We start from the raw sequence: 72,089 nt of genomic DNA, 5'->3' as shown, positions 1-72,089 counted from the left end.
AAGCTTGCATGTATTTCTAAATGTGGCCCTACACTGTTCTGTGGGGATTTGAGGGGCAGGAAAGATGGTTAAATTGCAATCCAAAATATGGTGGTCCGACCATGGGCACTGATAATATGACACATCCTCAAAGCAGATGTTTTGCGATAGGACCCAGTCCAGGGCTCTACCTTTTTCATGCATAGAGGAAGTGACATGCTGTTCAAACCCTAAGTCACATAACAGTTTTCTATAACATAGCTGCGGCATCGAATGGGGGAAGAAAACAAAATCAAAGTCCCCCAGAATCATATTTTTAGTGTTGGATTTTAATATTGGTGCTATAAAGTCACCGAAATTGGTGACAAAATCCTCAGAGCTGTGGGGTGGCCTATAGACAATTACGATATTAATAGTTGAATTATGGTTAACCTGGTACTTAACCCAGAATTCTGCCGTCGGGGATCTGTGACATGTCCATTTTACGAATATCAAAAGATTGATTATAGATGAGAGCCACACCCCCTCCTCTGGCATTCACACGATCTTGCCTAAGAATACTGTAGCCAGCGGGGAACGCCAGAGAAAGCGAGGGACCAGCTGCTTCATGGATCCACTACTCTGTGATCGCACAAAGATCTATTTGTTGTTCCAAATCATAATCTGCAACCTCGGTTGCATGCCTAACCAAGGACCTGGTGTTTAACATCATGCATTTCACTTTACCTCTGACAATACACTTCTTGGTTACATTGCATGCCATATCAGAATTATCAGAGCTGGATGACCTAAAACAGTTGGTATGAAGAGACAGCTCACCACCAGGGAGCAGAATAAATAGCCCTAGGTCCAGCATCTCATGCGTAGTTTGAACAGTATGACTACACTTGTCTTATTGTTTCCTAATCATACTTGGAGATTCAATAGGACAGTTCTCCAAGGCAATAGCACAAATATGCACCTGACTGTCTGGAATTTTATCAGCCTCTATGACACAACATGCCACCATTCTCTCCACATGGGCCTGAGGAGCCACCTCTAAGCGCTGCTCTAAGCCTCCCGAAGAAAGCCCACATCTCAGAGACTAGAAGATCTGTTAATTAGCTTTCAACGAAAGACAACATTTTCCTTAAATCGTCTCACTGACTCATAAATTCCTACACCAAACTGCACCTCAATACTTGATAACGAGATTCACTAGAACAGTCTCATGCCGCCCGTTCAGAAGGGTTAACTCTAACCTCCTTATAGTTCCAAGGTTCAAACGTACCATGTCTGGAGGGAACAGCTTTCCTGTTAAAGCGGCGCAATTTTGGAACTCCCTTCCACCAGCCATTAGGGAAGACGGTCCCTACTTACAATTTAGATCCAATACTATCCACTGGCTTAAGGCACATGATACCTAATGCTTCTACTGCTGCACTATACCATACTTACTGCAAATTGTATATAACTGTGTATATTTACTGAACCTCCATGTTTCGATATATTTTATAATTTGTAAATTTTGTATATCTTTGTATCTATTTTGATGTATCGGCTTTCATTGTCCTGATGTTTCCAGCAATGTAACCCCAGTTGGATTCCATCTATTGCGCCTCTGTAACTAAGCTTTACAATCCTCTTGCTGCTTCTGCACCCTGCTACCCATGGGTTAGGCGTGCATTACAAATAATAAACAAACAAATAATAAACAAACCTCATGGGACAAGATGACAGGGGCAATAGTAGGAGGTGGCATAACAGCCTCATACTGTGGGAGAGACAAACTAGAAGGCCCAGTGTGCCTTTCAATACCACCAGAGCATATACCAATACTAGGGGGCTCGGAAGAAAAACTCGAAAAGCAGCACTGCGCGTGCTACTACAGTTGTTATCTGGGATTGTATCAGCCTCCATAACACAACATGCTACCCTTTCCTCTGCATGGGCCTGAAAAGCAACCTCATGGGACAAGATGACGGTGGCAATAGTAGGAGGTGGCATAACAGCCTCATACTGTGGGAGAGACAAACTAGAAGCCCCAGTGTGCCTATCAACACAACCGGCGCATGACCCAATTCTAGGCAACTCGAGAGAAGGACTCAAGGGGCAGGCACTGCACATGCCACTGCTTGCAACAATGGACAGATTCTGCCTAAGAGCATGACCAAACAGAGAAGATATATCTAATGGCCTATGACTCCTCAAACGAGAGGATGAAACACTGTTTCTTTCAAGTTTTAGGCGCGCAACACTTATGGCCTCCAGAACTTCCATAATGCCCATATTGGCAGAAAGAAAATGTGGGAGGTAGGTTGGTGAGTAATTAGGCGATAACACGTGAAGAGAAGTAAAGAGCCGTAGTGCCAGGAACTGAAATGAACCTGATAGTAAGACTACTTGTATCGCCGTAAAAGAGAAGGAGCACTCGCAGAAATCTACAAACACCTGATGTAAAGAGTAACAACCACACAATAAGTACTCACAAGCAGGGTCCAACAATCAGAGAGCAGGGAACAGCGATTATGTCTGGCCTGGCCCGTTAGCGCCATGCGCGGTTGCGCCTGTGATCAGGTATAAATCCTGGAACTACAGGGGAAACTAGGGAGTTGCTGGGAAGTGTAGTTCCCAACAACTATGAGCTTTCAGAGGCTAAAAAAAGTTCTGATTTAAATAGCCCGAGATTGCAAAAGGCAAACCGTCAGAAAACGGAGCCGCAAAATAACAATTAAACAGCTGATCATTTATTACTGTACAAATTTCAAAATATCAGCCTTAAGAAGAACAGAAAGTGGCACCCACACGCAGATAAATACTAACTGCAAATAGCAAAATAGCAGCCTCTGTAAATCAGGGTGTTTGTTGGCAATTTTGCACCTGGCTAAAAGTTGCATGAATTAGGCCCATTGTGTTCTGTAAAAGTCAACTATCCTTTAAAATGAAATAGTGTGCTCTTATGTATAACATTGTAGTTCACTGAACCTCTATGATTAGGAAATTAAGTAAATGAGTGACAACCTGACACTCATTAAATGATTGTGGCACAGTGGTCTATGTCTAAATGGGAAGACTCCCCAGCGGTCTGGTCTCAGAAAGACTGGTTATTGTGAGGAAGAGCGATTTTCTCTGATGCTATTCTATTCCTGGGCTTCGGTAACAACCTCCTAGCTCCACCGGCCTCTCAGCCCCTCGGAGGTCTTGTGAGGTCCCCACAGGCCAGTCAGTCCCTGGAAAGAACACGTAAGGCTTGCTCTCACTTTTTCAGCCAAAAGGTTGCTCTAATGCATTGGGCATTAGAACAAGCGAATGCCAGCATCTCCCCTTGCCACACAATAATAGCCCACAAGAGTACCCCTCAAGCTCATAAGAACAAGTGCAACATATTCTGGTAGTTTGTGAATTCATCTTGTACAGTTAGTTTGCTCTCTGGCTTTTACTGAATGACAGTCATTTTTCATGTTACCTTGACGTGTTCTTGAATTCTATGTGGACTCTTGCATTTTTAAAGCATACTTGAAAGCAGTACTTCTAAATTCGCTGACAGCTCATTTGCTTTCTGACATAATAAAGGGATTTGCAGTTTTATATTCCCTTTGCATGCACCATCTTTCCTGTATAACGATCAGAAGCAAGACAGGTCTGGGACTCATTAATACAGCATTCAATGGAAATGTTATTCACCCGACACGCATACATGCATTGCCCAGTATAAGGGTCCGCCACCCTTCATACATACAGAATATCACTGGTGGTACATGACCGCACTAACTGGGCCTAGGAATGGGTTGGGCGGAAAGTGTAATCTTTGAAGTATTGCAGCTAAGTCATGCTGCAGGCAGTGAATACTGTAAGGGTAACTGCCACAGGCGGGAATGCACCTACCGCCCGTGGTAAGCATACCTTCACAGTAATCCAGCACAATGTATTTTACCACCGGCTACATTCAAACTGCCTTTGCCATGAAGAGGACCCTGCACTCAGAATCAAAAAGAGCAGTGAATGTACAAGCGGGCCATAATGATTTTGAATTTTTCCTTTTAGGAATGTAGCATTATAGTGTAGTCTGAAATCCAAACAGTCTGGCATTTCACACATTCATGAATGCCATAATGGCGGTATAATCACTTTTAAAGTAGCAACTATAGAAGTCGCAATGAGCTATTTGATATTTGTGCTGCACAACCATCAAATCCAAAAATTACAGACCTTTGGAAATGTTTTACAAACACCAACGATAATGAATTCCCTTATGATGATGATACGTAAATGAGCGTATAACGGTGTAAGCTTGCCCATCATGCACTGCAGCTCTCCACAGTCTCATAACTCCATGCAGTGGGCTGCAGCGTGGCATGGATGAAGAGGACATCAATAAGTAAAGGTGGAAAAGCTTTAGGGAAGTGGTGACAGTAAGAATAAGGGTTACACTTCTCGAGCAGATTGAGGAAGGATACTTTTAAGCAGGGGTCTGCAACCTGCGGCTCTTCAGATATGTTGGACTCCCAATATGCCTGCCCTGTGACTTTGCTGCCTAGAGCTGATAGGAGTTGGAGTTCTAAACATCTGGAGAGTGAAAAGTTGCAGGGCCCTTTATTGCACATGCTAGCCACACCTGCGCTTTTGTCAGGGGTTGTGGCTGACATTTATGTGGGGGTCTGCCATAGCCTTGTATATGTTATATTGTATCCTAACTGCCTATTTCTGAAAATTCGCAAAATCGGCAATCGGCCGGAATCGCCGATACTGATAGCACACGGTTGGACCCCGGTCGACTACTGTGCAGAGCGAAATGAGTGGGGATGGTCAAATTTCACTGTTGCCAGTCTACGAACTTGTGTCCCAACTTCCTAGTTTTGAAAAAGTCGCAAAATCACCAATCTCCTGAAATCGGCCAGACTGATAGGCCAGGGGTGGACCGTGCCCTGTTCAGGGCAAATGGATGGGGTTGGTCAGATTTCAGTATCGCCAGTACACCCTAAACTGGTATGCCGTCCTCGGGCTACAATTTCAGCCACCAACTGTCCTTGTGCTGAAGACAACAATCGCAAAATCGCCAATATGCCAAAATCGCCTATACTGATAGCACAGAGTGTGGACCCCGGGTGAGTGGGTAGGGTTGGTACACCCCAGACTGCTATGCCAACCTTGTGTCAACATTTCAGGTCACCAACTGTTATGGGGCTGGAGCCAACCCCGAACGTACAAACACACTTTCACAAATATATATATAGATGTCATATTACTAGGGTTCTGTACTAGAACGGCAACTACATAGCAACTCTGTACACAAAGCACCATATGTACTAGAACACCACCCATCCAAATGTGGGTTGCATGCAGAGGCATCACAGCTTTCTAACCATTTCCTCCAAGTCTTGCTGCCAGAAATGTAAACTCCCATCACACCCCTGACACAGCCTGTGAGGAGGACGTCTTTGGTATGGTCAATTTCCAGAGAGTGATTAAGACATGCCACACATTGATCTATTCCCATAGCTAGTCAACACATCCGGACGCATAGCAAAGGACAGCTCTCGATTAGCATCTGTGCACTGACTGATGCCGTGCTTGTCATCACTACACTCATGGCTGCACACACTGCTGAAACACACAGCTCTTATGTATTTGGGCATAGAGGGATCAATGAGAGGAGATTGCATGGTCATTTTCTGTGTGGATGCTTTTTGTGTGAGTGTGAGCTACTTTAGCACACTCCTGAGCTCAGCATTAAGACATTCTTCTCCTAAACACCCTCAGGCTCTGATTAAAAGACTGACACTGCCATGACAGTAGGGTATATCCTCAGTTTAATATCATTCACTCAACTGAAAATGAAGCCTGCATTGTGGTGTTGTTTTGCCCTTCACGTATGCCTGTCTCCAGCTATCTGCTAAGCAGAGCCATCCTAGGCTGTCCCAAGAGTGTACCTCATTCTGGGGACAAGAACGGTATCTTACATACACACACACGCTTTACTTTTCTAATCGGGGCATACTTCTGAGCCAGTGATGAATACAATGTGGGAGTGGTCCTATTCTCTGACAAAATGGTTTTTGTCAAGTGTACTGACGTTTCACTTGCAATGAAATCGAGGCACACACATTTCAAAGCCCAAGTTGAGTTTTGAATTGGCTGCCTGCAAAGTGATATTAGCTTGATAAATCACGCAAACAGGTTCACGGTGTATGTCTTTCACATAATTAAGAGCAATCATTTGCGAGCCGGTGTCACACAAATAAAGCAGGTGGCGGGGTCTTCTGGGCAGAGGCTTTAACCTGTAAAGCAGAACGCGGCATAGAGTAGTTTACACTGGTATCAGGATGTCCCCTATCAGCTGTGAACAAATCTGCCAGGCCCGCTTTAGGCTCTCCTTACATTGCTTTGTTGTACTTGTAGTCATGTGTTTATGATGTGAACAAACGTACACGTACTGTACAAATATGTAAAATGGCGTGTGCTTGAGAAAGCTAGGAGTATGGTTACTACGCGTGATCTTTTCTCTGAGCTGTTTCGTCACCATCTGCTTCTCTCTCCTGAGGTGAAGTAAGAAAATCAGGTACTACTTTGACAGCTTTACCAGCTTTTGTGAGATTAAGGGCCTCATTACGAGGTTGTAGGTAGCCATGGCGCTACCAGCGCCATGGCTGCCTCCAAACTCGTTCCGACTCCGCCCTGGTGAATGGAGCAATTACCGGTCCATTCCAAGGTTGGCGGGACCGGTAATTCCCCATTCACCAGGACCATTCCCCATTCCCATTTGAGCCCCCATAGGGCTCAATGGGAATGGGGAAGGCGCTGATAACGGTACCGCAAATTGTGGTACCGTTATTAGCTCTAGAGTCCCTTTGCGGGTCCCGTCCTTAACGCCTGAAAAAAAACAGGCGTTAAGGAAGGACCCGCAAAGGGAACTCATAGTAGGGCGGTAAGGGATTACCGGAACCGGTGCCTTTACCGGTGCCGGTAATCCCTTACCTCCCACCTCGTAATGAGGCCCTAAATGTCAGACTTTGGGGGTCATTACGAGTTTGGAGGTAACCATGGTGCTATCTGCCTCCAAACCCATATTGACTCCGCCCTGGTGAATGGAGGTATTACCGCCCCATTCCAAAGTTAGCGGGGGCAGTAATTCCCCATTTACCAGGGCCCTTCCCCATTCCCATTTGAGCCCCTATAGGGCACAATGGGAATGGGGAAGGCAGTAATAACGGTACTCATCTTTCCCCAGCGCCAGTGACGCACCTTGGCTTACAGTGGGCAAATAAAATGGTGTTTTTGGATGACTCGTCTCTTTGACCAACAAGCAGGCATTTTACTGGTACCAACCACACAAAAGTGGAGAGGTAGTGTCAACTACTGCGCCAACCTACGCGGTTCTACAAAGTATTGTTATGTTTTCAAGGTTGTACCTTTTTAGAAAACTGTCGCCTTAAAAGTCAATGAAAAATAACGTGTATTTCAATGTTATTGCTTCAACATCCAAATAGAATATGTATACATTCATATTTTCATTCTACTATACTTATTTTTAAAGTGACTTTTTGTTATATGTATATGGTACTAACTCTGGCTATAACAACTAGTGTTTTCTTCTTTCCTTTAAATGGTTCCTCATTTAAAGTGAGACGGCCCTGCACTAGAAAGGGTGAGATTTTCAAGAGTATTTTCAGGGAGCAAGTGGGATTCATGCATGGATAATGTGGACACTTTTTTGTGTACTGCTTATTGCCGGCTTTGGATGACAATAAACCTTACACGTTCAAAACCAATCCTTTAAGCAATTCAGATCATTCCAAATAATAACATAATGAAAATATGTTTATCCATTGGCTGGCAGGGTATATGTTTACCTTTGGTTAAAGTGGTTGCAAATAATGCCAAAATCCACCAAAAGACAACATCAACCATATTCGTGTACTATATAAACTAGACATCTGGGCCCGATTCACATAGCGTTTTCCTATGGGATTGCACCATTATAAAACACGTCTGTGAATCAGGTCCTCTGTATCAAAAGCTAATCTGACGTCATCTCTATATTTCTTACAAATCGACCTATAAAATATGCTCTTTGTACTTTGGTGCTCTTACAGTAAATGAATACATGCTTCAATGTCTTTATGGAATTCTGAGACGTACACAGCCTGCATTGTCTACATTCTCTCAATTCCCTGTTTATATCTCTGCTGCCAGTAACTAATAGTAGTACACTATGGACATTTCGATATTTTTACTCACGAAAACACTTGCGATTCAGAAAAAAACCATGGTTTTATACCATCTGCAGTTTTGTCGCAAAGATGCACATATCTTTGTAACCTTACACAGTTGTAAGGTGGCAGCCAACCAGCAAATGTGGGCCTTCCCATGCGCATGCATTGGGAATTGTGACTGTGTCGAGGGTGTGTGGATGATGCACAGGTGCACACCAGCAACATTGCACCTTAGTTTGCATTCACAAAATGCAATCTTGTCTTAGAAACATGTGTGTACACACTCCTGGGTGTTCTTGATGTGTGTGCTGCGTGAGAGGTGTTATTAACATGACTGCAACCCACACATTTACATGAATACAAATGCATGTCAATGTGTGCAATGTATGGCGCAAGAAGGTATATGTGGTGTGGTAGAAAATATTTTGGAGAGAAAAACGTTTCAAAATATGCTAGCATAGGTTTATGCTTTCTTGGGCCACTTACATGGGCCATGGGTGTCCCTTTCTTGCAAATCTAAAATGAGGTTCTGGCTGTGGCAAGTTTCACGTAATTCCTTTTGGGTCAGAACTTCTGGAGTCGTTGGTGTACTTTAGATCAGGGCCAACTTATTCTGAAAACCTGATTCTTTGTGAATCTTCCCCCACATATGTGCTCAGTTACCTAGCGCCTACCTTAAACTCAACTCTGCATGATTGAAATTGGACATATATCCACAGGTACAGTTCAGCCATAAAGCCACCTCCTCCATGTCCGAGGAAACGTCTCCCTCCAAGGAATTCTTGGCACAATGAGCAATTACTTTTCCTTTTCCACAAACTTTAAATCATTTCACAAGTGCTCACCTTAAAACCTGCCCAGCCTTCGAGATGAATAATAGTGCAAAAAAGAAACACACAAAGGCACTCTGTGGCACAGGTGGCACTGGCTTAATGTTAATGAAGGGCAGTGTCAAATTTAAACCAGAGGCAATGATCAACTGACAGCTGAGAGACCAACAGTCCAAAATATCTTCAGCTATCCCTCCACAAATACCTCCCCTCTCGAGCTCTTCGCTCCTCTACCTCCAACTCCCTCAGGGTCAGTCGTTTTTCAAAGAAACGAGCTGGGGGTAGATCTCTGTCTTTGGCTGGGGCCTCATTCTGGAACAGCCTCTCTGCCACTCTAAAACTTGAGGAGAACCATCTCCGGTTCCGGAAGCACCTCAAGACCTTCCTCTTTTCTTCTACTTTCGCTCACCCTCTCCCCTGCTGATCTGTTCTCTCTTGGCACCGTGCACCTGGCCACCCTGTGTCCTCCGGGGCCCAGGTACCTGCTCACCCTGCCACCCTCCCGCACTGCCTCCGGGCCACCCCTTGCACTCGGGTCTGTATCTGTACCCACAGAGCCCCCCCCCTTTTTCTTCCTGCACTTATCAGACCTACCCTGTCTGCTGCCTTAAACCTAGCACTTGCAAATTGCTGGCTGAACTAAAAGTGTTTGTTGCCTTTATTATTTATTTATTGTTATTTATCTGTTTCTCCTCTGCTTCACACTTTCCACTTCTCCCCCCTTCCATGCACTTTTCCCCTCCCCTTCTCCCATGCACTTGCGCGTTCTCAATGTCACTGGGCGTAGTAGGATCGCTGTTTTGTTCTCCCCTGTTCCCCTCCCTTGCCTTGTCACGCTCTGAAACACTTGTGTACGAGCGTGCTAGAAATAAAATATCAATATCAATATCAATAACGCCTCATGGGTATGCCCTCTGTACACTCCCCATTATTTCCTTCGGAACATTGGACACTTCTAGAACACCACAAAAATGATTGAGGAAAAAGGATGCATTTTGAACGTTTTCTTTTTTTACTATTTGAGTATTCTTTCTTAAATGAGTTTAATAAAAACTTTCTATGACCTCTCAAGCGACCCTCTGGCTCTTTTTTGTCACCTGTACATTGACTCAAAGTATCACTAGCTTTCATATGGATTAATAAAAAGGCCATCTTGCAAGCTGCTGGGAAAGAACTGTTTGTTGATTCTTTACCCGTGGATATATATGGCAGACCCGGCCACTTATTAAGCTTCTCCAATGCTATTCTGGACATTGGGCAAATACTGCCATCATGGAAAATGTTGGACATTGTTGTCATTTTCACGAAAGGGCACTGTTCAGATCCATCTAATTACAGGCTTACATCGCCAAATGATGGCGCCTTTAAGAAGTTCGGAAGATCCTAAAACCAAACAGATGAGACATGAGGTCTTGATCAAGGGTGAACTGTTGGAGCAGGTTGCTTGGTTCGACTACTTTGATATTTGCTCCACAACCTCTGGTCACTGGAACCATGAGGTGGATCAAAGAGTGCTTTTATTGGTTCAGGTAGCCAGAGGAGTACTTCTCTTTCAGCAGTGGTGTGGCTCCTGCTATTTGTCTTCTTATAGGGCCAAGGGCCTTTCTGGGGTGATCAATGGCAGCAAGCTATGGGAGTATGCTAACATTCCTCACCTGCCGGTGAAGGAAATTATACATTCCCTTGTTCAGCTTAGAGGGGAAAAGTTGAGAGTCAGACCAATAGGCTTTGTGGACACACTAAGGCCACTGTTATTCTGGTTCCATATTGGTGATAAGTCATCTCTTCTCCATTTGCAAACCCAATATTGAGGAATTGAGGAGGTTGAGGGGTTTATGAGCATTATCCTGATTCCTGCTCATCAGGAACTGGATGAATAAACTTTATAAGCAGTTTGCATTGGATGACTAATTTAGACTGGGTTCCCTTTGCCTTGACTTGTTTGTCAGAACGTAGATGGGTTGGGAAGCGTATGCTAGGTTGTGTCCTCTTGGGTGCACGATTCAAGAGTCTGACGCTCATTTTTTGGTTCTGTGCCTGTACTATCAAGATCCACACTCTAGGTGGCATAACTACTTGTCAATAGGCCAGGGTGAGACATGTCCAGGAGGTCTTTGATCTGGGCTTTCATCACCATATGCCCATAGGTTACTTTTGCAGTTTCTAATTACATTCGGAGAGCCTTGAGAATAAGAAAAAAGGATTTAGAAATTACACACTAAGGGCTTGTTTGCCAGTATGGTAGTAACTGTATTGTTGCATTTCGTGAGGGTTCATATCTAGTGGGTATTTAGGTAATCTTTTATTTTTTATATTTTTTAATGATAGATCTATGTTCAACTCTTTTTAAGGTTTTTATTTGGATTTTTCTTTGTCTATGATTATGGGTCCTGCATAGATTGGGGCTACAATTGGAAAGAAAAGAAACAAGCAAATGTGGATTGCATCATTTAGCCCAGCGATCAACTGTCAGCAGGAAAAATAAATCATTGAGGAACACTGAAAAAAAGGAAGGCAATTGCACATCTGAGCACTGTCTGATTCCTTTGAGGGAGCCTGAAAGATGTCCCTTTCATATCGAAATTAGGCAAGGAAACATCCTCTTCTGATTGTTCACCATTCCCAGCTCGCTCTACCTCTGAGCCCTCATTCATAATTTGTTCGATTTTGTTCACTTTTTAAATGATTGAATTGTAGTTGGGAAGAACTCGTTCAGTTTTAATTTTCAATTCACTCCCCACCAGAAATGATCCACCAATACACGCATAAAAATATGAATGGTAATATATAGTGAGTATAGTAGCCTATGCTAAAATAGTCAATACACGTCCAGCAACACGGCAGCCAACATAGAGATCTTCCTGAACACAGGATCCTCCTAGCAGTGTTTCTTTCCCACTGAGGTGAGTGGAAAGATGTCCATGGAAACATAAATTAATATACATTTTTTGGAGGGATTAAGACTAGTAATAGGTCCCCTCTATTTCTCATTCGCTACCAGGTGGGCTAGCTAACTGACCAGGATACAATATTACATGCTTTTTAGCTTCTGGAGCTAGGAACTGCTTAGGTAAGGAATAGAAAATTCCACATTATAGTAGAATTATATCCATTCCAATTTGAAAGGTGCACTTTCAATACATAGGGGTTTTTGGTGATGGCGATGAGAGAGCCAGGCCATAGTTGATCTGGAACAGTGGTATTTGGTCGATTAGAGTGGAACATCACAGAAAGAGGTGGCAATTTTGTTTAAAGGTGTGATTACAAGCATGGCACTATTCGAACCAATTGAAAGGTGAAGAGTATATTTGAATCTGATTAGAGTTGTATGCAATATGTGTATGTGTTAGACACAAATCACAGCCAACCCCCTCCTCCTGTATCTTGTGGCTTAAGGCCAAAATTAGCTCATTTATGCTGATGTATGGATTCATGCACAATGAAAGGTCCTGTAGGGTATTTTGTGTAGATTTGGGGCCTGGCGGTATTTTCTTACTGCCAAAAATAATGGTAATTTGGCAATGACTACTCCTTGCATTTAGATTGGGTTTGGTCTTATTTCCTTTCTTGGGCCATTCCTTATTCCAGTATACAGAATGAATTGATGGTATACATTTTGTTGGTGGTATTTTGGTGAGCATAATTTTCTGTTTTATTTGTAGCCCCAATATACAAAACCCTTTCTTTTTGCTTAGACTGTTCGTGTGATCACTAGAGGCCTCGGACCTGCATTCATAGATACCACAATTTTCACATATAGAATTCTCAATCCCCTGTGGTATTATCACTAATTTATTTACATTAGTGAGATTATGTTTCCATAGGCCTCTTTTTGCTGATTCATGTACGCTCAGCAAGAACTATTGTATTATATTCCACTCAGAAAACACACACACATACACTGAGTGGAATCACGCACACAGCTATTTATAATTGCTAATGACATTGCTTCATCTGTATAGGAAACTTGTCACATGTATTATTTGAACACCTTTCCCTTTCTTGCAGGATATTATTTTAGATGCACCAAAGAAAAACAGAAGCAAAAACACCCTCACACAGACTGAGTGTTACAACAATTTCAATTCAAAATAATACATTACCATTCTGGTGAAACAGTCCTTTCTGAAATAAACATAAGAGAAACAAATGCAATAATACAATGAATTTCACTTTACATTTGCAACAAGAAAAAGAAAAGTTACATCAATAGGACAGCATTTGCATTGCAACATTATAACGTGGCAGTTAAACACAGGAATTCCCTATTGCTATCTTTCCTGCCTGAGAAACACTTGATCCACGCGGCACACCCTCAATTTACTTTTGATAATTACCAGCTATTTGTAGCTCTCCCACATGCGAACTCCCTTGGCTGGTTGCCTCCGAGAAGTGACCCAGGGTTGCCCTCGTAAACTTGCAATTTGAAGGGCAAAGTGAAAACACACGGTTTTCAAGCCAGTGCCAAGTGACCATGAATCCCCAGTCTCTGAAGGTCAACAGTGCAGCTGAAACGACTCCTCACAGCAGCCCAGCAAAGGCGACCTCTTCACAGCAGCTCAGCAAAAGTCATCTCCCTTAATTCTGTCAGAGCTCGTCCAGAAAACCTCTGTTACATCCCCCAGGCTTACGTAGCCTGTCTTCAGATATACTTTCCTCCAATCATATTAACAGAAAGTGTATTAGGTTGCCACCCCTGTTTCACAAACAATGGGATCTTCATACTGTAATAACTGTTTCTGTTTGATTTCCTGTTGCCTTTCCGTCCTTCACATTTCAGCGCAGCCAGAGAAAATCAGAGAAAAATGCACGTTTAAACTGAATCTCAGAACATGTCTTTCCTGCCTCCTTTTTCTACATGGAGAGCACATTATAATGTTATTTAGTTAGCATTGGTGTTAGTATTTGTTAATTAAGTTAGTCAATTAGATAGCTAATGTGATCTCCTGTGAATGAGGCATTTCAAATAAGAAAGAGAAAAAAAAAATATTATGCTTTTAAATCTGTAACCTGTCTCCATTTGCATACCCATATGTTACACTGGCGACATATGGCTGGCTATATGTGTGCCACATTATAGCAAAAATGTGACCCCATGCAGTGGCGCTGTACTCCAAAACACAATAAATTATACTACAGTCCCAGACCTTGGTATCTTTTTCATACAAAACTTAAACTATGTTATACACATGGGCACCTCCTTTTTCTAGAGTGTTTTATCTAAAAACATATCACATCAAAAACAGTAGATAGTGAAACGCATACTTTTACTTCTTCAATCAAGGGTTAGTATGGCAGAAATTCTTGACAAACAGTTTTTTTTTTTTACAGATTTTCAAACATTTCACGAGCATCTATTGTCAGAGAAAAAAGAAGACAAAACAGAGGAACAAAAACATATTGTTATTTCCCTTACAATCTGGGGCATTGTATTAATGTATTGTCATTCCGCTATTCTAGGTTCCTCGTATGTGAAGAACCTCCTACTGTCCTTTGTGTCACTCCTGTGGGATTATCAGTGTCCATTATCCCTATTGGTTATTTCTCAAAGGATGGACAGATAGTATTCTGTCGATGCTCTGCGTTTCAGCCCATTACTCCAAGGATGATCCCATCCCGGGTAAGGTTTCCTCGTTTATTTCCAGACGGCCTCCCTCAGGACATCCTTTGAGAAATAACCAATAGGGATAATGGACACTGATAGTTGCACAGAGATTAAGAGAGTCAAAAAGGAATGGCTGGCTATACAGTAAAACCCTTGATTGAAGAAGTAAACATAAGCTAATTTTGGCCTTAAACCAAAAGAAACAGGAGGAGTGGGTAGTCTGTAATTTGTGTCTAATACATTATCATTACCTGGTTATATCATAGACCCCCAATAACAAAGGGTGTGACCTATTGTACACATGCAATATAAGTATGACAGAGTATAGATGTGCAACAGAATTAACTGAAATGTCTATTTTGTTTATGATTCTCCTTGTTTGCTCTCTCTTACATTCCCTACCTCTTGGGACATTCCCGATATGGGTTTCAATGCTGCTTTCTGTAGCAATGATGTAACTTAGCCCTGATGAAAACCTGTGAAAGTTTGAAAAACATGTTGGCTTTGCTGCTCTGTGTTTAGTTAAAAGTAATGTGTTATGAAGCTTTCTTTTTGTGTCAGGTTTAAGGTATTTTGTTATAACTCTGCGGAGCTATAGCGGAGTCTACTGCAGAGTCGAGCAGTCTGCAGTCATGCAGAGCGTGCAGAGGGTCAGTGGCCCCGGGGTCTTCGTGAACACTAATCCCCTGGAGAAGAGGCACACAGCAGTGCCAACGATGGTAGAAAACTTGGAGCTTCGGGATACAGCTGACGTCGACGATCCGACTGTGCTGGAGCCAGCAAGTTGCCTTAGAAGTAGCTCAAAGCTCCCACCGCAGCCGGAGAAAAAATCACCTCATTAAAAGCGAGGTAAGAGCTATGCTACTCCATCCACGCCGACTCGTGCAACAGAGTTGCTCTTTGTCTTTCTCCCTGAATTCCGTATTGAGCACCCACACGAACCAAAGGAAACGCCAAATGCCGCCACTGCAACGGCAGTGGGGAAAAACTTGCCGTCAGTGGCAGAGGAGGGACCTGTAGTGTGTGGCGGGGATGTGGACCGGAGGCCCGCCTCGCGAGAGGTTTGTCAGCCGAGACTGCTGGAGGGCAGACTGGGATGACCCTTTCTCCAGCCTGCCCCGCCAACAAACGTGACACGCATGAAAAGAGTCTGGCTAGAAACAGTAAGAACACTTTGGCGATGGCACCGCTAGACACAGCGGTTAAAATTACAACAACACTGCAAAGTGTGAAGGGAGACTGTAATGATCAGCCCGTAAGTGAGGTGAAAGGAGGGGGGGCCCAGACAAAAGTGCCTTAGCATTGGCGACCTCCGGACATTAGTCCAGGGGAAATGGGGGTCCAGGGGAAAATGACACTGCTGACAGCAGCCCAAATTCACCCTCGAACCCAAACAGAGGCGCAAAACCAACAAGAAGCGGCAAATAAACAAGCAAAGACCAAAGAGGCACTAGCTACCATTGATGCAATACAAGGCTCCGTTAACAGGAAAGAAAACTCCATATGTGTAGAGGAAATCACGGAGGACGATGCTGACCTGAACACGGAGCCTCTTGTGCTAAATGACCAAAACACTCCGTCTAGCTCTGAGGGGACGGTGGCAACAGACCCAAAAAAGGGGTCTGGGGCAAAGTTAACGAAAACAATCTATAACAAAAGACAAAAAGGGAAGGCCCTTAAAGCAAAAAGAACAGAGAAAGTAAATGAGCAGGCTAGCAGCAGCTACACAGGTGCAAGTTTTGGAATGAAAAATCAAAAAAACAGCAAAAAAGCAACAAATAAGAAGACGGAAAATCATACAGAGAAGTTACCAAATCCTCTAATCTCAAATGCACTGCTCAACTTCTTTAAGAAGCACCAGCACAAACGGAAACTCAATGCAGACACTGAATTATCCGACGCAGAAATGTTGGAAGTAGTAGAAGAGATTCTGCCTGCAAATAAAACAAGAAAAACAGACGACCCGAAAGTGCACAGTAACGAAGACACAGAAAAGGGACTTGAGAAGAATACAGATCCAACCTTGGACCCAAAATTATGTGATCCCATTACTCCACTACGAGAAGGAGACGTAATTCACCCCGCAACAGATCCCAAAGGCCTTCAGTTCCCTGATAAGATGGCCCAAGGTACGACATGCCCAGAGCTAAACACTTCCTCTGAGTCCGCGAAAAAAGTAATGTTCAAGACAGAGACCCTGCAAAAACACAACCAAGCACAACAGGAAAAACCTGACTCCACAGAGAATATCTCATCCCTAGAAATTCATGGGCATGACATGCCACAAGAGGAACAAGCGAGGGAACATCCTCACACTCCGGGTGTTGGAGGGAAAATGAGCGAACAGCCATGGACAAAAATTAATCTTCAACACTCAAACGGGAGCGAAAACCGATCAATACAAACTGTGGAAAAAAGCCTGCCAACAAGAAGTGACATGGGGAACTATGTGGAACATCGATCACTGGCGACCCTCCCCGGGTATGTTCTTATTCTGAAATTTCAGCTCGACCTTACACGCTACCGCATAACTTAGAACAAACACCGGGGAAGCAAAGAAGACACAGCGAAATCATGACGGATACGCAGAAAAACTCACCCAACCAAAAAACAGACATGACAACAATTATGGCAGCAATCACTATCTTCCTTGCTCCGTTTGGGAAACTCTATGAAACTATAAATGAAGCCACAAAAGATAATACAACCATTTTAGGGAAACTATTATCAAAATTTGAGTTCATTGAAGGATACTTAACAGCGGTGGAAGCAAAAAATGAAAAACAGACAGCTATATGGGAGGCAAAATAGGAACGTATGGAAGTAGCTCTCAAGGAGGAAACTCAAAAGAATAATCACAAAAAAAAGACAACGGAGAGTCAAACTCAAGCATGGCCAACGAAGGAGAAAGTTGATACGGACCGTACTTTCGGCAAGTCTAAACAGGCCTCACAGCCTGAAGATGCACTGGTACAAAGCCAAAACTTGAGACCTGCTCAAAATACAACACCTAGAAGCAATCAAGAGAAGAAATAGGCTTGCAGTTAGCACCACAAACAGAAACAGCAAAAAATAAAATTCCACCTACAGAGGGCAGCATTAACTTGACCAAGAGTCCTAACCAAGATGACCAGAGAACTACAGAAATCCTAAAAAAGACCATACATACAGAAAAGTTGCCAGGAATGGTGGAGGAATTTATAACGACAAGTACACTAATGGACATATCGGTCTATCCGGAATCAGAGCCAGATAAGGCCATTGTCCAAGACAAAGACATTGAGCCCATAGCCCAAGTTGGTCTCTCAAAGATAGACCAGATTGAGGCAGAAGCCCCCAGAGAAAATAAGACACCCAAAAAGGGGGGAAAATCAGGGTCAAAAGAGCAAGGAGTCAACCAACGACAGCAGAACCACCTGGAAAACTCTCAAGAAAAACGAGAAACAAACCAAAGAAATGTAAATAGACGGGCAAACAGACAAAGAGTACGAAGTAACTCAAAAGAAAGAATAAGAAGATCACTGCGGCGGGAAAGACCCACTTCACGAGAAGCTAAATCGGAAGAAACTAGAGTGTTCAAATTAATCCTAAACAGGAAAACAGTTTTAAAAACACTGAGCAAAACTGAATCCCTGCAACATTTGAAGACAGATGACTTCATCTTAATTGAACAATACCACCATGACCAGAAGGCAAACACGTATCTGCATATTAAAAGCGGGGCAATTGAGAGACTCACAATTGAGACATACAAAGAACTAAGAAAGCAGGTTTCACACTGACAGAAGCCACACAAGAAAACAAACATGACAAAAGGCCAAGGAGAGTCAAGGAGAGTGAGGACTCAAAACGCCACCAGATATCATAAATTCCAAGCCCGAGAAAACTGGAAAAGTGCCAATTTAAGAGTGTCAAACTTAGAGGAAATTCACAGCCACAGGAGGCATAACAATTGAGAAACCAGACGAGAGCCAAGTAGGTGAAGAAAGAACTACACCATGGTCACACGAAAGGATGGGCCACCCAGGAAGAGTGAGCAATATCATAAACACATACTCCGATCAGAACCAGAGGAGGACCATCAGAGATCAGCCACATACCGCCTTAAAAAAGACCAAGTAAACGAACACGAAAACGAGCAGGGAAGAGAAGAGACTGACCAACATAGGGACGACCCAAGAAAACCAAAGGGCCCATGAAAGTGGCTAAAGGCAGCCCTAAATTCTAAATCTGAGAAATAGCAACCATCAGGAGGAGCGCCGGAAAAACGACCTCCACCATTCCATATTCAACAAACAACGACAAAGAACGCCTTGACGATAGCCTCATGGAATACTAGAGGTCATCACCACTTAACAAATCGAGATAACCAAGACCTCTGAGAATTCGATATACTTTGTCTCCAGGAAACATGGTTAATGGCGAACCCAGCACTGGACGGCTTTCAGATAGCCTTCGCTCCGGCAACAAAAGGCATGTTTGGTCCACCATCTGCAGGGCTATTAATAGCCATTCGAATGGGATCTGGAATTGAAATCACCAAAGAAAATAACAGAATCATACAGCATTTTGGCGATCCTAACTACGTGGAACCAAAAACAGAACAGACCAAGGCAAATGAAACCACCAAAGATAGCTATAATAACTGTATACTTGAATCCACAGAGAACATCAAGCACGGAATTCTGTAAAAAAAATAGAAAAAGTGATTGACAACATCTAAGTAGAAGACCTTCAAACACACATAATCATATGTGGAGACCTAAACTCGAACTGCAACGTTAACATAGACAACACTGGGGTGAAGAAAGTACGTCCACAAGCTGAAGAGAGAGGAGCAGTTTGGTTGGCTTTGATGAAATCTAGAAATTTACACAATATCGCAACAGTGAGATCATGGTCATGGACGATACCCACATGGGAGAGAGGGAAATCGAAAGCTACCCTTGATTACTTTACTTCTGAGAGTATGCTACACTACACAGAAGACTATTTGGTAGTCAAAACTACAGATCGACCACAACCTGGTCGCAATTGCATGGTCATCAACATCTCCCTTAACTCAAAGTTACAAACACCAGATAGAGGTAAACAACCAACGTACACGGCTGCACCTAACTGCAGCTAACATTGCAAACATCACAAACACTTACAAAAGTGAAACCCACGTACTGGAAACTAAATCAGTACGACTGGATTACTTACCCTTTTTGCTACAGCATAGAAAGAAAATGAACGATGGAAATCACACCACAACTAAAAACATCCATGCGTATGATAAAGAAGTGGTGGAAAAAAGATGAGTTTTAAGAAAAGCGAAAAGACAAGCCAACATAGTCAACACTCTGTTGTCGTGGAGAAATTTGCAAAGCGAGATAAAGACTTACAAATCCTGGATTTTAGGGCACAGACACATTCAGTACCAGAAGGATGTGGAGCAAATGCTTAGGGCACTTAGCACCAAGAAAAGCAGTGACTTTTGGGCACTCATCAAAAGGGCGAACAAATAAATAGACACCAAAACAAACAACGCAGTGAGTGAAGAAACATGGGACACATTCTTTGAGGACCTCTACAAAGCTCCAACATCAAGGGAGGTGTCTCCGCAAAAGAAACACAGGGCACCAATGGATTGACCTATCTGACAGACAAGAGATAAGCATCGCAATAACATGATTTAAAAAATCAAGGCTACCGGGTCCAGATGGCCTTAGTAACATAGGCATCAAACACAATGGGGAGGAATGGTCAGAGTTCATCAGTACCATCTTTGAACACTGCAGAGAAACAAAAGCCATTCCTACATCTTGGACAGAAGCAGTGTTCATTCCGATTTATAAGCAAGGCGACAGAGAAGAACTGGGCAACTATCGCCCGATAGCATTCCTTGACATAATAGGAAAAATATTTTCAACCTTACTTCTAGGCCATTTTCGCACCTGGGCCAAAATGTCACCTGACGATGACCCCTTCCAAATGGGCTTCCTCAAAAACGGAAGTACCTCAGTGAACATCTGTTTGTTAAACCTGATAAAAGCGAAGGTAAAACAAGTAGCGCCGCCAGTGTTTATGGCTTTCAAGACCTGTCACAGGCGTTCGACAGAGTGGATAGGCGACGACCATGGACTAAACTGGAAAACTGGAAATGTCCGAAAGAGCTACTTGACCCTGTGATGGCCCTACACGAAAACACAAAACTAAGAGTGCGCCTTAACACCCAAGGGATGCTATCACGCGAAATTCTATCAAATCGCGGGGTGAAACAGGGCTTCCCCTTAGCCCCAGTCTTATTTATCACCTATCTAGGTGACTTCAAAGAAGCTGAACTTTCTGTAAAATCTTTTCCTCCAAAGCTGGGAAATGTGAACATCTCCAGGCTACTATATGCAGACAACCTTATTCTGTTAGATCAGACACAGATAGGCCTCCAGCGCCAATTAAATAACTTGACGGCGTATATGGATGAAAATAATCTGTAAATAAACAAGAAAAAAACAAAGGTTCTGATACTTGGAAAAAGCTCTATGAAAAAAAAGACAAACAACAAATGGTTTCTGGGAAACGTAAATATTGAGGTAGTGCCATCCTACAAATATCTGGGAGTTTTTATAGATGCATCTGGCAAGGAAGAGATAATGCAAGCAACGCTGTGGAAAAAAGCAAAAACTTAGCAGCTCAAATGAAGACCCTGGATAGAAATACGGGAAATTTTCAACCATCCCAGTAATACAATTCTACAAAGGGAAGGTAGTTCCGACACTTACCTATGGGATGGGTGCAACTCTGAACATGCCAAACACCATAGGGAGGAAACTGGAAGGGTTTCTTTGGAAATCCCTACTAGGTCTACCAAACTCTGTCTCAGTGGAACTTATCAGGCGAGAACTAGGCCTGCTTTCCCTAGAACAATCGGTAACACTTGGTGCTATGCAGCTCCTCAGAAACACCTCACTACCTGAGTCCCTGCTGACCTACAAGATCATCGGAAGTTAAATAACAAACCGCAAGCTGACCACCTTGAATAGATGGATGGACAAACTAAGGAAGAAACTGGCGGAAGTGGTGTGTACAGAAGAAGATTTGCAAATTAATCTAGTAAGAGTAAAATCTAAACTGGAAGCCCAAGACTGGATTAATACCCTTGAAAAAGCACAAGTTAATAAACTCACAAAACATCTGCCACCGACCTTCAACAGTCTTAATGGGCCATTGCCGTACTGCACAAAGTTCCCGGATAAAGAACTTAGGATCACCTACATGGGAGCACGTTTAAATCTACTCCCCACTCGCGAAATTCAGGCAATTAGACTAAAAACGACCACTAAAGAATGTAGATTATGTGGCGATTTAAACAAACTGGAAACAGTACGTCATCTCCTGGTGCAGTGTTCGGAGCTAAGAGAAATACGTGCTACATATCTAAACAACCTGTACCGATTTTGTGGGGCTTCAAGAAAAAGAAGAAACCACATGGTGGAACAGGTTGATGTCAGGTGTAAAAACGTCCTGGGTACTAGCAACGGCAAACATTTCGGCAAACATTTTGGAAGCAGCTTTCCACAAAATAAACGCACAATCTGTAGCTAGGGCTACAAAACAAGTATAACATCGGTCCGAATGATAGTACGTGGGAACAGACTTCAAATCAACAATAGGAGGGCCTGGTAAATTCAATCAGACGCTAGTGAACTTCCTCCGTTTTTGTTCGGATTGCTGAACCCTGAACCCTTGAATGTCGAACCTCAAACTACAAACAATGTATTCCCCTCCTTCTTGGATAACAGGGCGGGAACCTTTTATGTCAACTTCTGCTGCGCTTTGCTTCTCCACTATCCTGTTTGTGACATTACTGCAGCACATGCATACACACAGTAGCCATGTCCATGTATGTCTTCATCATTCCTATTGCTGCTACACTGTGCAGATGTCTAGATGCAACTGTGTATTTTTTGACATGCTGCGTTCCATGTTGCACAAAGGCTGCTGCTGTGTGAATTTGAGGATTTGGCGTAGCGTTTCATTTTACACCAGCAATTGCATGCAAACAGGTCCCTTCCATAATGTAGTCATTTGCAATGCACGGTGCAGATCTTAGTGCTGTGACACTGCCAGTGTGATTTGCTGCAGCAAGTTCCTACACGCCACCTGTTGTCTGCTAGATCAAGAGAGCATTTCGGATGGGTTTCTGTCAAGTCCCCCTGCCTCTGACAGTTATCCATGGCATGGGGATTCCATGGCAACCTATACGCCCATGGTTTACCAATTGTTGGTGGTTATTAAGATCTTATTCTATGGCTCCAACCTCATGTCGCCTGAATGGTCTAAAAAGGCGTGGAGCCTCATTACGAGGTGGGCAGTAAGGGGTCAATGGCGCTGCTAAAGGCACCAGAGCCGTTAACCCCTTACCGCCCTATTACGAGGTCTGCTCGCGGGGCCCACTCTAGATGCCTGATTTTACCAGACGTCCTTAGCGGGTCCCGCGAGCGGCCCGGCATGCTAACAATGGGCCCGTCAATAACGGGCCCGTTGTTAGCTGCTCCCCATTCCCATTGAGCCCTAAGGGGGCTCAAATGGGAATGGGGATGGTCTGGGCCCGGGTTCCCTGAATGGGGAAATACTGGGCCCTCCAAGGTCGGAATGGCCCAGTATTTCCCCATTCAAGGAACCTGGACCCGGACCCGAGTTTGGAGGCAGCCATGCTAAGGGAATGGCTACCTCCAAACTCATAATGAGGCCCATGGTCTGTTAAGGAATGGCTGATAATGGGCAAGTCTATCACATCACAGTTGTAAATAGAACGTTTTGCTGCCATGTCCCAGATTACACACTAATAGTGTATTGAAGGTCTGTAATTTATCATGCCTTTTCAATTGTTATATTCTCCCATGTTTACGTAGGCATGGATGCCACCACTTGGGCAACCTCTTCCTCCCTGGCTCTGTGTCATCAAGCAGTCAGTTCATTTTTTTGTGGGCATAGTCTTGAGTGGGTGCTGTGGGTATATCACACTGGTCATGAGTGGACAAGTCAGAAGAACTGATGCATGTATCTTGCAACTATGCCCTGCATCATAGGAGAAGGGTAAGCATCGTGTGATGGAATTGATTTATTGCATGTAGATATGTACTGTTGCAACAGCCACACCTGTCACTACCGTCATTGGCTGTGCACAGCATGCTAAGTGTATCTTGGTCCTGAAGTCAGCCGCTTTGTTTGTTCATGTGTATACTCACCATCCATGGACATGTGGATCACTGATTGAGTGCATGTTTAAGTTGGTATGCAAACATGCATATGTACACAGGGCGTTCATTTCAATGGTGACTTCATTTCCCCGCTGAGTTTAGGAAGTGGTGATGCTGAAGGGTTGCTGTGCATTGCTGCTCACTGCCTTTGTGGCATCTACTGTGGAAACAAATATTGTTCAATTTGCCTGCCTGCTGTGCGTGGATTGATAAGTGTGGTCAGATGTGCACAAGCGCATATTGCCTATCATTTGGTCATCATCGTCCCATGTATGTGGACACAGACAAATGCACATTGCATCAGGGACATTTCTTGGGGTTGCATTTGTGTTTGATGTCTGATTTCCATATTAATGGTGACAGAACGGGTGTTTTGGGGTCATGAGCCCACATTCAGGGCTATTTGTTGGTCTTGGACACTCACACACTTTCACCAAGAGGTGCAGTTTGACTATGCCACATGGATGCTGTTGTGTCACCTTTAGCCCCTGTCTTGACTCCTCCAATTCCCTCAAGGAAACTGACATCAATGACACCCAGTGCCTTCTCCTCCCATGGCCACAGGTCTAGTGGTGGTGGTGGTGACCCACATCCTGTGGTCAGGCACTGCCCTTGTAGTTTGGTGACCAGCAATTGGACACTCCTCTTCAAGTCTTGCCAGGTTTTCTGGATCTCTGACACCCTGCAAAGTGATGTAATCACAACATTTACATTTTGCATTATGGATTTCCAGAGTTGGTTGTGCTGGCATTACAGTTAGCCTTCTTTGTTAAACCCTCTAACATGCCCTTCAACTCATCATCTGAAAACTTGGTACAGCGTTGCTGCGTGATGGTCGTGGTGTGTGTACAGTGTGACTAGGTGGGGAAGGAGGTATGCTGGCCATGCAGAAGGTCATCAATGGTGGTGGCCCCAGGAGCAAGGAATTGCCCAATGAACTGGGATTTGTGAAAAGACAGAGTATGTGGATGTGGGGACTCTGTGGCAACAAGGATGGGTGGGAGTAGCTGTGGGTGGATGGTGGTGCAAGGAGGGAAGAGGTGGTATGGTTGCAGGGATTTGGGGGTACAGCAATCAGGTCCTCATTAGAGTGTCGGGGCAATGCATGGAGTGTCAACTTTCTTGAGTGTCAAAGATAATGCAAGGGATGTCACCTGTAAAGGGAGTCAGGGGAAATGCAGTGGGGGTCACCACCTGTCGGGGGTAGAGGTGTGAAGGCAAATGAAGGTGATGTCACCTGTCCAGGGGAGTAAAGATAAATGCAGGGGTTGGCACCTGTACAATGGGCTCAAGGGTGATAAAAGGGATTGTCACTTGTGCAGGGGCGTCAAGGGTAATGCAGCATGTGTCACCTGTCCGTCCGGGGGAGGAGGGGTGAAGGGCAATGCAGAGATTGTCGCATTTGTGGGGGGATCGGGGCCAATGCAGGGGGTTCCACCTGTCCAGGGGGTTTAATGGCAATGCAGGGGGTGTTACCTGTCCAGAAGGTTCAATGATAATGCAATGAATGTCACCTGGCTGTGTGGGGTCAAAGGTAATGCAGTGGGTGTCACTTGTTCAAGGGGAACAGCTCAAGTCAGCTGGAGGCAGTAGGTCCATTGCGCTGCTGCAGTCGTGGGAGGGTTCTGTCTGTTCTTTTGGCCTTGTAGGATATGCCCTTGCTTAGGCTTACTGCTGTGGGCCCTGGGGACTGTTATGCAGTCTAACCTCTTATCAGCTATCCGATGACCTCATCATTGTGATCCGTATATATGCAGGAATTAGCACAAACCTGAAAAGGAAGTGATGCAGTGCAGCATAATTGCACAGTGTGAACGTGAGGTGCAGATGCCTCACTTTTACGCGCCCGGGGCCCGATTCATGGAATTCTTTGCACGGTTCAAACTGACTTTGCACTGCTGAAAAGTGGCTTTGCATTGCCGATGCAAACCCTGATTCATGGAACTACAAAGTGTGTTTTTGCAGTGCAAAGTTCCTGCAAAGTAATTTTGTACTGCAAAAATGAATATGCACTGAATTTGCATGGACTTTGCACTGCAAAAATACAATTTGCACAGCTCCATGAATCAGGGTTTGTGTGGGCAATGCAAAGCCACTTTTCAGCAGTGCAAAGTCAGTTTGAACCGTGCAAAGAATTCCATGAATCAAGCCCTACGTGTCCTTCCAAGGTACTATTACTGTTCCACCATGGGAACCCGCATGTGTAGTACATGGATGAAAATGAGGTGTGTAGACCTCGCTCTTATGCTGGTATAAATGAAAAGCCAATTCCTGCAGAATTTTACACCATGGTGAATAAGAGCCTCATACTGGCCCTTTTCTGAAAACCCCACAAATAATGTCAAAGGTAGTTGTTACATTTGTACTTAGTTGCCAACAGGTCCTCTCTGGGCAATTTTGATAATGTGCATGTCGGAATGAAAAATGGAGCAGCAGATTGGAGGCAAAATCGCCTTTATGCCTATTGTTTGCACTCCATAGTATGAATTAAGTATACACTGCCTGGCATTTACACATGCAGTCAGCATTTACATTGAATTTTTATGGATTCCACCTGCTTGTTGCTGGTGTAAAAAGCAGACAGATTCCATAATAATCCTCAGCATTTACTCTTGCATTAATATGTCATGCTGTCTTGAATGCTGTCACCTTTGTATGAGGTAGAAAAGGGGGGGATCGTACATTTTGATTCATGCAGTGTCTCCACCAAACAAATACGTGATTTAAAGATTGCCTAAAACAGATTGACTAATTCGATGATACTGCAAATGAAAAGATTTCTTAGTCTGTGTACACTACAGTAGAGCACTGCAAATATTATTCTGAGTATCTCCTCCTTTTCGCACAGTAAGCGACTTTAGTGTCCCAAGATAGATTGGGGTGTCTGGGGTCTGTACGTGTGGGTGTGTTTAAAAGAAGCAGTTAAGTGGAAAGATCATCAATAATTCAAGTAGAGGTATTGCTGAAAAAGTTACCACATCAAACTATCTTCTTGTGATCTACTAACTACAGTGAACATGAGATTTAAGGTTACCCAGTGATTTCATTGAGGGGGAAATTATTATTTATTTAGCCACTATCCACCAATTATTTCCAGCTTCACCTCCTCAGTGGCATTCTTCCTTTCCTCACTTTCTCTCAGAAGCTCAATGTATCCAGTGCTCTGGTCCTCTCCAGGCTGGACTACTGCAACAGCCTCTTTCTCAATCTCCCTCTTTCCTCCATTTACCCCCTCCAGGTAATCCAGAATAGGGCAGCAAGTCGTATCCTTGGCCTCAAGCCCAAGGACCATATCTCTCCAGCCCTAAAATCTCTCCACTGTCTCCCAATGGCTGAAATAATCAAATTCAAGACCTTCTGCATCATCCACAAGACTTTCTGGGGCCTGGGACCACACTTTGTCCAACTTGCCCTTCCTAAATACACTCCTACTAGAGCTCTATGCTCCTCTCACTCCTACTCTTTGACTGTCAAATGCTTCTATAAGCAGAGAGTGGGTGCAGGCCTTTCTCCTTGGCTGGCGCCTCCCTCTGCCCCTCTCAGACCTGAGCCGGACCTCCTCATGGTCCGGAAACTGCTCAAAACTCTGCTCTTCCCTACCTCTTTCCCTTCCCTGCTAATCACCCCACTGATGCTATGACTGGTGGACTGATCCTCATGAATCTCACAGGATTTCAGGCCCTTCTTCCCAGTCGATACCAGCACCGCCCTCACCCCCCACCACTGCACTGCCCTGCTGGCCCTGCTTGGCGGCTCTGCAGCCCACCAGTGGGAGCCACCTGCCCTTGCACTTAGCCAGAGTTTCTCTTCCCTGGCTTCCCTTAGCACTTCCCTCCTGGGCCTTCAACCAGCACTTGCCCATTCCTCTGCCCCTCCCAATCTCCTGCACTTCTCTTAACTGCACATGCACAGCTGAATGCCACAAGGCCTAGTGGGACCATGACGGTACTTTACTGTTTTTGCCATTGTTATTGTTCCCCTGTCCCCTTCCCATTTAGCCTTGTGGCTCTTTGAAACACTATTCAGTTGTAAAAAAGTGCCTAACAAATGCTCAATGAAATAAAAGTAAAATAAATGCAGGATTGGTTACAGTATCAGCAGAAGAATACAAGCTAATGAAATAGTGTCTCATTAAAGGTGATAATATATGGATTAAAGCACCCTTTACATTCTAAGTACTATGCAAGTCACTGATGAGTCCTGTGACCAAATAGAAGAACGAGGCCGATGGGCGGCTTCCTTTTTAAGGCAAGAAACACTGAGTTGACCTGCAATATCCTTTGTATTGATGATAGGTGGTATGTTCTTCTTTATAATACATGGCCACGCACTTTCATCCACTTTGAAAAGTAGGCCCCTTGTTTAATGGAATGTAAGATAATTTCCAATTGTTGAAACATATGACCAATATAGAATCAGCTTGGATTAACAATTGCACTAGTTTTCAAATTGCAATGTGTTCCAGAATAATATTTTAAGCAGGTTAACATATAGCATGTGAAGCTGGTTTGCGGTTTAAAATAAATGATAACATGCCAATAGATTCTTGCTCTTCCATGTCAAATCTTAACAGTGCATTAAATAAATATACTACCATGAACAGATCCTTATAATGCAATGACTGCCATGTTTCACCATAGTTATTTTACCAGAAGGAGATCTGAAATGCTTGTCATGGCTTTAATTAAGTGCTGAATTGACAGCTGGAATTCTGCTCTGTGCTTGCTCAAGCAGCAAGGATTATGACAGTTGCAGTCATGCCATTATTGTATTATTACAGGTCTGTACTGGTGTTAGAAATAACCAGTAATAAGAAAATGATTCAGAGGCTAAAATTCTGAATTTGCAGTTTGAAATGTATTATACACACATCTGGAATGTTATCTATGACATTTGTCCAGGCTGATTGGTGCGTTCTGTATTCAACTCATTGGACAGGCAATCCTACATTCAAAGAAAGACAAATATAATGAAACATTATAGCTAAGCATTCCTGTAAGGACTTGATGAATGGTCCCCTGTCCTACTGGCCCTCTATGAATGCTGATGGAATGTTGGTGCATGCCTGTGACTGAAAGCTCAGTAAAATCGTGATGAATGATTGAGTGTGAATGCTCTGAATGTGCCAGTTGGGTGCATGAGGATGGGCAGTGGGTGGTCTTATTATGTCTATACTTAAGATTAACTGCAACGTATGAACATATGTATATATGTACAATAAAATATACCAGAACTTTCTAACCAAGAGGCCCAAGGTTCTTCTGCATCTAGACTCCACCATCTATACTTGTTTGGTTACTACATTTGGCGACTACTGGACATGAACTAACAGGTCTTCAAGTAACAGTAAAACAAGTCAGGAGAATTGTGGTGGAGGAACAGTGCAAGAAGGATCACCCAGTGCGCCCCCCCCCAAAGGAGTAACCCATCTTCTATCAAACTGTGCAAGGTTGGGGATGTTCAGAATATGTCACGGGACATGTTACGAAACAACTATTTATGCTCACTGAAGAGCATGAGTGATTAGACCAAAACAGCATAGCACCCAGAAATAACATGGTCTTCATATTGTGCTCCTCGTCAGCACATCATCCATAGAGTAATCTTAGTGTTTCATCAGGCTCCAAGGAATTGTTTAAGGGACAAAGACTCAGTGGTGCTAAAGTAACGCTGCCCGTGATTTATTGATAGCTGCCCTGACATATGATGACAAATAGCCTGATATCTATGGGTCCAGCCAGCTAGGTTTGGAGATGATTTTATAGCCATCAGGGAGAAGGGAGTCAAAACAAGTGTCTGAGATGGCATTAAACCACGTCTCAGTAAGAGCAAGGATATAAAGGTCACAGTCTTCAAGAAGGGGGCAGATGTCGACAGTGTTTGATGGCAGAATGAGCATTAAGCGTGGCTAGATACAAGAGATCTTCACCTTTAAAGGTTTTCCAGGGAGGGGTACAAGGGTGTGGTACACCAGTCAGAAGGGGGGGCAGAGATAGTGGAAGAGGGAGTAGCAGGAGTGTGAAGGAAGTTAATGAGGGACGGCGGGTGCCGATCAAGGAGGAGGTGGTTGGGTTCAGGACCCAGAACCAGGATAGTGCCAGTATGATAGACATTAATGATACACCTGTATGATGCAAAGCCCACCAAGAGGACTTCCCGTTTAGTGCCACCAATAATGGGTGAGGATATGAGAGGAGAGAGGGTAGAGACAAAATGAGGAGTCCATAGGTCTGCAATGGGGACAGAAAAGAGAATATCAGTAAAGATCTATCTGGAAGTTGCTCTGAAATAGGTGTCTGCAATAGAAAGGCCAGGGTTAGTGGTCAGGATATCTTTTTTAAGTTTTTTTCTTCCAGACCTTGTGAGAGAGGGGGGATAGGTAATAGTCTAGCAGTTGGAGAATATAGGGGAGGTGGTGAGTGCCATCAGGGCGGCAGAGGATAGTAAGGAAAATAGGAGGGGCTGTGCAGCACAGTCTGAGAACAAACTCACCAGGCGACCTAGTAGCCAGGCAAGAGAACAGATGCACTGGGAGAACTTAAGTACCTGAGATGGGTGCAAAACATACACCAGATTTCGAATTGGCAAAAAGCGACAATAAAATAAATAAAATAAAATGCCATGCAAGATGGGTTGCAAGAGATATTAAAAACACACACCAGGTTTCGATTTGCTGTCACCACAGCAGATTAAAGTGGTTTAGTACCTTCTTCTCAATGAGCTGTGGAAAACGTGAAACAACAGCACTATTCTTATTTTGTATACATTTAGTCACAGGGGATGGCCTTTAATGGGTGATCATGATGATGACTGTGAGCTTTCCTTTATGGTTTAATTGTTTTTGAATGTTTTCATGGGAATTCATTGTGGATTGTATAACTTGTTTTATTAATTCTTTTATCAATTGTAATATGTTGAAAGAGATATTGTAAAAGTTAATACAATTAAATAATTAAATAAAAAAGAAACACCAGCATTAATCCATGAAGTCCTCCGCCTAATTTCCCCATGAAGTCGGATCGATAAGGTAGTTCAAACACAATTCGCCAACCGATCTTGACCCACACACTGACCACTTTGGTTACCTCGCACATTGTGTGAAGACTGCGGCTTACTTGAAGCTCGGGTTTGAAGAATCTTCTTGATTAGGATATTTCCATGTATTATTGCCTCCATTTTAATGCAATTAACTTGTTTTTTCAGATAGTGATTGGGACAATCTGCTGATTTGGAGGATGATATAACTCACCCCGTACTCCTGGAGGACCGAGAAGCCACATCCCCCTCTCTGCAGTAGCTTTTGCAGTCTTTTCGAGAAAACATTATCTCTTTTGTCTCAGTTCTTGGCAATATAGTTGTTTTATTATGTTTAATTTTCTCCATATGCCTGCATCCAATATGTATGCACTGCATCTTATAACGTTTCGACCTGTTAACTGTACACCATTATATGTGCTTGCGTTTATATGCATTTATTAATCTCTAGAATAACCATGCTTATGTATTCTGCCTCTTAAAAAAGCAATAAAGATCAGTGATCTTACTTCAACGCGAGGCTAGCGCTTAGACTTGAAAATCATTACACCAATACATATATGAAAAAGTATTTTTATGCATGCATTCAATATTCATATTAACATGGAACGCCAAAGGAGGCAATTTAAAGTCATGGGCAGAGTTAATATTCCCAGTGCTTACTATGATAAATTAGATTAAAGTAGTTTCTCTTCTAGCTCTATCAGAAGGCTCGTACACTTGCTTTGGGCTTCAGAGTGAAATTTAGTCTCCGGGACTGATGGGCTTCCCGGTTTCAATAGTTCTGATTGACTAAGTTCTTATTTGATCCTCTAGTGCTGATTTCAGTAGATTGTTTAAAACTAAAGGCAGGTGTGGCGGTGCAAAGAGTGCAGCTAAGCAAGTGGTCTAAGTGAATGCCACGGTGTCTTGCTGGCATCAAAAATCACTGCGTGCGCCATTCGCTTAAATGGATAATCACATCCTGCCGCCCCACCCCCGAGGAACACCCATACCACTTGCCCCCTGCATGGGTTTAAGAAAATGCCGCACATTGGCTCACATTTATAGCCGAGCTGCACAGGAGCGGAGGTGTAGCCAGGGTTGTCAAATAAGTGGGGCCTGAAGCTAATGTAGTTGGGCCCACCACATTGACATCAACATCTGTAAATGCCCACACAGCACTGCTGAGTGGGCATTTACAAATTTGGGTGGGGCTTGCCCGCTCAGGCCCTACCCTGTCTACACCTCTGCAAAGGAGTAAAATTGGCAAAACCGTATCAGCCTCATTGTAAATTGCTGAGATAATTTAAGATGATTTAAGTTGTGCTGCCTTCACCAGGGCACGATTCTCCCGCCACTGATTCCCATTTGTGCTGTCGTTTGTCATTTTGTGTTTCAGCAACGCAAGTTGTCCACTGCAACCAGCATCATATGAAAAATGCAGCGTTGCCTTCAATGTGTAGCCCTTACTACGTGGAGTTGTGCTGTTTGGCAGTTATCACTGTGGCACACTGCAGTGGGTGACTTTCCGCTCAGGCAGCGCTCTGCTTTCCCCAAAAGTGGCCCGATGTACCGATGATGGGTCAGAACTTGGTAGTTTTTCAGGACAACAGACACTTAAATAGTGTCCCTTTATTAGTTGCAGTCTATTACAGTCTCTCACGCGACCTTTCAATGAGACCTCTGAGCCCTGCAGGGAAACCAGAGAAATACGGGAAAAGCTGAACTTATATACCTGTTTTGTTTTAATAAGTAGGAACGATCACTACCCCATTTTCCTTCTTTTATGCTCCCTCTCCCCTTCTCTAACAAGATGTGTGCCCAGTTCCTCACTGTAGAAACCACAGTAAGGAACAAACACCACTTTTTATGTTTATTTCCAATTGAGGAGACAGGATAGCTCGGTGCAACGCTTTTGTCTTGGAAGCAAGACAAAGCAGCACAACACAGTTTCGGATCCCGTGCTAAGAAACCAATCTTCAAATCCTTAAAAATGACGCAATTCGAATCCTTCAACATGACGATATTCGAATTATTAAAAACATCCCTAAAAGGAACCAAATAATCCCCTTTGGAACGGAAATGCATTGGTTGCCCGTCATGTTCAAGATTACTTTTAAAATTCTGACCTTTACACATAAACGTCTGCATGGGTCCGCACTAGTGTATCTCAAAGGAAGTCTCACCCGCCAACCACAGGGGACATTAACAAGATCCAATGATACTTTCCGGATTATATGGCCGATGGTCAAAAGAACACGTGTAAGGGGGCGTTATTTACCCAGATTCTCATTGTAGAAACCACAGTGAGGAATAACAACCACTTTTTATGTGCATTCCCTGTTGCGGAGACAGGATAGCTCAGTGGCAACACTTTTGTCTTGGAAGCAAGACAAAGCAGCGCAACATAGGTTCAGATCCTATCCAAAGAAATCACTCTTGGTATTAAATAAACGTCATATCCTTCAAAATGACACAGTTCGAATTATTAAAAACATCTCTAAAAGGAACCTCATAACCCCCGCTAGGCAGGAACTTCATTGGTTTCCTGTCATGTTCAGGGTTAGCTTTTAAATTAAATTCTCACCTTGACACATTCATGTCTGCATGGATCTGCACCGGTGTATCTCAAAGGAAGTCTCACCCTACAACCAGAGAGGAGGTTAACAAGATCTAATGATACTTTCTGGCTTATATGCCTGATGGTCAAAAGAACACGCGGAAGCGGGCGTTCCTTCCTGGAATTAGCAACACATGCCTGGAATGGACTACCAGTTGAGCTGCATAGAGTGAAGAGTCTCCCCACATTTTGGAAGCAGTTTCCTAATGCTGATCTACTAACTAATCTGTCTGCCAGCATTGTAAATTGTTTTGTGTTTTATCCTGGTTCATGTGCGCCCTGATGCCTGTGGGCTCTGGCGCATTATAAGCAATAAAATAAAAAAATTAAAAAAATAATCACACGTTATAATTGCTTGAGCTGCTCCAATAACATATCTAGCCCCAAGGAAAAACTATGTGCTGTGGAATACTGCACGCACTGGGCAAATTCATGCAAATATCTGTGCAGGGTACTTGTGCAAAACGTGTGCAAATCCGCCTTTGTTGATTCATGCAACCGAATATGCAATACTTTCCCTGGACTTGTGTGGATTTTGCACTGGCTCGGCATGTCTGTGCGAGCCGTCAAGGGCCTTGGGTGAGTCTCTGAGCAAAGCAAGGGTGTGGCCTGCACAGAGGGCTGGGAAGTGGTGGAACACCTAGAAATGTGGAAGAACTTGCAAAAAAGTGACGTTTCGAGGGACAGCATGCAGACAGTCCCTTGCATGCCCACAATTGTGTGGCATGTGATGTATTCATGGATTTGATCGCACAACGTCTCGGTTTGGAACTGGCCATGCAAATCCTCCATACAGTCCACCACCCGAAGGCAGGCATAAGTACACTTGCGCGAAGGATTGTCAGCACACGGGTGGGGTTGCATGTTGGATTTTGTGGTGTGTGTACTCAATCAGGGTTCCAATGTAACTTATGGGTGCGTGTAAGCAGTGTAGCGGGTGCAGCAATGTTTTATGTGGGTGTGCACACAGATTTACTTAGTTATTGCCGAGTTATGATTTTTTATATGCATGTTGTCGTGCTGCCGGATACAGTTACGGGGGACTGCGCGCAGGGTCCCCGAGTCACAGGCATTTTATGGGTAACCCCACCCACTGTTTGGGGAGCGTGCAAAGGTAGCTGTTCTGCCTGTTCATGCTTTGCATTCAGGCATGTCAGGGGCATTCTGGGCACAACTTGAAAATACAGTTACATTGCGCTGTAAATTCCTTCAATACACAGGGAACACATTTTTCTTTCCACATGCAGGCTTGCGCAGTGTCCTTCTCGGCACGAGGCCCATGCAGGTTTTCTTTACCCATTTCCATGAATCAGGCCCACTGTAACAGTTTGATAGACTGCATGTGGTGCAGAGCACTCCCCTATGTCCTGTTCTAAATCAGGGCACTGGAGCAATATAAGAGAATCTTTGCACTAGTTGAAGTGCAAGGGCAAACATTACACTACTACAAAAAACGTATGATGTTGATACATTTTTGCACCAGTGTAATGTTTGCCCTAGTAAACAAACCCAACGGTGGGAACCTCAACAATCACTGGCACCTTGAGGTAAGGCCATATAGTAAAACAAGAAATGGTGCCAGGGTGGCGAGAGCAACTGGTGAAAGAAGGCAGAAGATAATGAAAATCAAATCATTATTTTTATTTTATTTAGATTTGAATGTAAAAAATCATTAAACATTTTTAATTATTCATTTTTTTTTAAACGCATCCTAAACATCAGGCACTCATGCATTCATTCAACTAATTCAATTCCTAAAACATTTAGGGGGTAATTCATAGAATTTAGCGCACAGTGTGCGCATGCAAATCTCTGCGCCAGCCACGTGCGCTAAAATCCTTTTTCGCGCACAGCGTATTCATAGATTTTAGCTACCAAAACCAGCCGTGGCGCACAGTGGCGCAGCGACCCTGCAGCAGCACCAGTTACGCCCCCAAGAACGCCCCTCGTGCAAGGAAAAGCAAAATCCCCAATCCAGCGCAAAGGGCTGCGCTAACCCTATACCAGTATACATGGCCGCCACACAGCACATGGCAAGCGGGGAACGTGTATTACTGGGGTGCGCGGTTTCACACGAGATTGGCCCTGTGTGAGTGGGGTACCTGTATTACTGGGGTTCGCGGGAAGTTTCACATGCGATAGGCCCTGTGCGAGTGGTGTACGTGTATTACTGGGGTTCGCGGGAAGTTTCACAAGCGAAAGGGCCTGTGCGAGTGCGGTACGTGTATTACTGGGATTCGCAGGAAGATTCACACGCGATTGGCCCTGTGCGAGTGGGGTACGTGTATTACTGGGCTTCGCGGGAAGTTTCACACGCGATTGGCCCTGTGTGAGTGGGGTACGTGTGTTACTGGGATTCACAGGAAGTTTCACACGCGATTGGCCCTGTGCGAGTGAGGTACGTGTATTACTGGGGTTTGCGGGAAGTTTCACACGCGAAAGGGCCTGTGCGAGTGGGGTAAGTGTATTACTGGGATTCACCGGAAGTTTCACACGCGATTGGCCCTGTGCGAGTGGGGTACGTGTATTACTGGGCTTCACGGGAAGTTTCACACGCGATTGGCCCTTTGTGAGTGGGGTACGTGTATTACTGGGGTTTGCGGGAAGTTTCACACGTGAAAGGGCCTGTGCGAGTGGGGTACGTGTATTACTGGGATTCGCAGGAAGTTTCACACGCGATTGGCCCTGTGCGAGTGGGGTACCTGTATCACTGGGCTTCACGGGAAGTTTCACACGCGATTGGCCCTGTGCGAGTGGGGTACGTGTATTACTGGGGTTCGCGGGAAGTTTCACACGCGATTGGCACTGTGTGAGTGGGGTACCTGTATTAGTGGGGTTCGCAGGAAGTTTCACACGCGATTGCCCCTGTGCAAGTGGGGTACGTGTTTTACTGGGGTTCGCGGGAAGTTTCACACGTGATAGGCCCTGTGCGAGTGGTGTACGTGTATTACTGGGGTTCATGGGAAGTTTCACACGCGATTGGCCCTGTGCAAGTGGGGTACGTGTATTACTGGGGTTTGCAGGAAGTTTCACACGCGATTGGCCCTGTGCGAGTGGGGTACGTGTATTACTGGGGTCCGCGGGAAGTTTCACACGCAATTGGCCCTGTGCGAGCGGGGTGCATGTATTACTGGGGTTCGCAGGAAGTTTCACACGCGATTGGCCCTGTGCGAGTGGGGTACGTGTATTACTGGGGTTCGCAGGAAGTTTCACACGAGATTGGCCCTGTGCGAGTGGGGTACGTGTATTACTGGGCTTCGCGTGAAGTTTCACACGCGATTGGCCCTGTGTGAGTGGTATACGTGTATTACTGGGATTCACAGGAAGTTTTACACGCGATTGGCCCTGTGCGAGTGGGGTACGTGTATTACTGGGGTTCATGGGAAGTTTCACACGCAATTGGCCCTGTGCGAGTGGGGTACGTGTATTACTGGGATTCACAGGAAGTTTCACACGCGATTGGCCCTGTGCGAGTGGGGTACGTGTATTACTGGGCTTCACGGGAAGTTTCACACGCGATTGGCCCTGTGTGAGTGGGGTACGTGTATTACTGGGGTTTGCGGGAAGTTTTACATGTGAAAGGGCCTGTGCGAGTGGGTACGTGTATTACTGGGATTTGCAGGAAGTTTCACACGCGATTGGCCCTGTGCGAGTGGGGTACGTGTATTACTGGGGTTCGCGGGAAGTTTCACAAGCGATTGGCACTCTGCGAGTGGGGTACCTGTATTAGTGGGGTTCGCAGGAAGTTTCACACGCGATTGCCCCTGTGCGAGTGGGGTACGTGTTTTACTGGGGTTCGCGGACAGTTTGACACGTGATAGGCCCTGTGCGAGTGGTGTACGTGTATTACTGGGGTTCATGGGAAGTTTCACATGCGATTGGCCTTGTGCGAGTGGGGTACGTGTATTACTGGGGTTCGCAGGAAGTTTCACACGCGATTGGCCCTGTGCGAGTGGGGTACGTGTATTACTGGGGTTCGCGGGAAGTTTCACACGCGATTGGCCCTGTGCGAGCGGGGTACATGTATTACTGGGGTTCGCAGGAAGTTTTACACGCGATTGGCCCTGTGCGAGTGGGGTACGTGTATTACTGGGGTTCATGGGAAGTTTCACACGCAATTGGCCCTGTGCGAGTGGGGTACGTGTATTACTGGGATTCACAGGAAGTTTCACACGCGATTGGCCCTGTGCGAGTGGGGTACGTGTATTACTGGGCTTCACGGGAAGTTTCACACGCGATTGGCCCTGTGTGAGTGGGGTACGTGTATTACTGGGGTTTGCGGGAAGTTTTACATGTGAAAGGGCCTGTGCGAGTGGGTACGTGTATTACTGGGATTTGCAGGAAGTTTCACACGCGATTGGCCCTGTGCGAGTGGGGTACGTGTATTACTGGGGTTCGCGGGAAGTTTCACAAGCGATTGGCACTCTGCGAGTGGGGTACCTGTATTAGTGGGGTTCGCAGGAAGTTTCACACGCGATTGCCCCTGTGCGAGTGGGGTACGTGTTTTACTGGGGTTCGCGGACAGTTTGACACGTGATAGGCCCTGTGCGAGTGGTGTACGTGTATTACTGGGGTTCATGGGAAGTTTCACATGCGATTGGCCTTGTGCGAGTGGGGTACGTGTATTACTGGGGTTCGCAGGAAGTTTCACACGCGATTGGCCCTGTGCGAGTGGGGTACGTGTATTACTGGGGTTCGCGGGAAGTTTCACACGCGATTGGCCCTGTGCGAGCGGGGTACATGTATTACTGGGGTTCGCAGGAAGTTTCACATGCGATAGGCCCTGTGCGAGTGGTGTATGTGTATTACTGGGGTTCGTGGGAAGTTTCACACGTGAAAGAGCCTGTGTGAGTGGGGTACGTATATTACTGGGATTTGCGGGAAGTTTCACACGCGAAAGGGCCTGTGCGAGCGTGGTATGTGTATTACTGGGGTTTGCGGGAAGTTTCACACGTGATTTTGGTGTCAGAGCGAGGTACGTGTATCCAGTGTGGTGCGCAGGGAGTCCTACACGTGAATTGGCAGTGTGGGTCCTCCCAGGTGTGCCCTCTACCCCCTCCACGGCCCCTGCAGGCAGCCCACACCACAGGGGACTACCCTACACCCCTGGTCATGTCCCGCAGGCAGCCCATCCACCATGGGCATGCCCCCCAGCCAAGCCACATGTCACCTTGCAATATGATCACCAACTCATGTCCCCCTGCACCCCCACCCCCCAGCAGTGAGGGGCACCTGCCAGCAGGCCCCCACTCATGTCCCCCTGTACCCCCAGCCCCCAGCAGTGAGGGGCACCTGCCAGCAGGCCCCCACTCATGTCCCCCTGCTCCCCCATCCCCCAGCAGTGAGGGGCACCTGCCAGCAGGCACCCACTCATGTCCCCCTGCACCCCCACCCCCCAGCAGTCAGGGGCACCTGCCAGCAGGCCCCCACTCATGTCCCCTGCACCCCACTCCCCAGCAGTGAGGGGCACCTGCCAGCAGGAACCCACTCATGTCCCCCAGCACCCCCACCCCCCAGCAGTGAGGGGCACCTGCCAGCAGGCCCCCACTCATGTCCCCCTGTACCCCCAGCCCCCAGCAGTGAGGGGCACCTGCCAGCAGGCCCCCACTCATGTCCCCCTGCTCCCCCATCCCCCAGCAGTGAGGGGCACCTGCCAGCAGGCACCCACTCATGTCCCCCTGCACCCCCACCCCCCAGCAGTCAGGGGCACCTGCCAGCAGGCCCCCACTCATGTCCCCTGCACCCCACTCCCCAGCAGTGAGGGGCACCTGCCAGCAGGAACCCACTCATGTCCCCCAGCACCCCCACCCCCCAGCAGTGAGGGGCACCTGCCAGCAGGCCCCCACTCATGTCCCCTGCACTCCCACCCCCCAGCAGTGAGGGGCACCTGCCAGCAGGCCCCCACTTATGTCCCCCTGCACCCCAGCAGTGAGGGGCACCTGCCAGCAGGCCCCCACTCATGACCCCCTGCATCACCAACCCCCAGCAGTGAGAGGCACCTGCCAGCAGGCCCCCACTCATGTCCCCCTGCACTCCCCAGCAGTGAGGGGCACCTGCCAGCAGGCCCCCACTCATGTCCCACTCAGGTCCCCCACCCACTCACCCACCCAGCAGTGACATGCCCATCTCATGACACAAACCAAAAGTCAACTATGTACATCAACACATGTCTGTCACACACACACACACACAGGTTACCATTGATTGAGTAAACCCACATGTCAACATACATGAAGCCAATGAGTGAATCCCATACATTGAAGTAAAAGATCAAAATGTATTAACATGAAAACCAATTGAAAGTACTTAAAGCATAAAATAATGGCAAACATGAAATGAAATGCATGTCCAAATAAAAAAAATAAAATTCCTCAAAAAAACCCAAGTAATCCAAAAGAAAAATGGCCAAAACTCTCTGTCCACCAAACCAAATCCAAATGAAACGGAAAAAGGTAAATCCATTGATCCATGGTGAAATGAAATTAAAATGTCCAAATAAATCCAACGTCCAACTATGTAAAAAAACGATTTTCAAGGGTCCATGAGCCCAACAAAACAAATGAAACCTATCTAATAACCTACCTAACAAAAAAACTATTTACAAAAGTGTGGGGCATAGTCCAAAATCCCCAAAATAAAAAAATGGAAACCTAACACTATAAACTATTTACAATGGCGACGGGCACGTCCTGTGGCTCACTCAGTGATGTATTCGGCCAGGGCATCATCGAACTCCATGTCTATTTGCTGGAGACGGGCCTCTGTCCTGGCTCCGAGGTCGCGCAGGGAGGCACTCATGGCCTGTTCCAACTCCCTGTGAGTCGCCTCGAGGCACTCTGCCCGCCTCAATGCCCGACGAATGGAGAACTCCGCCCTGACCATGGTGAGCCGCGCCTCTTCCGCCCGCCACCGCTGCGCACCTATACGCTGGCCCAACTGCAGCCACACGGAAGACACATCCATGCCAGGGTCCTCTTGCCCTCTGGCGGATGCCTGCCCCCCTGATGTCGATGGCCCCGAGCCATCATTGCTCCCACCTAGAGCCTGCTCCTGATGCTGCTGCTGCTGCTGCTGTCCATGTGCCCTGTCCGATCATGCCTGTACATCCTCCATCAGCTGGTCTCCAGTTGTGGTGTCCACCCCTGCTGGACCACTGACTCCCGACTGCGGCAGGGATGGGATCTCCACCAAGCTGGCTGTATTGGTGTGGCCAGGTCCACAGGGGGCCCTGGTGGAATCTGGGCCAGAAGACGGCAGGGAGAACGACTGGTGCATTGTCTCCACAGAGGAGGAGAGGTCCTTCAGAGTGCACGTCACATGTAGGAACCCACCAACCAGGGCCCCTCCCAACAGTGCCACGTCACAACGCTGCTGTTTGTGATGGCGTGCTTTCTCCGCCCAGGAAGAACGCATATCATCACGAATGTCACGCGTGCGCAATGCGACACCAATCAGGACGGGGCCAATACGTTCATGGGATCCCTCGTCCGCAGGTAGTGGAGAGGCAGATGACATGGCACTCTCCCCTACCTGCGGACAGGCCTGGGACGGGGCCTCCCTGCTGGTGCATGGTGGTGCAGTCACAGGGTCAAGGACAGGGACATGCACAGGCCCCTCCGCAGTGACCTGTGCAGCCTCCTAACCCTGGCCCTGGACAGCACCACTTGCACCAGTGGTAATACCCCCACCAGGCCACATGTGCGGCTCAGTAGCGGGCTCCTCCTCCTCTGGGGAGACCACCAACCTGGATGTCTATGTACCGTCTTCTGCCATTGCAAGCCCTTATGGGGGCTCACCCGGCCCTACCGCCACAGCCGTAGTGGCAAACACGGCACCAGCCCCCTCGCTCCCGGATGATGGCAAGTCCTGGGAGGGTGGCTGGGCCTTGCGTCGACGCCCAGTGGAGGCATCCCCGTCGCTTGGCTCCACAGCACCGTCTCCGCCCTCTTCTTCACTTAACGCTGCGTAGAGGGAGACATAGAACACAAGCATCAGAGTACAGTACAATAATCCCCTAGACAGGAAGCAATAACACATGAGTGGCAGTGTCCAACCTCACTTCCATCCTGTCCCTCCACAACACATGGTGAATGCATGCAACACACATGCATAAACAGGCATTGCACCTGCAATCAACATCAGCATCCATGTTCAAGGGCCTCTATTAATCAAAATGCTGCCTTCAAACTCACATGCATCATGGCTCACACTGATCCCATACACACACATCACCAAAGGGTCATGCATCATGCCTTGTACACCACAGACACAGTGGATAGACACAGTGCATACAACAGTGACCACACTGCATGAGTGAATCTACACATCATCACGGACATGTGTCATGAATCTATGTCGTATCGAAGTCACAGACACACTTCTCAGACACACACACATGTGTACCATACATGTACATGACAGCAGCACCCATCCCTGACACCCCCACAGAACAGACACTTGCATGCTTTCATGTGTGCATTTGCCATACAACTCCCCATGTAGCATTGGAACTCATGCACCAACCATGTGGTTCGCACATTACTGGTCTCACATGCATGACCATGATGTCCCTGCACACACACATCCATACATGGCCCATGTCACACATACAGGCAAGTATCAGACTATCAGCACACTGCAACATGCCCTGTCTCACACACCAATGCTTGGCCACTTACCGCTCAACTCCATACGGGTCTTCCTCCGAAGGATCTGGACGTAGAGCGGTCGGCATACGTGTTCCAGGACCCTCATCTGGATGTCACTCATGCTGACCAGGCCCCCCTCCGCAAGGCGCCGGGCCTTGTAGAGGGTCCTGGACCTGAAGTCCTCCCAGCGCTTCTTGACATGCTTGATGTCGCGGGTTGCCATCCCCTCCGTGTTGATGGCAACCACTACGTCATCCCAGATCCTCTCCTGTCCTTCTTTGTTGGCGCGTGATGTTCCAAAGAGGGCATCATAATGCCCCAGGACATGCTCCACCAGGACACCAACTTCCTTCACTGAAGCTGGTGGCCCTCTGCCTCTCTGGCTGGGGGTCGCCAATGGTCTCAGATGGTGTTTGCCCCGACATGGCGACACCCGAGGCAGGCGTGGGTGGGCAACTGGGTCCTGGGGCTGGGCTGTGGTGCGATGATATCCCAGTCGAGGGTCTTCCGTTCCAGCAGGGTTGGACACAGCAACTGGAACCCTGGCTGATGTGCAGGCACCAAATAGCAGGGCATGTGGGCAGCAGGCAGGCAGCAGTAGATGGCAGGTGGGAGCGTGCTCGGGGCTCTGGGGGGCAGTAATTTGGCTTTCTGGGCAGGAGCGTGGTCTTCCATCTATTGTTGCGTGGCCAGCTTGATACGGAGTGATTTGGCACGTGAAAATCTTGCACGTCAGCGTGTAATTCGAGGAAAGGCCCTTAGCGCGTAAGCGCGTCAGCACACGTACGCGTTTTCATTGGATCACAGGCCCTTAGCGCGTAAGCACTTCTCTGACGTTACGCGCGTGGGCGTTTCCCTCGTGACGTGGGCATAGTGGTTCAGCGCACGTGAAAAAACTGCACGTCCGTGTGTGAATGCGTGTAATCCGAGGAAAGGGCCTATGCGCGTAAGTGATGTGACACGCACTGGCGTTTCCCTCAGCACGGGTTAAAGGTGAGTGGGGCCAGCAGTTCGCTGTACGTGCCTTTCGTGGAGACCGATGTGTGTAGCTGCTTCGTGTTGTTTCGCTCGCCATTACATCTTCATAGCGATCAAGGACGTATCTCTTCTTTTGGTGGGGGTATTGGCTATGCGTGTTTTTCATTATCACGCTAATCAGACGGTGAGTCGCGCACGCTATTTTTCCCACTGCGGGTGCCCCTCTGTATCGCACCCATTTTCGAGGTCATAGTAGCCTGCGTGTCCCATGCGTATGCATTTTTCGTGTTACTGGGTGCCACCGCGTACTGCGGGAGGTTGATTCCACGCACGTAGGCTGCAGGGTTGCGTGCACGGTTTTACTGCAGTTTTGGTGTGCCTGAGCATAGCGTGACCTGTCACTACATCACCGGGGTCACATACAGCCTTGCAGGTGCAGGGGGGCTGTTAACATCTTGCATCCCACCCCCTTCACCCCAATTGCCCAGGTCAATTGTGGTGTACACTTCCCATTGGCACTACTCCATCTGTGCCGGCACTACTCCATCTTTGCCATGGTTGGGAGGCCACGGAAGGTGAGGGGCGCCTCAGCTGGGTGTACTCCTCGTGGCGGGCGTGGTCAGGGACATGGCCGGGGTGACCAGGGAGTCGGGGGACTCCAGGGTGTCCAGGGTGTCACAGAGGGAGAAGAGGCAGGGTTGCGCCACTTGAGCAAGATGTTGTGCCATGTGTCAGTGCAGTCATGCCACCACCCCCTGTGGTTCTGGGAGATGCAGCTTCTGCATCTGGCACTGGCGCCTGTGTGACCCGGCAGTCTGTTTCATCGACTGCCACGGGCCCAACGGTAGTGGTAGCTGCAGGTGCAGCTGTGGACACCACCACCCAGGCTCCGGGTCTGCCAGCACAGGCTGCATTGGCAATTGAAGAACCCTTGGAAGATTTCCAACAGGACCAGAGGGAAACTGTAGGGGCACACAGGGCTGCCCTGACCAAGACACTTGTCCCTGGGGCAGTAATGTCATCTGCTGCCCCAAACAGCCGGGTATCGGCAAGTGCAGGGGCAGATGCAACCAACAACACCCCGGTTGTGAGTCTGCCAACCAGGACAGTTGCGGTCAATGACCCTGCCACAGCGGATGTTGATGCGCAGGGTCCATTAGAGGGCACCCAGCTGTCACTGACACAAGTCAGCCCTTTGGTCGTCCCTCCACCTGCCACTCCCTTGGCTCAATCCACTAGTCCCACTGGCCATACTGATCAGGGCGGCATCAGCCAGCCTGGGTCTGCGCCACAATCCAAGAGGAGGAAGGTTGCACCTGCAGCACGGGCTGGGACCGCACACACAGCCACAACCTCCTGTACATCGAGGAAGAAGCCTTTCTGCAACCAGGAACTGGACTTCCTCGTGGGCTACGTGCAGAAACACAGCCGTGACATGCTAGTGGGTGCTAATTGTCAGACTACGGCTGCCCACCGTGATACCCACTGGAAGCAAGTTGCGGAGCATGTGAGTGCATTCGGCCATGAGATGCGCACGGCACAAGAGTGCAAAAAGCGTTGGAATGACCTCAAACGCAGCGCTAAGGCTAAGCGTGCCTCAAATTACAACTTGACTCTGGTGACTGGCAGTGGGCCTGCACCGGAAGAGGAAGACCTCACTCCGCATGAGTCACTCTTTGCGGAGTTCATACCATCTGAATCGGTCGAAGGAGTGGGAGAGATGCCGAACTTTGATGCCCAGTCCAGTGAGTGTTGATGCATGTTTGTCGAGGACGTGTGTGTTTTACTTGTGTGATGTGTTGTGCATGACTGCCACTACATGTCACTTGTACATGGTTATGATGTGTGAGTAATGCAATGCTTCCCTGATGCATGTTTACTCTGCTGGATGGTGGACATGTGGAGCAGACGGGGACTATCCACATCACCACTTTTGCACCGTAGTCACATGCTGGTTACCAGTATGCCCCTCCAGTCCATCTTCCAGCTCACTGGCACTTCTGCATGTAGCATGGGGTGACCTTCCTCTCAGCCCAGGAACTAAGCATAGCATGACTGACGTGCTTGTGTCCTCTGCCTGCAAGGGGGTAGCCAATGTAGGCATGCTCCCTTGCCCCTCAACCCCCTGCTCTGCACCCCAATTCCATTTTAGCACTGGTCTGCTACAATATTGCCATTGGTTACTTCCCTTTTCATGCCTCCTGTGTACATTCTATCATCCAGCGGCCAATCTGCCAGACATATCCATTGTGGTCCATCCTTTGTACTTGATGCAGGGTGTCTCACTTGGACTGTGCAGAGGTCAGATGCCCTGCAGGGACATGAGTGCCCATTCATGCTCTATGTGCATTCCACGCATGCCCAAACGTGTCCATGACTGGATGATCACTGTTACACAAGTCCATGTTGACCCAAATTGCATGACATTTCATCTGCCTTCCCATGTTAACTGTGGCTCAGTACTGCGTTGCACACATGTTTAGGGTCTGACAATCTGTGAGGGTCACAGGCCTCAGCCTGTTTAATGGCCAATGACTCTGCCCAACTGGTGTAGTGTCTTCTTCACACGTGGGTGGACTCCAGAGGTTTCATCATGTGTCTTGCTTACTGTCCCATCATCATTTGCAGTGCTGTCACGTGACTCACGTGAAGCTGTTGATGCTAGTCAACACTGTCTGTCAATACAAAGGTCTATGGTCAGCCTTTTGATACCATGCTAGGCATCCCTGCTTTTGCACTTGGGTGGAGGGGTGCTTTGCTTGTAGATATGCTACCCATTGAATGCACATTGCACGTGATGCCTGAAGTTGACCTTGCGCTGCCTTCACATTTTCTGACACACACCATGAAGCCCTTGTACATGTAGGTAGTTAGTAACATACATATTTACTGCACTGCATAGACCCACTTCAATGCAGACTGCCACCTTTCGACAGGTCTGATCACAGAAGCAATTCCAAGTTGACCCAGCATGCATTCCAGGTTCTATTTTGTGTGTCACATGTCTGCCTGATGTGTTTGTTGTCGGTGTGTGTGTGTTGTGTCTTCTAACATGTGTAGTGACCTTTTTTCTCTCTATTTTTCAGATGATGACACAATGGAGCCAGAGGATGGTGTTGTCATGCCAGGCACAGGGTTGTTATCACTACATCAACCCAGCACAAGTGGGGGTAATGGGGTGGTAGGCCACGAAAACCCCTAAGTGCTACAGTCCATCTTGTCTCTGGCTGCCTATGAGTCCAGCCCTGATGAACACTCTGACGAACATGTCGAGTTGGATGAGCATCAGGTCCATATGTCAGGGGTGAGTGATTCTGATGTGGACACTCTTCTGTCCGCGACACCTGCACTGAGGGGTCAGACAGTTTTCGAACCTTCGCCCGTGATGGATCAGGACGCAGGGTCACCCTCCACACCAGTCACTGATGTGCCTCGGACATCACGTCGACGGGGGCGTGTAGTCGTGCAGCCGCGGGCGGTGCCAACTCAACAAGGACACACGGTCCTTGGGTCCCACAGGGGTCAAGCCCAGCAACGTGGTCACTGCGCACAACCACAGTATACTGAGTGGGAGCAAGACATGTCTGCCAATTCTTAACGGCAGGGGGCAGCAATGGAGAACATCGCTGAGAGCATGGAGCGTGTGGCCCAATCTGTGCTCCCCCCTGCTAGGCAGGTGCTTCTCCAGCAGCAGGCAGCACGGTCCACGGCCCGCTCGCTCAGGCTGGGCATGGTGGCCTCAGACAGGGCACGCCAGGCTGAAATGTTGTCTCTGCATCAAGCAATTGTTGCTCACGCAGAGGCGCACATGAAGGCCCTGATGGAGGAGCATTCTTCCTTCAGATCCACTCTCGGTGTCCTTCTGATGTCCCAGAGGGAGCGGGCAGAGGACAGGTTTGCACAGCTTGAGCGTACCATCTCGGCTGAGCTACATGCTTGCCAGGAGGTCCAGCGGTTTTCCAGTCAGGCCTTGCAGGAGGAACTCCATGTTACACGTCCTACGTTGCAAGAGGAAGCACGTGTATCATGGGAGGTTCTGCATGCAGACCTACATGTCATCGCCACACAGAAGCAGGCTCACCCGTCTGGCAGACCTGCTGCCGACGAGGGGCAAGCCGCGGCTAGGCGTGGTCATGCTCCTGTGCCACGTCCTCCTTTCCAGGAAGAGCCAGACTCGGACGACAATCTATCTCCCACATAGTTCGGGCTGTGCAGGCGTTGAGCCCATGGAGGTTTTTTTTTCCTCAGCATCATCGCATGTGGGTGTTGAGCAGCACCCTGTACCTCCCGTCTCCTCGGTGCCCCCCCCCCGGGTCGTATGTGGCCATTTTTGATTTTTCTTTTAGTTTAGTTAGTTAAGTTTCTGTTTGATAGTTAGTTTAAATAGGTAAAGTAGGTTTTTCATAGTTAGTGTAATTAGTTAATATAGTTTAAAATTGCTAGTCTATTGTGCTTTCATGTGACGGTGTGGTGCTTTATGGCTTTTGAAAGCATCCACAGTTTGTTCAAGCTGGGCCCTTCAAGCTTGTCTTGTGTATGTGTTTGCTGCTTGGGGTCCTTGACTCATATATGCCACTTCTGCTTCCCTTATCCATGGGCTCGCAAGGATGGTTCGGTGGAACAGCCTATTACACAAGGGCAATGGACTGTCATATCTGTGGCATGTCTGCTGCTGTGGAACTTGTGTTAACACCCCTAGTGGGGATGATTGGGGTGTAATTGACCACTGTTCTTCTTTTGCTAGATGGGGTGTTTAATGATTCATATGTACATTCATTGCTATGCATTGTGTAGTATGTTTCTTATCTTTAATGAACATGTGCTTGTTGAAAATCATGCCGTAGATAGTGTGTTCCACACAGTTGCTGTGATGGTGTGATTTCTGATGTACGTCTCTGACATGGTCCACTCATGTAATGCCTGAAGAGACACACACAGATGAATATTAAGCATTAATCATGTTTTTCATGGACTTTCTGCAGGGGGATGAGCCTCATGACCACCTTTGCCAGCAGACATGGGCCATTGGACGTCTGGAATCTGGACATGTTTTGTGGTGCTGACATGCGCATGTGTGCGCAAGCAGAGGCACAGGGATTGCGATCATACATCCAATAAACAATGACGTGTTTCAAGGGACTCCAGGCAAGGTGAGCAGCACAGGGGGGTCACAACACAGCAAACCTCCCACCTGGCCAGTTGAACATACATGCTTAGTAGCAGCACTGACGGTGAGCTTGGACAAATATTGGTGTTGAAGTGCACAATACAGCTCAGATGTGTTGTTGGACTGATGGCTAGTTGATGGGAAAGTTGTCTGGGGCACCTGCATGGGCAGTGGCACATACCCTCCGTTCCACCATGGTCCATTGAGGCACTTGTATTAGCCATGTAGCGTTGCAAGACATGGAATGAAGCAGCTCACAGGGACAGACAGCAAGGGACAGACTCGGGTGCAGTGCATTTCATTTCCAAGTAGAATTTGATACATGAACTGGCTACTTTATTTTGGTCATGGTGGTACAGGACTTGTTCTGAAGTCAGACCTTGCTATGTGCGTCTGTCTGCTTACCCAGGGAACATTGCATGTTGTGTGAATCGTGGCACATTGGTGTTCCATTTGCCACACACCCACCAGTGCCTGACGTAATGCATTGACTGTGTATGAACCATCACAGGGGTAATGTTACGTATGGGTATGAAGCATCCACACAAGATTGTCTGTTTGTAGAGTATTTTGTTACTTTGGGGCATATTTGGTGGTGTGTTTGTGTGTTTTGGGCACGCACAGATTAGTAACTGTTGCTCTCTTTGCAGCATTGAACTGCTCCTGTTACCGGACCGGAGAGTGCGCAGGCAGGAGGCCAGCACTCACCCCAGAGATATGTTTCTCTTTGACTTCCATTTGAGTAATTTGCTGCTATGTGCATGTGAACAAGTTTGGTCTATTTGTGTATGTGTTAATGTGTGTACTACATTTTGGTGCATTCCCTACTTTCCCATGTCAATCCTACTCCCCCCTCCTGCCCCTCATTCCGGTTATCCAGTATGCCAATGCCTGTGCCGACTGTATATCCCTGACCCTCCTTCCCCACCAGGGTCTCAGAGGCCTGTGTGAGTTAGACCTTGCAGGCACCCAGACAACGGTAGGGGTGGTTGTTTTGTGCCACTCCTGTGCCTGTACACGGGAGCTGTGACAGTAGACATCCGTTCGTGTTGCATCATTCTATGTTATGTACCACACATGGTTCAGATCCTGTTGTGACATTGTTTTACTGTGCTACCTTGGTTGTTAACATCATTGTAGTAGTACTTGGCCTTTGTGGCGTACTGCTACTTGAAGTCATCTACTGGAGGCTGTTCTGGTTTGTTTTACTGCCTGCAGGGTATTTGCTTGGCTTCTGTGTTGTCCTGCTTTGAGTTCTCTTGGATTTTGTGCATTTGCAAATCTAGGTGGACTCTGAGGGTGCTGGAAACTTTTTACACACAAGGTGGGAGATGGTGACAAAGGGGAAGGGTGATCCTGTGGCCAGGTGGAATTCAAGGATGTCGGCTGAATAACCCAGATGCAGTTGTTCAGTGGGTCGTGGTGATTTTTGAGGGAAGGGGGGTGTTTTGTTGTTGCCAGTTGCCTTGCCCTGCAGTGTGATGGGCACCCTGAAATTGTAATAGTGCTTTCCTATGTACATGATGTATTCTGATCATCAATGCCTGTTCATGTTTTGTGTTAACCTTTCAGATGTGAGGGGACAGTTGTGGTTTGACATGCTGGGGTATACACATGGTGAATGTTCACATGTGATGTGTAGAGGACAGTGATGGTCACTTGATTTCACATGCATATGTTGAGTGCATGTCCCTACTGACCCACACACTCACACTATGATCCACTACATGTACCCTCTACCCTTACATGTACATGTGTACACTCTGTTTGCCTTCTGGTGCCCACTGTGTCCCTGCAGCGAATGTTCTATGACCATTTGTGGATCCTGTACATGCCTAATTTTGTTATTTTATGTCGTTTGTCACTTAGATGTGATGCTCAGGGTGTGCATCACACACAATGGATGTTCACTGTGCTGTGCGCGGACCAGTGTGTTGCAGGAGGTGGACAAAGCACACAGTAGCTGCAGTGTTGATTATGCAATGCACATTGTGCATGTGGACAGGCATTCAATGTTATGTTTCAAATACAACTTTTGGAATGCATTTGGGTATGACTTATTTTGGGTGGGAGGTTGTTGGTCGGTCATTTCATCTGTTTCCATTTCAGGCATCATTGTCTGATGCCCATTTACATTTTTCACATGGCAATGTGTACCTTATTGGTACTGTGTTGGTGTATGGCTATTGCTTGTCATATCATGTTGTGGTTTGGGAGGGTTTGAGTGACATACCAGTGATAGTCATGGCCTGTTTTGCAGGTCTGTGTGATTCACACCTTGCATGTGTGCCTTTTGATCACACAGGATTGCTTGTGTTTAAGTAGCTAGGGATGCACACAATGTGGCAATTCCATGGCGACAATCTCAGGGTGGTAAGGTTGTGACAGTTGACTGTCTCTTTGTCATCATCGATTGTCACCCGGTATGTGCCAGGCCTGTGTGCACTCCGCAGGGTTGGGAGTTTAAGTGAAAAATCTGGCCACAAGCTGGGACCGGGCTTCCTCGCCACTTGCCCTATCCCCTCCCATGGGCAGCGCCTGTGCCTGTGGTTGGGGATGTGGGGGCACCACCATGTCCACCAGTACGCCCTGCCGTGTTGCAGCATTGTGCAGGACACATGCTGCCACAATGATCCTGCACACTACTGGGGGTGCATAGAGTAGCTGCCCGCCAGAGCGGTCAAGGGAGCGGAAGTGTGACTTGAGCACTCCGAATGTGCACTCCACTATGGCCCTGGTTGCAATATGGGCCGTGTTGTATCTTACCTGGGGTGGTGTGGTGGGGTTCCGGATTGGCGTCATCGTGTGGTTGCTCAGAGGTTTGGCACTGCCCCCTGGAGAGGTGATAATGGTTGTGATTATTGAGGTTTGTGTATGTGTGTGTGTGTGACATGCATGCATGTGCACGGGCATTTGTACTCACCTAGGAGCCATGTGTCGCCATGCTGCCCAGCTTCCAGGGCCCGGCTCAGGGCAGACATTCTGTATATGAAACTGTCATGGGTGGAGCCAGGGTAGTTTGCATAGACAGAGGTGATAATTCCCTTTGCATCGCATACCACCTGTACATGGATGGAATGCCAGTGCTTGCAGTTTTGGTAGATGTGTTCAGTGGCCTTAGGTGGACGTAGGGCCACATGGATGCCATCTATGGCACCAAGCACTTTGGGGAAGTGTGCCATCCTGTAAAGGTCCTGGACAACGGCCTGCCTTTCTGCGGGTGTTCTGTGCAGGTATATGTGCCTGAGGACTGAGGGGCGCACTGTCATGATTGCCAATACCTGGTGTAGGCAGCGTGACTGCGTGGCCTGTGAGACTCCACCCACTATGGCAGCAGTCCACTGAAAAGACCCAGTGGCCAAAAAATGCAGGACATTGAGCACCTTCTCCAAGGGGCTCAATGCTTGGGAGCAAAGGGTGGGGGATGTTAGGTCATCTTCCCACTCCATGACCAGGTCTAGGATGATATGGGGTGGAAACCTATACCTGCCATAGAACTGGTCGTCAAGCATCCCAAAAAGGCTTGTCCATGGTGAAAAAATGCATGCCCTGGCTATTCTCCTCCTCCTGCGGTGTTCCACGATCAGTGCTGCGACAAATGGGACATTCATCGCAGCTGTATATAAGTGTTTGTTGTTTGCACGCACTTTTATGCTGTGCGCGGGGACGCTTCCGCCTGCCTTCGTGTGGCGGACGCATTGAGGCCTGTGTGCGTCTTTTGCCGTGCGCGGGTTTCCCATATTCAAATCCATGAATATGGGTTGTTTGTGTGCGTGTGGGCGTTCCGTGTAGTTCTCTGCAGTATTTCCCCAGTTATGCCTTCTTTTTCAGGCGTTATTCCCCATTCCATGTGTTACGCCCACTGTTCCTCCCACTTTTGTTGTGTGCGCTGCGCTATGTGCGCTTTTGCTGTGCGCGAAGCGCACGCCGTTTGATGACCTGTGTGCCCGTGTGCGCCATGCACGGATTTGGCGCACAACCAGTGGGAAAGTAGCGCAGCACCTTCCTTGAATCGCACGCGTGCGCTTGCTTTCTCATGCTTGCTCCTCCTTGCGCCTGCTTGCGCTGGGATTTTCGATGCACGTTTGTTCCATGAATCGGCCCCTTAATTATTTTAAGACTTCAAGAAAATTCCAATTCATTTCCATTATATTGCTAATAATTGTTCGCTCCAAACAAAGTATCGACTATTGGTGCCCATATATATGAATCTTCTTTATGAAATGGGCTTCCCAGTTGATAAATGGTTTTGACTTGGCAGATTGTGTGTGTCTTCATCAGGATTGGATGAACGTTAACAGCATTCTAAAACCGAACAGATAAACATACAATTAAAATACTGTTTAAAATATACACTACTGTCTCTTTTCACTCAGTTACTTCACTAAATAGATAAGGTCAAAACTAGGGGAGAAACCTATGTGGTCTATCTCTATACCCAAAAAAAAAAGGTTCAGCATTTTGTCAGGACCTTCTAAATAACATCTTTAGTCCTAATATTCACAAGGTGCCTAAATACAGCAAATGTCAAGGAAACCACAACGTACATGGCTTCACTAGCCCATCTACATCTTTTAATGATTCAATGGTTCAAACAGTAGGAAAAAACATTGTTTCCCTATCTTTTAACACTATCAATTAGCGCCTTTGTTCCCCCTCTGTGCACGTGTTTTGACTCCGGGTTAATAGGACCAAAGGATATCCTATTAGGTGAGAAGACTTTTCTCTTGCTCATTTACGAATAGTGGTAAGTCCCAGGGATGAGGTTAGTGATTCGAGTGCCGGAGTCAAAACAGGTGTATTTTTTGTTCTTTCCTTTCCCTAGAGGTTATTTGCCTTTTAAACTGACGAAATCAAGCCTGTGGAATAAAAGCCTTCGGAACGAAGGTATTTTCTGAACTTATTGCGTTCTTTAGGAACCTTTTTAGACCTATGTGAGTTGTTATTTAGATTGTAACACACATTCGGGCCGTTGAATTTGACTGTGTGTCTTTGTACTTTCATTAAGTTTCAGCTTGGAAACACAGCACCTCTGACTTATATCAGAGGCTACTGGAGCACAAGCCATACGGTGAACCAAATCATGGGGTTCATAGGTAGGATCTCATTTAGGGCTTTAAACTGAATCACGACATGTGGGGGTTGAGTGTGGGAACAGAGGGGGAACAATGGCGCTAATTGATAGTGTTAAACGATAGGGAAACAATGTTTTTTTCTACTGTTTGAACCATTGAATCATTAAAAGATGTAGATGGGCTAGTGAAACCATGTACATAGGTACGTTGTGGTTTCCTTGACATTTGCTGTATTTAGGCACCTTGTGAATATTAGGACTACAAATGTTATTTAGAAGGTCCTGACAAAAGGCTGAACTTTTCTTTTTTTGGGTATAGAGATAGACCACATAGGTTTCTCCCTCTTTTTGACCTTATCTATTTACGGGAGCAACTGAGTGAAAAGAGACAGTAGTGTATATTTTAAACAGTATTTTAATTGTATCTTTATCTGTTTGGTTTTAGAATTTTGTTAACTTTCATCCAATCCTGATGAACACACACACAATCTGCCAAGTCAAAACTATTTACCAACTGGGAAGCCCATTTCATAAAGAAGATTCATATATATGGGCACCAATAGTCGATACTTTGTTTGGAGCGAACAATTATTAGCAATAAAATGGAAATGAATTGGAATTTTCTTAAAGTCTTAAAATAATTTAATGTTTTTGGAATTGAATTAGTTGAATGAATGCATGAATGCCTGATGTTTAGGATGTGTTTCAAAAAAATAAATGAATTTATTAAAAATGTTTAATGATTTTTTACATTCAAATCTAAATAAAATAAAAATAATTATTTGATTTTCATTATCTTCTGCCTTCTTTCACCAATTGCTCTCGCCACCCTGGCACCATTTCTTGTTTTACCTAATGTTTTCCCTAGGCCTAGTCCTTTGCTCTCATGACAAAATGCATTGAAAGAATACGTTTTTGCACTAGGGTCATTTTTACCCTAATGATAAATGCACTTGTCCTAGTGTAAGGCTTATGTAACAAAACCCCTAGGGGATCAAGTTGGTTGGTGGCGCAATATGAATAAAAGGTGTAAAAGCCGTGCATAAGGCTTTTATGCCTTTCCTTCATGCCACACCATATTTTCATTCATTTGTTTGGCAGAGTGGAGGGGCGGAACGCACCTTGCATTTCCACTGCCTGCCTCTCTGGAATACAAATGCCCCAGCATGCATTTTCATTCCGGTTCAAATGCTGGGGATCCCTTTTGAGCTTGCTGGCTTTATGTGGCAGCATAAAGCATGCAGGACCAATAAGGATTAATTGTAAATGCTGCCTACCCTGCTTGCAGGTTTGCAGCATTCATTCATTTGCACCCAGAGTACAAATGTGCTTGGCAAAAGGTGCTTTTGCCCTGAACAATTGCACTCTGCCATACAAATGACGACAATTTGTCGGCGAGCAACTGGCTACACATGAGTGCAAATATGCCAGGTCACCGCCTTCAAGTTACAATGTATTTTTATAAAAGTGAACATGTGTGCTTTTGGGGCTGTGTTGATGGATTTGCAAAGCGTTGTTACTTATACAATGCCACACCATTTCCCCAATCTGCACCACATGTTGCATAGTTACCGGTTGGACCCATTGGACATTACTGTTTACATGACATTTGGACATCCCACCCCTTTCCCCAGATTTCATCACAAGACAAAATTTGGTTGTGGGTTTGTAGCTTGGTGAAGCGAATACCACTCTGTTTCACCATTCTGCACCAAATTTTGCATAGTTACCTGTTGGACCCTCCCGACCTTACTGGCTGCATAATATTTGGACATCCCACCCCTTTCCCTGGATTTCAGCGCCTTCACATACCAGACGGTTGCCTGAAATTTGCAAAACATTGATGTGGTTGTAGAAGGACTGGCCCTCAACCCTAGAATACACAGTTTCTGGGACATTTGCTCCGCAACGCAGAGCAACAAACTGCACTGTGCCTGGGTGAGGCCACAGGTGGGGAGAGAGCACAGTGGGTCCCAGTATGCAGCTGTACCCCAACTTTCACCTTCCCCCAACGTATGCTCCGGGGTATTTCAGCCAACCACACACGGCCATTCTCAGTGCAGCTTACTTCATAGTACAAAGCAGATCAAGAGATCAGCAAATCAGAACAGCGACCTACAAGATTGATTTTAAACAATTCATGAGAGTGTTGTCATTTTTGCTAGCATTATATAAAATGAGCTCCCTGGATTTTTTACCAACTGCATTTAATAAAGGGAAAAGACACTAAAGGGAAGTCATTCTTGACATTTGGTAAAAGCAAAGAAGCAAAGGAATCCCTGGTTGTAGAATGGCAAGGAGGTAGGGTGCGAAGAATCTTTCCTGTTGCAGGTACACTAACAAAAATATACATTTGATATCAAAATCCAATCTTCCTCCTGCAGCAATCTACTGATTCCATTCACTCCAAAACAAAACAGCCACCGAAGCTGTGGGTAAATGACTTCTGACTTGAAATGCACACATGTAGGCTAGAGATGTTATGCCCTTGTTAATGGTGTGCACCATTTACAGATGCTCTTGGCCTACGCGTAGGTCATCAGTGTTATGTAGTTTCCATGCTTTAAGAGAGGTGAAGTGGGAAGAATCCATGAGGATGTAAATAAAGGAATGCGTTTGGGCAATGTTCCAAGTCCGGCCGATAGGTACAAATGGCAGTAAAATTGGCAGAATGCTTTTTTGTCTTTGTTGCCAATCTGTGGAATTTTCCAGTTTGCCAGGCAGATTTGGGGAGCAGGGCAGTCCTTACATGTCTACCTGGTGATCCACCTGAAATTGCCACCTAGTAAAAGCAGACAGAGTCCATAGAAATACATTGTAAATGACTCGAACAATCATTAATTGCAGCAGGTGTTCAAATTTGTAAACAAAAGTAGCAGTAAAGTGAATAGCAAAGGCAATTTTGTCATTGTGTTATTTGTCACTTTTTACACTGTAGTGGAAATAAGGAACTTTGAATGAAGGGGACTTTCATGGACAGCAGTGCAAAGGGAGCCTGCCCCAGACCCCGCCCCCTTTAATTAACTCTTCGAGGACAATGACCCGCAAGAATTGAGTGAGTCTACAGAGCAGAGTATAACATAAATTTTGCACCATTGCAAGTGCAGTTTTGAGCACTAATAGGGATAGACATAGATATGGCAAGTGCAAAACAAATAAGCATGAACGCCCAATGCATTTATGCACCAGGGCAAAGTGTGTTGTAGTGTCATTACCCCTCTGTATACTAGGGAAACGTTTGCCCTTATTAAAATATACATTAAACAAATAGGGTTTTTGCACTTGGGACATTTCTGCACTAGCACTAGAGCCATGCAAAATGGACTTGCACCAGTGCAAGTTTGTATAATGTGGCCCATGATATCCCTGTTATGCTGGCATGTGTCTCTGGTTTCATCATCCCTCCCCTTGACTTCTCCAAGTTGTCCACAGTGGTTAAATAGTCCTACTGTGCATTCATAGCAGATATTATTATTGGGAGTCATCTCTGTTGTCCCCATTTCATGTTCTAGTGTGACCCCATCACCAACTGGATCACAGTCTACTGGGAGCACTCAACTGTAAAGCATGCACACATCTTCACCATATTGCCCCCTGGATGATCTACCTGGGATCTTCTTTGTTCTCTTCACATCTGCCTGTAGTCACGCCTTTCATCCTCTGCGGCACACTGACTGATGCAGGACGCATTGTTGTATTTGATTTCCTGGTGTCTTCTAGGATGGTAGATTTCAAGCTAATTGTCAGAATCTGAAAACAGATTGGGTGTTCAATTATCTTTCGATGTAACTAAGATGGCTTCTGAATAACATGCTATTTTAGATGCCATATCTGAACCCATCCCATGCAGGTTGGTGTACCGCTGCGCTCTAATCATTTACAGAGTAAGTGGAAGTTGCCTGGTGAGTATTATGGGAGACATGATGATGCACGGCGATGCCCCATTTCACCAGTGGTATTCATTCAGCCATAATAACTGAGTACTTTTGTTAAAGCAAATTTCAAATCCGTTTTAAAAATCTGAAATGCTGCTAATTCGCTCAATGTTAAGCAATACATTTTAAAATGTTGGATTCCGATTTGAGCAATGAGATTGCGTCATTTTTTACGTTCATGGAAATTATACATTCTTAGCATTGAAGTCTCAAAATCCTAGCAAAGCACCCGTTTTTGACAGTGTACGATCGTTTTGGGTTTCTTTTCGTTTTTTTAATGAACCCCAAAAATGGATAGCATTCTTAAGTGCTATAGACCTATAACTCAAATGGATGGACTAGCCAAGGTGTACGGAAGGGCTTCATCAGACAGCTCGGAAACCCAGGTAGGAAGGTTTAGGAGTGGGGTTTAGGAAGTGAATGGGCACAATAAAACAGGATTTTGATTTGCTCTGTTTATACAAACAAATCTGATGCACCTCAAAACCTTGATTATATATGTTTAACATTATATACAACACTCGTCCTACCCAGAGGATCTTGGACAACTTTACTAAGTTCAAAGGGAGGAGGCACACAAGAGTTCACAATATTTGGAAACAGGATAGGAAGATCAGGGCACATAAAGAATATCAGGAGAAGGTATGGCTGGTTTAGGTGGGGGAAAAGAGGATTCTGTGGAAGGTGGTGATGGAAGGGGTGTTGTGGATGTAGTTAGGGAGGGTGCTCCATGCTCTGCTTGCCCATTGGGTAAAAGACTGCTTTGTGTGCAGGTTAGTTTGCAGTGTTGAAAGCATAGGACATTTGGTAGGGGTGAAGGGTTCACGTTTGTTGGGAGGTAGGATGGAGTTTTGAGGTGGAAAGATTTGTGTACAATGTAGAGCACTTTGAAATACATTTTCTGTGATATGGGAAGCCAATTGAGCTGGAAGAAAGCTGGTGGTATGTGTGAAAGTGTGGGTAAGCACGGTATAAGTATCGCTGTTGCATTCTGTATGGCTTGCAGGGGGCGGGGCTAGAGTGTTTTGGGGGAGTGCAGAGTACATTTTGTTTCTTTAGTGCATCTTGGAGTGTATTAGTGCTTTGACTCTATGTATGGAAGTCATCATGGGGAAAGATGTTTTGCATATTTACAAAGAGGGTTAGCTGTAGGTTGCATATCGACAGGGACATCAGCTTTGTGGTTTTTGAAGGATACACAGGGTTGATTGTTTACGTCTCGGGCAGAGTCGGAGGTATTCAGTTTGGTTCCTTTCTGTTTTAGGAAGTGATTGGCCATTCAGGTGATGATGGGAGACAGTTTTTCAGTGTGTTTTGGGGAGGGCAACATCTTGAAGTATATGTGTGTGTGTGTGTGTGCAGTCTGCATTGGTGAAAGTGTATGTTGTGGCTGCTTAGGGACTGTCTGAGAGATTCAATGTTTATGTTGACCAGCACTTGGGTTAGAGAGAATACTCATGGCACCCCTCACTTGACTGAAGTGGGATTTGATTAATGAGGGGACATAAAGATTAAATGCATTCTTTCAGTGAGAACGGAGGTAAACAAGGTGAGATCAGTGCATGGGAGTTTCATCCAGTGGGAAAGGATGTTTAGGATGATGGTGTGGTCAGTGTTGTCGAAAGCATCAACAAGGTTTGAGGAGAACTAGAAGTGCTGTCTGTCATTTGTCAGTGATGGTCTGGATGTCATCCATGATAGGAAGGGTTGAAGTCTGTTGGGTATTTTTGTGGAGATTTGGGGCCTGACAGTATTTTCTTACCGCCGAAAAATAATTTAGCAACAATCACTACTTGTATTCAGATTGGGCCATGTACAACAATAATACAGTGGACATGCATTATTTCAGCACACAGACATGCGTGGTTGGTATGTGTGGTTGGTATGCATGGTTGGTGGTATTTTGGTGAGCATAATTCCCTTGTTTTATTTGTGGCCCCAATATCCAGAACCCCTTATTTTTGTTTAGATTTTTCGTGTAATCACTGGAGAGACCTCAGGCTTGCATTTCAGGAACACCACATTTTCATTTTTAGGGTGCCACCATGGGCAATTTCTCTCTGTCTTATCTACGGCAGCGAGCTATCATGTGGTATTTTCACTATCTTATATATGGTAGTGAACTATGTCCCGGGCCTCCCTTTTTGCCGACTCATAGACCTCCGGCAGACTACAACACACACAGTTAGTTATAATTGCTCATACTGAATTACATTGTGCACACGGCGGCAGCCAAATGTTATGTTTAGCTACCTTGAAAATGACAATTGCACTGTCTAAACATCTCCCCACATCATCAGCACTGTATTGGTAAATATAAAACACACCACCCGTCTGCTTTCAAATATTTTTGTGTATTATAAAAGTTGCATTTAATCACAATCTCACTCTTTACAGAAATAAATGAAATAGCACAGTAACAGCATTATCTGTGATACACTGAAAGGAGAGTGGCGGAGACAAGAACTCAATTTGCAACATTATACACGTGAGTAAAGCACATGAATCTCCTTTCCTACACTGACTGGATATTCTCGTACACACTCAGCCCCCACACCTCAGCGAGATAATTACCAGGCTTATTCAGCATGTAACTTCTTTGGCTGTTCGCCTTCTAGAGGGGTTCACCCAGCAAGGACAAGCATCTGCCGTCACTCGAACTGGGGCTTGGTGACTGGAAAAGCCAGTCTGCAACCAAGTTGAATCTGCTTTAGGAATCAGGCCTCCCCAGCTGTCAACCCCGTCCTTCTTCGAGCTGTGTCAAGAGGTCTCTCCCTTTCTTCCCCCAGATTCTGCAGCAAAGCACTAGTCACAGCCTCCAACATGATGCTTGATGTGACGTGCTCCAATCAGAATCAATCATGTTCTATCCTCCTACTTTTAACAATGGTTCTTCTTGTACAGTTGCAACTGTAACAAGCTGATTTCCTGCTTATTTGAAGTCTTTGCTTCCTGCAGTTACTGTGGACAGAGCACAGGAAGGCAAAGAAAAAAAAAACTTGAATGTGTGTTTAAAAATGATTTTCAGAGTTTGCCTCTTTTTGCAGTGAAGACACATTCTTTTATTAATGAGTTATAATTATTAGTCTTGTTAGTGATATTAGTTTGTTAATTACCAAATGTGTCTCTTGCAACATAGGCATTTCAGGTGAGACATGGTGTGCATTTTGAAGGTACAGATGTGTGCTTTTAACTGTGAAAAATGTATTTGCATTTTATATGTAAAAATCGTTTTTGACTGAATAACCTGCCCTTATTTATATGTCCATGTTACACTGGCAACACATAGCTTGAAATAACTGCATCATAGCAGTGCACCAAACCCATGCAGTGGTGCTGCAGAAAAAAAACATGCTACACATTGATCCTGTGCAGTAGTGCTGTACTCTGTGCTGTAACACACCAAATATCCTTACAAGTCTAAGTGCTGTGGCCAGGGCTGAAACCGGATTGGAATGGGGTTGGCTTGCAACAAAGTGTTCCATTATTCTGCTGAGGTATGGGAGGAATGTGTTGGGTAGGATGTATTCAAGAATTGTGTGCATGAGGGATAATTTCTCCATGACATGGAGATTTGTCCGGTTTTGAGTGCCAAGGAGATACATTGTGAGATACAGGAGTTGAATATATTGACCCTCTTTGGGGCCAGGGTGGTGATATAGTTTGATATCACCAGAGGCAGACATGCATTGCACAGGAAGTGGACAGGTTATGTTTTAGCAGTGAGAGTGATGATTGTGTTTTGGTCAGTGGGTTAGAATGCACCCATATATTTGAGGGATAGTAGCATGTTCATGTAGTTCTGTGGAGGGCAGAGTTTGTCTAATGTGTATTTTTGAGTTGAAATAGTCCACAAGGGAGTTTCCTACTAGGTGGTTGGGAGAATGCTAGTTGTAGATTTTTTTTTAGAGAGGGAGTTGATGATGTTTCAAAGTTTATCTGTGCAATGGGTGGGGTACTGAAGCTCTTAGAGGAAGTGGTTGTCTTTGGTAGTGCATATGGAAACATTGCATTTGTATTAGCAGACTTTGAGGGGTTTCAAAGTTCATTGGTCTGGGTTATTTTGCTAGCTTTTTCCTGTTTGCTGGTGGGGAGTGAGCTGTTGGCCTATGGCTTACGGTGTTGGTTATGCGGTTTCTGTATTTGGTGGGGGTTATTTGGTCTAGTGTATGGGTAATAGTCTGGTTGTAATTCCTGAGGAGTAAAGGGCCATAGTATGAGTGGTGAGAGAGCTGTCTTTGTAATTAATTTGATTTTCCTGGCTTGTGGGTGATGGGGATGTGTAGGTGAGTGAGAGTGAACAGGATAGCAAAGTGGGCTGACCACGATACCCAGATTTTCTTTTACAGAGAAACAGAATTTAATAAGGAAAACAGTTGAATGAGGATGCTGCCAGCTATATGTGTTGGGTAGGTGATGTTTTGAATGAGGTTTCAGGGGGAGAATGGCATGACAATGCTGTTAATTATGGGGTTGTTGTCTGGGTGGAAACTACTTGGGATGAAAATCATCAATGTCGTTATTGGTAGAGTGTCAGCTGGTGCTGTTTGTAGTGAGGTCTGCCAATTTACAGTGGAATTTGGGATTGTTTGATAGGGAGAAGTGAATTAGATGGCACATGTGGGAAATGAATGTGATGCAGGGGAGCAGCTGTTACACAGGGCATCAAAGGGTGTGTATGGTGAGTAGATGTGGTTTCTGAGTCTGAGTGAGTCTTTGTAAATGCTAGCAATGCTACCTCTTGTTTTGTGTCTATTGCCATTGTGGTTGATGTGGGGGTGTGGGGCATCATGATCTGCCTGAGTCCCAGCTCAATCATACTTCAAATAAGCCTCATCAGCCAAGGGATCTGTACACACAGCAGGGTTAATTTTCAGTCAGCTGGAAGCCATACAGCAGCCACAGTTTGTCAGTCAAAAATGCTGGAACTTCAGCCTTCTCATTTTAAACACACTTTCTATAGCAAATACGGGATTGTACAATATGTATATGCAAATCTGGACCTTACTTTAAATACATTTTTCATTGGTACTTCTACTAAGTGGTAAAACTATCATTGACTCCCCATTGGACAAAAACACTTTGTGTTAGGATGACTTGCTATTTCCCAAACTAGAAAATGGCACCTCTAAAACACATTACTCCTCATGCAAATTAGCAAATCAATGTAATTTCCCACATTTCACTTTTACCATACAATATGTCGCAATTCTGAGAATTATGCATTTGTTCCAGATTAGCAAACAATGTTCAGGACACAGATTAAACTGTCTGGTTCCTAGTAACTAATTTTCCCAGCCTTTTCTGACAGATTTTTTTTTCACATTCTGTTCACGGTCATCGCCCTGCATATCTACTTTTGACTGTATGCCAGGTCCACGTTGCAAAACAGTACCGTGAAAAAACACTGTATATTGTCTAATTTGATGGGGGATGTGTGTGGAAGGGTTTCAGCCATGTCTCTGTGAGAAAGAGCATACCAAGGGTGTGTGGTGATGAGGTCTTGGATATCATGAATGTGTACCAGTGTAGAAAGGCAGTTGAGAAGAATAAATATTTGCATGCATTCCAATCACTACTCTATGACACATTCTCCTCTCACATCTCACCTCTAACTTTCCCCTCTAAGTCTCAGCATTCTCAACCATGGGTCACCCTATTCATATGCTCTCTCTGCACAGAAATGCATTGGCTGCTGCACAAATGGGGGCATACCCACTCGCACAGGGACATGAAACTATACCTCTCTGCCCTGAAAAACCCTCTTTTGAGTGAGCAAAACAGATTCCTACTGCACCCTCATTGACCCTCAGTACGACAACAATCCCCGCTGGCTTCGCTACAGGACACCCTAAACTCAAGCATAACTCATCCTAAACCTATGAGTATCAACTCTACTATCACAGCTAATGAACTATCAGACTACTTTGCTGCAAACATTTCCAAAATTATAGACTCTCTCCTGACCTTCTTCACTTTCTCTCCTCCTACATTTTGCACTCCACCTACTCTACCATCATCCTCTGCCTCTATCTCCCACTTTAGTCACACTAATACTGAGTATGTCCTATCTGTAATGATGAAGCCCCCTCTTGTGCCCAGACACACTCTCTTGCTCCTCAGCTAGTCAAGCCTATTGCCCCTTTAGTGGCCTCTCACGTCATGGAATTCTTCAACCTGTCTTTAGGCTCTGCTTGCTTTCCCTCTATTTTCAAAACAGCCATGGTCATCCCTCTCATAAAAAAATGCTAGAGACTGACCCAAATCTACTGGCTAACTTTTGCCATGCATCTCCCCTTCCACACTACTCTTAAGTAAAGTGCTGAAAAGGTTTGTGTTCAACTGTTTTACCAAATCATCTTACCAAACCATCCACAACCTTCGAGACCCCTTACAAGCAGGTTTCCTCTCTCATCACTCCAGAAAAACTGTTCTTATGATAGTCTCTAACTACATATCCTCTGCTAGGCACTCCAGCCTATCCTCTATCCTAATTCTCCTTGACATCTCCACTGCCTTTCACACTGTCAATCACTCTGATCTCCTTAATACTCTATTTCTTCTTGGGATTCGTGATCAGGCCCTTGCATGGAGTGAATCTGACCTGGCACATAGTGATTTTTCTTTCTCCTGGAGCAACATCACCTCGAAACTCAATTCTCTAACTGTTCCACAGTGCTCTGTCATGGGTCCTCTCCTCTATACACTGTACACCTTTGCATTTGGGACCCTAATCTCATCCTTTGGATTCTCATACCAACTCTTTGTGGACGACACCCACATTGCCTTCTCTTTTCCTGAACTCTTCTGTGATCTCTTTATCATTTCAAACTGTTTCTGTGCCATTAAATATTATTTGGCTTCATAGTCTGTGATGTCAATCTCTACCAGAACAGAGGTGCCCTTCATCCCTCACAAACTCTCTCATTTCTTCCCCAGCCTATCTAGTTCCCACCAGACACTCTCCCCTACTCTTCTTCGGCTGAAACCTCAGTGATATCTATGACACACCTTCTCTACTTTCATCTCCAAAATTGCAATGGCGGCTTGCCTCAAGCTCCTAAATATTAGAAGAATCAGGCACACCCTTCCTTTCAACACCACCAAGCATCTCTTAACCACTTTTGTATTATCTAAAGTGGACTATTGTGCCAGCATCCTCTTTGGTCTCACCACTATGCTGTCTGTCCTTGTGACAAGATCATTAACTTATTTATGCACACTCTCTTTGAACTCCCTCACTTTACACCTGCTTCCTCACATCATCAACAGACTGGATGACTGACAATGCAAAACGGACAGATTTTAATGTCTGCTCCTGGTTCACAAATATATCCACGGAAAGTCCCCACTGTGTCTATGCTCATCAATCCACCTCTACAAGCCTTCTCATAATCTCTGATCAGCCTCCTTGGCTACTCTTGTGGTACTTCACCCTCTATGTACTTCCTCTCACTTATGCTCCTTCTCTCTTCTTGCTCCACTTGCATGGAATTCTCTTCCCCCAGACATGCAAGAAACAGTCCTCAAAGAATTGTTCAGAACCAAACTAAAAGCCTACCTCCCCGCGTCTGAGTTACCCTCTTAACATACCTCTAACCTGCCTTCTAGCTAACATTTTTCCCTTGCCTCTACCTTGCCCCTTACTTTCTACTGCCTCCAATCTAGCACTTCATCCATCATGGTCACATCCCTAACACAGCTGACCATATTGCCTACCGGCTCTTAAAAATGTCTAATATTGGTTGTCCTTAATTTAAGTATGTTCACCCATGCATTGTCCCTGGTGACTGTTCCATTTACTCCCCCCCACAACCTGGTCACAATGTCATTCAAACTCACTCCATTATAAGCAGCCGACTGTTTCCCATCAAACATGATCTATTATCTATTATATGTTCTTTTGTGATCAGAAGACTTTGTTCCTCTGTATATGGCTACAACATTAAATAAATATATGAACAGTTGACTCAGTGGAGGCTTGTGCTGGAGGTACATGTGTTTGGGATTTGAGTTCTGTACTTGTGTCATGCTTGTGGCACCCAAGGCAATCCAGGGCAATAAATTGAACATAAACATGTACAGAAAAAAAGAGTGTGTCCTGCCCTTTGCCCAGTCCACACTTTGCTCATCCCTAACTAGAGCCAAAGAAGTTCTCAAAGAAGCACTTAAAATGGGTAATTACAGCACAGTCCTTTTTTCAGGATCACTGGCTGGAGGTAAGAAGTTCCAGGGAGGGTGGTTTAGGGGGCATCCAGTCTGCAAGATAGTGGCTGTGGGGGAGAGTTTAGAAAAGTAACCCTACCTTTCCTAAAGTATTTCCTTGAGGCGGTCAGCTTGTTCTGGTGGAAGAACAGGTTGTGCACTGAAGGTATGAATTGTCAGGACCAAAGTTCACATAAAAATACAAAAAAAAGCCAGTGTCATTTCTGACTTGTAAGCCCCATTGTGTCCTTAAACAAACATGGTACATCCTCCTTTAGCATCCCATTGGAGTGCAGTGAAACCTGTGTAGCTGCATCGCACAACCAGTGAAGATAAAATAGTTACTGCTTGAACAGCTTCACATCCTGAATCTGCTTCCACGGTTAAAGACACACTCTGACGGCAGAAGTCTAATGAGACACATCCTGTGGAACTGTGCTCAGTCTGGGATGTGGGCATCTGCTGCTGGATTTCCAGTCCAGTTATGCTTGGGGAGCAGCCAAAGATGCAGCCAGTACCTTGCAAATGTGTTTATGATTTTCTGTTGTCTTGGTGCAGGATTGTTGTCCAAATGTCATCTTTCCTACAGTTGATGGGTGGGTTTGCCTGGCATGCAGATGATGACATCTTCAGTGGGCCTACAAGTTAGAGGTTCTGAAATCAATACCCGACTTTCCTAAAATGTCACTTTCTTTGCATATATGGCAGGGTAAAATATGTGCCTGTTGTGTTTACAATATAACATACCTCCCCATTCCCACAACTTTGGCAGGACTAAGAAAGGCCCTAACTTCTCCTTATTAGGGTATGCTCAGTGTACTTTGCGATGGATGCTGTGTAGGTGCTGTTGACTGAGGAGCTGTTTCTTTTGATGTGACTGACAGCAAAGTTATACTGCCACTAGCATATTTTGTTTAAGAAAGACTTTACACTGGTGTGCAGGTAGTATGTGGCTCGTGCTTCCTGTGTACTATGAATGCATTGGACATATGTGTGGGTTTGTCAATGGCTCTTGCTCTGTCTCTTGGTTTCTCTTTCTATCTGTGGTATAATAAAAGAAGAGCAGTCTGATACTTGTTTTTTTTAATAAAGGGCTTGGCTATGTTCTCTGTCAGGTTTTTTGTATTGTCATCTGTTTACAGCCAAATCAGAGGTAGGGACTTTCTGGAATCATGTCTTCTTCCTGATTCATGGATTGCACTCTTTGTTGCTGAGCTGAGGTCATAATGGCTCCATCATGCACCTTAGTATGTGCAAGAGCAGATTCCTCCTCCGGAACTGCTTGTTTTGGCACCTGATTCATGACCAAAGTTCCTGCATGCACATTTAGATTTCTTCCTAAGGCACCAAATTCCTTTGCGACAAATAACCCTGTTGTTTGCACAGAAAATTATCTGTGGCTGCTGGTTGACAGGTGTTGCTGGTGCAGAGACCCAGCTACTAGCTGGGCTTCTCCAACACAAAAAGCTACTGCTGTAGCTGGTGAGAAATGCCATACAGCTACATTCCGCCACTGAGAACTACCATGTCCCCAACAAACAAGTTTGGTCCTGAAGTCAGATTCTAATATTTTAATATAATTCACACTTCTTTAAATTAAGTGCAAATGGAGTTCCCTGTGCTTTGGCCTTCTCCTGTGCCCACAAAAGGCATTCTCCTATAGTGACACAATTCATGTGGGATTCTCAGTGCTTTATCCTTTTTTCTGCTCCTGTAAATATTCATGAGTTTCTCTTTACTATGGACTCTTCCTCCTTCTAGTTAATCCATATGGGGTTACCAGTGCTCTGCCTTTCCCCTCTGTATACACAATGCACAGAAGGTTCTCTGTGTTTTGATTTTATCTTTCACCTAATAAATGTATGTGGGGTTCTCAGTGATTTGGCCTTCTCCTATGCGTAGCAAATTCACAGGAGTTTCTCTGCACTTTATCCTTGTCCTTCACCTAAAAAATACAGATGCAAGTTCAAGTGCTTTGGTATTCTCCTATCCTTAAAACATGTGTGCTGGGTTCTGAGCCTTTGGCCTTCTTTTTTGCAAACACAATGTAAATGGGTTCTCAGTGGTTTGACATTTTCATCTGGCTACACAATGCATGTGGGGTACTCAGTGCTTTGTCATCCTCCTTCTCTTAGCAAATGCAAGAGCTGTTCTCAGTGCTTTGGCCTTCTGTTTCTCCTAATAAATGCATTTGGGGTTTTCAGTGATCTAGACTTCTCCACATAGTAAATGCAGGCGGGGTTCTCAGTGCTTTGGCCTTCTCCTCTAACTACAAAATACATCATATGGTATGATATGGCATTTATAATGCGCCTATACACAAGTGTTTCAAGGCGCAATGAGGCAAGGGCGGGGAACAAAGGGAGGACGGACAACAATCCTACTAGGCCAGGTGTCATTCAGATCACGCAAGTGCGTAGGAAGAGGGCAGGGACAGTGCAGTACATGGGAATAGATCATAACAATAAGTAAAGCTCCTGGCCGGCATGTGGCAAGTGCATGGGTAAGTGCAGACATCAGGTGTGAAGAGCTGGTAGGGGGACTGTAGGGATACAGAAACAGTCCCCAAGAGCGGGGGTTGCCAAGTGGGCTGTGCAGGTGTGTGACGCTGGTGGGGAGGGACCTGGGCACATGATCAGAGGGTGTCCAGGTAGCCAGTGCAGTTCCGGTTACAGCCAGGAGGTCAGCAGAGGAGAGGAGGAGAAAAATCAGAAACAAAGAGAAAGGTTTTGAGGTGCTTCCGGAACCGGAGAGTTTAAGGGAGGCAGCGAGGATATTCAAGAGGGAGGCACTACCCTAAGAAAGAGATCTACCACCAACTTGTTGCTTTGAGAAGCGACTCACCCTGAGGGAGTTGGAGGCTGATGAGCGAAGAGCTAGAGAAGGAAGATATTTAGGAAGAGAGAGTTGAAGGTATTGAGGCCCAGGGCGCAGCAGGCCTTGTGGACGATGCAGAGGGTTTTGACCTTAATCCTCGCAGCCACTGGGAGCCAGTGCAGAGATTTCAGTCCTGGAGAGATGCGATCCCTGGGCTTCAGGCCAAGGACAAGTCTTGCAGTCCTGTTCTGGATAAGTTGCAGAGGGTGGAGAGTAGAAGCAGGCAGATTTAGAAAGAGGCTGTTGCAATAGTCCAGCCTAGAGAGAACTAGAGCTCTGGAGACAGCAAGCTTCTGGGAGAAGGAGAGGAAAGGAAGAATACCTCTGATAGGTGCATCTGGTAGTGTGACTTCTTAGAGACGTCAGAGATGTGAGTAGAGAAGGAGAGTGTGGAGTCGAAGATGACCCTGAGGTTTTTAGCCTCGCAGGTGGGAGCAGGAAGAGGAACAAGAGAGGCCGGCCAGAGAGCTACAGGAAAGGAGGGAACGGATGTGCCGATGAGGAGAATCTCAGTCTTACTGGCATTAAGGCAGAGGTCATTGGTGACATACCACTCCTGGATAGCAGACAGTCAGAGATGAGGGAAGGAAAGGAGGAGGCCGAGGGTAGCGTGAAAATGAGCTGGGTGTCATCCGCATAGCACTGAAAGTTGGGGCAGAGAGCAGCGATGCTATGGGCTAGGTTCTTAGTGTTTTGAACTACTCGTATTCTGACAAAATTAACGATGGGTTGCTTTGGTGTTCTACTTCTCGTACAAAGTGCATGTAGGGTTTTCAGTGCTTTGACCATCACCTATGCCTGTTGTTAGGCAGAATTATATGCAGTACCATTTGGGAACACCACACACAATTAAGACTGCAAGTGACAGTACAAATTCACCTTTGGTACAAGCCTGTACTACACAGTAAAAGTGGTAGCGAAGGCTGAGCAGCCAGACTTATCTCAAGAGCAAGTGAGCAGTATCAATAGTTACACAAAGGACAGCAATTACTATGATTCAAACAAACACTGACTCAAGGTTTCTGAGTAAAGGAATATACATTCATTTACACATCAGTTGTATAACATCTCACTAAAGTAAAGCAGTTGAAAAATCGCACTCTTAATACACCACACCACTCGCAATAGATTCTGGACAAGATAAGCTAAAAAAATGAAGTGCGAGCAAAATGGCACTCCAACAATTTAAAAGGAAGGGAAAGACAAAGTTAGATACAAACTGAGCAGCACCAACAGGTAAGTAAGCAGGGCAATCTAGAAAGGGGAACTACAGTGATGGAATCAAAATCAAAAAGGCTTAGGGCCAAATTCAATAGGACAAAAAGTATTTTGCTCAAGATCACACAGTTCAGGGTAATTTGTGGTTAAGTCTTTGCCAAGAGTTCTGGATGAAGTTGGTCGGCAGAAAATTTAGTTTAAAGAGTAGAGAAGGACAAGCCCTCTGATTGGCGAAAGGTTTCACACACCGTCACTGCCGCTGGAAGAAACGAAGAACCGGATTTGCACAGTTCCTTTAAATGGAGAAGAAGCTGTAGCGACTGTTGGACTGACATGAAGTAGGAAGACTGGAGGGTTCTTCACTGCCCAGGGAAGAAACCAGCAGCAGAGTAAAGCAACAAATAAAAGGTGCACTCCTTAAAACCCAAGCAGAGTCCGACCTTCCTGGCTATCCGGTTCCCTGTAGCTCGGTACAGCAAATTCGACCAGAGGAGGGAGTCCTGGCTTGCAGTTTGGGTGAACTGGTTGGTCCCACCAGCGGAGGGGAAGAAGATTCCTGGTAGATCTTCTCTGTCGTTGGAGTCTAAATATTCGGACCTGCAGCAGGGCTTCACTGGGCGGTTCAGTCATTGTAGGGGTCATCTTCTGTCAGCTCCTCCTCTGTTCTTTCGTTCCAGTGGCGACTCTGCCTTTCCAGACTCAGAGACCTGCTTTTTATGCAGTTTTCCCCCATTCACACAGCCTAGCTGCCAATCACACAGTACGTTGGCTGTCCTGGCAGGACAGTCACCTAGCCAATCAAACAGGAGTGCGACTTGGGTTACCAAGGGAACCCATGGCAGGGGTCCTAAAACCCCTCCCTCACATCCTGCCTACCCAGACTTTTAGGCGCCTAACGAGGGCTTCTGCAGAGAAGCCTGCGAAAAGACGGTGAATAAAGGAACCGAACCTGGTTTGGCGCACGGAGTAAAACACGACAAAGACATTTTCAAAAAGAAAAGCCGAATAAACCCAGCCGGAACTGTATAAAAATGTATATGGTCTAGCGGGTTTGAGTTCGAGGCTACCAAGATAGCCTAAAACAATACCAAGTTTATTTAAGATAACCACGGTCGGAAAAATAGGGTAGTTAACACTGCCACCAGCAAAGTCTTGATGAAAAGGGAGTGAAACAATGCTCCAAGAGAAATAGACAAAAGGGATAAGTATGAACCCTTTCCAGTACTCTATGTCAGATAGTTTGTACTGGGTCTGTGGATTTTAAAGAGACTAATAAAGTCAATGGCAACTTTACATGTTCTGGGAGACAGTAGTCAGTCCCAGAAAATGGAGTCTGAGTTGAGAAGTATAAAAGACAACCCTGTGTCACTGCACTGAAGATTCTGTGTAACGCATAGTAAAAAGATGATGCCTATGGAGTAGGTGAGGCTCCACAGTCTATGAACACAAAAAATGTTAAACACACACAGCAAAACAAATGTAAGAGTGGAAAAAAAAGGCTCACACTCTTATCAGGTGGAAAAAAATAAATACTGGCAATCCAGCAAAGCTGCTGAGGAACTCAGTATGTAAGGGAAATTAGCCATTCTGGAGAATTCTCCCTAACACCTGTTAAAGATATTTGTGGTTATCAGTAAATCCACCTGCATCTCTTCGTTCAAAATGTATGTGTGATTCTCAATGCTTTGACCTTCACCCACACCAAGTACATGTGCGTGGGGTCCTCTTTGCGTTTTTAATTTACTATGCATTCCTAGTAAATGCATGTGGGTAACTGAGTGATTTGGCCTTCTCCTGCACATACATAATTCCTCTTCGGTTCTCAGTGCTTTGGACTTCTACTATACCTAGTACATAGTAAATTCACACAGGATTCCCATCTTTGTGGCTTTCATTTCTACCTATAAAATGGTTGTGGTGGTCTAAGTCCATTTGCCTTCTCTTACACATGCAAAATGCAAATGGGGCTCCGAGTGCTTTAATCTTCTACAGCATATAATGCAGCTCAGGTTCCTAGTGATGTGGCATTCTCCAAAAAATACAAAATAGAAGTGGGGTTGTCAGTGCTTTGTTCTTCACAGTCACCTTCACAATGCACATGGGGTTCTCAGTTATTTGGCCTTCTCGGCTCACAAAATGCAGATGGGTCTCGCTGTGATTTGGCCTTTTTCTCTGCATAGTAAATGCACATTGTTTCTCAGTGATTATGTTTTCTCCTCCGCCTATATATTTAATTATTAGGTATTTATAATGGGTCTATACAGCAAATCGTGTTTCAAGGCTCCACAAGTCAAAAAGGGAGGGGGGGGCAGGGATGAAGAATAACAAAAAATGGTCCTACTAGGTCTTGTTTTTTATTCATACCATGGAAGTGCAGTAACACGGAGTGGGGGGGAGGGGGAGTCAGAGCGGGATGCGTTAATGCTAATACAGGAAGAGAGGAGTGGAGAGCATGCAATAGCTGAGAGGGGACAGACGGCGGAAGAGGGATTCTGGGCT

This window comes from Ambystoma mexicanum, chromosome 4p (genome assembly GCF_040938575.1).
Source record: "Ambystoma mexicanum isolate Mex_15411 chromosome 4p, UKY_AmexF1_1, whole genome shotgun sequence".
Lineage (NCBI taxonomy): Eukaryota > Metazoa > Chordata > Amphibia > Caudata > Ambystomatidae > Ambystoma > Ambystoma mexicanum.
The sequence above is the reverse complement of the archived record's forward strand: the minus strand, read 5'-3'. Positions refer to the sequence as shown.